Source organism: Erinaceus europaeus, chromosome 20 (genome assembly GCF_950295315.1).
Source record: "Erinaceus europaeus chromosome 20, mEriEur2.1, whole genome shotgun sequence".
Lineage (NCBI taxonomy): Eukaryota > Metazoa > Chordata > Mammalia > Eulipotyphla > Erinaceidae > Erinaceus > Erinaceus europaeus.
The window spans coordinates 58,385,673-58,454,174 of NC_080181.1; the positions used below are offsets into that span (position 1 = coordinate 58,385,673).

General features: G+C 55.9%; 2 protein-coding genes across 17 annotated transcripts; both read left to right on the forward strand.

Moving 5' to 3' along the window:
• The first annotated feature begins 4,150 nt into the window (after positions 1–4,150).
• On the forward strand, positions 4,151–10,453 carry CFAP161 (cilia and flagella associated protein 161). 3 transcript variants are annotated; one of them, XM_007521638.3, is made up of 8 exons: positions 4,151–4,278; positions 5,771–5,860; positions 6,080–6,312; positions 6,643–6,727; positions 7,473–7,631; positions 7,722–7,795; positions 8,429–8,636; positions 10,339–10,453. In XM_007521638.3, the coding sequence occupies exons 1-7, from the start codon at positions 4,180–4,182 to the stop codon at positions 8,601–8,603; spliced, it is 915 nt and encodes a 304-aa protein (XP_007521700.2). In that variant the 5' UTR covers positions 4,151–4,179; the 3' UTR covers positions 8,604–8,636; positions 10,339–10,453. The 3 variants fall into 3 exon arrangements, with proteins under 3 accessions (XP_007521700.2, XP_060035593.1, XP_060035592.1); XM_060179609.1 differs by lacking the exon at positions 4,151–4,278 and adding an exon at positions 5,300–5,682; XM_060179610.1 differs by lacking the exon at positions 6,643–6,727 and having other exon boundaries at positions 7,568–7,631.
• A 1,304-nt stretch (positions 10,454–11,757) lies between these two features.
• Positions 11,758–32,668, forward strand: IL16 (interleukin 16). Of its 14 annotated transcripts, none has more exons than XM_060179598.1 (18): positions 11,758–12,268; positions 15,344–15,589; positions 20,645–20,787; positions 21,314–21,421; positions 21,704–21,818; positions 21,970–22,043; positions 22,802–22,994; positions 23,184–23,301; positions 23,746–23,878; positions 25,118–25,205; positions 25,273–25,628; positions 26,335–26,476; positions 27,379–28,291; positions 28,871–29,036; positions 30,056–30,157; positions 30,289–30,544; positions 30,891–31,028; positions 32,299–32,668. In XM_060179598.1, the coding sequence occupies exons 1-18, from the start codon at positions 12,229–12,231 to the stop codon at positions 32,487–32,489; spliced, it is 3,522 nt and encodes a 1,173-aa protein (XP_060035581.1). In that variant the 5' UTR covers positions 11,758–12,228; the 3' UTR covers positions 32,490–32,668. The 14 variants fall into 14 exon arrangements, with proteins under 14 accessions (XP_060035581.1, XP_060035586.1, XP_060035576.1 ...); XM_060179603.1 differs by having other exon boundaries at positions 12,258–12,276; XM_060179593.1 differs by lacking the exon at positions 11,758–12,268 and adding an exon at positions 12,751–12,816.
• Positions 32,669–68,502: the final 35,834 nt, after the last annotated feature.

Consider the following 68,502-nt stretch of genomic DNA (forward strand, 5'->3'; position numbering starts at 1 on the left):
CATGTCTGCATTGCATGCAGCCGCCCTGGTTATGTAATACGGGGTCAAAACTGTTAACATCTGACAGAGCAAGTGAATGGGCTGAACGTTTTTTTTTTTTCTTTATAGTAGTGATTATTACTTTTTTCTTTAACTTTATTTGATAGGACAGAGAGAAATCGAGAGGGAGGGGGACAGAGGAGAGAGACACCTGCAGCCCTGTTTCACTGCTTGTGAAGTGGAGAAGGGGTCTTGGACCCAGGTCCTTGTGCAGGGTAATACGTGCACCTAGTCAGATGCACCACTGCCCGACCCCCCAAAACAGGCTTTCAAACCCAAGACAGGATTCACGAGAAAAGCCCAGCTCTGTCCTGCGGTTGAGAGGGGTGCTTGCTCTGGGTGAAGTTAGGAGTTAGGAAAGAACACCTGTGTGTGTGCCCCTATTCCCTATTCCCTCTCCATGCTTGCCCTGCAGCTTTCCCCCCTGCTAGTTATTTAGGGTCATTTTTCTCAAAAATTAATAAATCCCTAAGGAGTTCAGAGCTCTAGAGCACCTGTTACTGCTGAGTGGTTATTTTACCAGCCTTTATTTTATTTTAACATATTATTTTTAAATATTTACTTACTTATTTAAAATATTAATTATTTTAATATCTATTTAAAAAATAGTAGTTTTAAATATTTATTTAAAACTATTTTAATATTGTTTACTATTTATTTTAATATTTATTTAATATTTAATATTTTTTAGTATTTATTTACTTTTGTTGCCCTTGTTTTATTGTTATTGATGTTGTCATTGTTGGATAGGACAGAGAGAAATGGAGAGAGGAGGGGAAGGAAGATGGGGAAAGACAGACACCTGCAGACCTGCTTCACCGCCTGGGAAGCGACTCCCCTGCAGGTGAGGAGCCGGGGGCTCGAACCGGGATCCTTACTCTGGTCCTTGTGCTTTGCGCCACCTGTGCTTAACCTGCTGCGCTACTGCCCGACTCCCACTTTTATTTTTTATTTATTTATTTATTTTTAAATATTTATTTTATTTATTCCCTTTTGTTGCCTTTGTTGTTTTATTGTTGTAGTTATTATTGTTGTTGTCGTTGTTGGATAGGACAGAGAGAAATGGAGAGAGGAGGGGAAGACAGAGAGGAGGAGAGAAAGATAGACACCTGCAGACCTGCTTCACCGCCTGGGAAGCGACTCCCCTGCAGGTGGGGAGCCGGGGGCTCGAACCGGGATACTCACGCCGGTCCTTGTGCTTTGCGCCACCTGCGCTTAACCCGCTGCACTACGGCCTGACTCCCTTTTATTATTTTTTTTTAAACTTTAAAGCTGTCGTGGAGATCTCAGATACCTGGCATCGTGAAGTGGCTCAATTTCCCAGAAACGCATGCTTTTCAGAATGGCTGAGACTGGTGATGTGGCCTGGCGTGGGGTCTCAGTGCTGTCAGGGCCCTTGGTGGGGCTGGGGGCTGGGGACTGTGGGTCTGTAGTGGGCAGGGAGAGAGCAGGAGACCAGGGTGCCCTGCCTCACCTTGGGGAGACCTCAGGAACACTCAGAATCCCTGCTCTGCCTTGGGGAGACCTCAGGGAGACTGGGGTCCCCTGCCTCACATTGTGGAGACCTCAGGGAGACAGGGGACCCTCCCCCACATTGTGGGGACCTCAGGGAGACAGGGGACCCTGCCCCACATTGTGGGGACCTCAGGGAGACTGGGAACCCCTGGCCAGGGCCACGTAGGCACTGAGTGCTGGATGTTAAGGCTGCCTGTGTCAGCCTCCCACTTCCTGAGCTGCAGCTGGGACCTCTTGTGGGAGGTGAGCAGTCTCATTGAGTCTGGGAGGCCTGAGGAGGGAGGGGCTCTGGGGCTGAAGCTGGCAGCTGCCTTGAAATGCCCTCCTTCCTTACCCTGTGTAAGGATGGTGTCCCTAGGGAGAACAGGAGTAGGCCAGGGGACAGTGACCACAGCCAGGAAGGGAGGTGGAGTCCCAGGCCACCTGGGACTCCAGGTGGAGTCCTGCCTGGACGGGGCTCAGGGCTTAGAGCTCAGGGACTCAAGACTCAGGCTCAGGAGCTCAAGGCTTAGGGGCTTAGGGATCAAAGGGTTTAGGAACTCGGGCCTCAGGTCTTGGACTCAAGGGCTCAGGGCTTGGGGGCTTGGGGGTTCAGGACTTGGGGTTAGGGCTCAGGGCTCTGGGACTCAGGACTTGGGATTCTCTGTCTTGGGACTCGGGTTCAGGGGCTCAGGGCTCAGAATCCGCAGCCAGTGGCTCCTCTTCTAGGGGGGTGGGAAGGAAGAGGGGCCTTTACCCCACCGCCCTTGTCTTAACTGAACTGGACAGGGAGCATGGCTTCAGCAAAGCTGCTTGTCCCCACAGGGTGGGAAGAGGGGGTGTGCCCACTTCCCAAGTGTCTAGGAAAGGGGGTGTGGCTTCCTCCCTGCAGGAAATGGAGCTCAGGAATGGGGGTGGGGTGGATAGGTGGGGACTTAACTGCAGGTCGTGTGTGTGTGTGTGTGTGTGTGTGTGTGTGTGTGTGTGTGTCCGTCCCATGGTGGGGTGGATGGGTGGGGACTTATCTGTAGGTCGTGTGTGTGTGTGTGTGTCCGTCCCATGGAGGAGTAGATGGGTGGGGACTTATCTGTAGGTCGTGTGTGTGTGTGTGTGTGTGTGTGTGTGTGTGTGTCCGTCCGTCCGTCCCATGGAGGAGTAGATGGGTGGGGACTTATCTGTAGGCCGTGTGTGTGTGTGTGTGTGTGTGTGTGTGTGTGTGTGTGTGTGTTTGTGTGTGTGTGTGTCTGTCCGTCCCATGGAGGAGTAGATGGGCGGGGACTTATCTGTAGGCTGTGTGTGTGTGTGTGTGTGTGTGTGTGTGTATGTGTCTCCCTTGGCACCCAGCCCTCCCAGGCCAGTGACATGGGGCCTGACCCCCCAGGCACAGTTCAGGCCCAGACTCCTGAGGAGGGAGGTCCCCCAGCAGGAAGGGAGCCCCACCCTGCAGCTGCCGGGAAGTGGGGGAAGCAGGGACAGCCAGCCAGCCCAGAGTGACCTCATGGCTCCTCGCAGCAGGGTATTGTCCCCACCCACGGAGCCCGAAGCCCCCTCCCGGCTTCCACTAGACTTTCCTCCGACAAGCCGCTTCCTTCCCTCTGATCATTGGTTTCCTAGGGTTTTCACTCAGTCAAAGCCAGACGGCTTCTAGACTTGCTTCAAGAGTTTATTTTGGGCGGGGTAGCTACCATAAAGGTTATACAAAGAGACTCTCATGCCTGAGGCTCTGAAGTCCCAAGTTCAATCTGCTGTAACACCATCAGTGCTCTGGTAAAAATAATGTAAATAAATAAAAAAATAAAAGTTTATTTCTATGAAAGAACAAGAAAAGCCAGGGCATTGCTCAGCTTGGGGCCACTGGGCACTCAGATGGGCAGATCCCGAGCTTGGCGGCCAGCTGGCCAGCTTGTGGGTTCTGAAGAGACCTCATGTCCAGTGGGGGAGTCCTGGAGGGGACCCCTGCTCCATAGGTGTGTCCTGGGGGTATGACACTTGGCCCAGTGTGGGCATCTTGGGAGCGTGACTCCTGGCACAGTGGTGGTGTCCTGGGGACACCTTGGTCCAGTGGGGGGTGTCTTGGGGACACCTTGGTCCAGTGGGGAGTGTCCTGGGGACACCTTGGTCCAGTGGGGGGTGTCTTGGGGGACCTTGGTCCAATGCAGGTTCGTGGGGGTCCAGCGTGATGCCGAGCACTTGGGCAGAGGCCGGGAGGAGGGGTGAGGCGCAGTGCAGGAAGCCAGAGTGTCAGGTGCTGCTAGCCAGGCCGCCCAGTCTGGTGCCCAGCTCTCCCCACGAACAGTGCCGTGCTGTGCAGTAGTCTCCCCTTTGACCGCCCCTCCCAGGTGCTGCCTCCAGGCTGGCCGCCCCCAGGTGCTGGGCCGAGGCGGAGTGCCCCCAGGTGCTGCGCGCCCCCAGGTGCTGCCCGCGCGGTCCCGGCCTCTGTCCTGCGAGCAAATACCAGGCCTGAGCGGCGCCTACAGTTCCGCGGGCGACCGCCGGGGGCGCGCCTGCACCGGCTCCCAATGGCCACGCGGGGTTCTCGCTAGTGGCCGCGCCGCGCTCCCGCCCATTGGCCACGCTGGGTTCTCGCCCATTGGCTGCGCTCGCGTCTGGCGGCCGCACCGGGCTCCCATTGGCCGAGCCGTCGTCATGGCGACAGGGACTCTTCCGGCGGCGGCGATGGCGCGGAGCTCCTACGGCCCGGGAGTCCGGATGGGCAACTGGAACGAGGACGTGTTCCTGGAGGAGGTGGGCGACTGGGCAGTCCCTGCAGACGGCGAACATCCGCCCCGAGCAGCCCCGGCCCGACTGGGGGCTGCCCACCCCACAGCACCCACCCCGGGGCTGCCCTCCTGCACCGGTGATCCCGCACCCCGGGGCTGCCCTCCTGCACCGGTGACCCCGCACCCCGGGGCTGCCCGCCTGCACCGGTGATCCCGCACCCCGGGGCTGCCCTCCTGCACCGGTGACCCCGCACCCCGGGGCTGCCCTCCTGCACCGGTGATCCCGCACCCCGGGGCTGCCCTCCTGCACCGGTGACCCCCACCCCGGGGCGGCCCGTCTGCACCGGTGACCCCCACCCCGGGGCTGCCCGCCTGCACCGGTGATCCCGCACCCCGGGGCTGCCCTCCTGCACCGGTGATCCCGCACCCCGGGGCTGCCCTCCTGCACCGGTGACCCCCACCCCGGGGCTGCACGCCTGCACCGGTGATCCCCACCCCGGGGCTGCCCGCCTGCACCGGTGACCCCCACCCCAGGGTGGCCCTCCTGCACCGGTGACCCCCACCCCGGGGCGGCCCGTCTGCACCGGTGACCCCCACCCCAGGGGCTACCCTCACCTCCAGTGACCCCCACCCCGGGGCGGCCCGTCTGCACCGGTGACCCCCACCCCGGGGGCTACCCTCACCTCCAGTGACCCCCACCCCGGGGGCTGCCCACCCCTCCAGCGACCCCCCACAGCTGGGGAGTGTTGTAAAGCAAAAGTTACAGCAGGGTCTCTGCCTTCAGGCCGCATAGACCTGGGGAAGTTAGTGGCAAGGAGACCTTTTATTATTATTACTATTTTCCCTCAGAGCCCTGCTCAGCTCTGGCTTACGGTAGTGTAGGGGACTGAAGCTGGGACTTTGCAGCCTCAGGCCTGAGAGTCTCTTTGCAGAACCATTATGACCCCACCTCAGTGACCCCACACCCACAGTCTCAGACGCCATCCAGCTGCTGGGGGTGGGAGGTCAGCATGTGTCTCCACCCCAGAGAGGCCCCAGCAGGGTAGTGGCCCCTGGAGCTGCTCTTGGCTGTGCCTGCACGGGCATTTCTGGGTGGCGTTTTTTTCTTTGAGTCTTTCCATTATATTTTATGTTATTTTCATTTTATTTTATTTTTAGGACAGAGAGAAATTGAGAGGGGGAGGAGAGAGAAACATTCCCCCGCAGCCCTGCTTCATGGCTCGTGAAGCTTCCCCCCTGCATGTGGGGCCCGCGGGCTTGAACCTGGGACCTCATACGTGCAGATGTGTGCGCGCCCCCTCTGCCAGGAGCCCCACCACCTGGCCCTGGTCTGTTGAGCCTCCGGCGTGAAGGTCGTTGCGTGACCGCCATGCTGTTTCCCTGTCTCCTTTGCGCTGTTTCCATCTGTCCCCGAGGACCTGAGTACCAGGTCCTGTGGCCCGCGGCCTCGCCACCTCTCCCCCGCTGGCCGCTCCTGATCAGAGTGGCCACGGTGTGATGGGCCCTCCCTCTACCAGGAGCGGATGCGGGACTTTCTGGACCGGCGAGAGCGGGGCCAGCTGCTCATCCAGCACAGCCGGTGGCTGCAGGAGAGCCTCCTGACAAAGGTGCCCCCGTCCTCGGCCCTGCCCTGGGGTCCTGGGCGCCTGGTGGCCTGAAAGGGGCTGCATGGGCAGTCGCCTCAGAAGGGTGTCCTCATGGGCTGTCCTCCCTCCTGGGGGCATCCTGCTTGCAGAAAGGGGGTGCACTGGGGGGCAGTGATCCGGGGGACCCTCAGGCTGTCCTCCATCTGTGAGCGGCCGGGCGGCGGTCTCTGTCCACTGCAGATGCAGCTCTCCGTGTCCGAGGACGGTTACGTCCACTTTGGGGACAGCGTGATGCTGGTGAACCTCGATGCCCGGGACCAGCAGCCAGGCGAGTGGCTGGCCGGGGACCTGAGCCTGAGTGTGACACCGGACGCCCTGCAGGCCCACCTGGGCGGCCAGCTGGAGCTGCCCTGCGGCCTGAGTGCGGCCCCCACCCGGACCCCACTGGGCAGAAACACCTTCCTGGTGCTCGGGTGAGGCCCCGCTCGCCACTGCCCTCCAGGGGCACTGTCCAGCCCTCGTGGCCTGCACCTGGGGGGGCAGTGCTGAGCAGAGGTAGCCTGACCCCCTCCCCCGCAACGTCCCCTCAGCCCTGTGTACAGATATGGGCAGGCCCAGTGCCCGGCACCCAGGACCAGGGCTGTGTGGTCCATGGGTGCCTAGGCCGGGGTGCTGTGTCCAGCAGCGGTGGGGTGGGGTAGACAGTGTGGCCGTGGGGTGGGGGCGTCTCCCACTGGCTTGGCCCCGCTGGGCACACCCTCGCTTCCGGAGGTGCCCCTGACTCCCATGCCATGTCCACCCAGCGCAGGCTCGGAGGCGGCTGGCCAGGTCCTGCGCTATGGCCAGCACTTCTGCCTGGGTACGAGCGGAGGGTTCAAGGACAAGCTGGTGAGTCCCCTGGCTGGTCTGTGTGGCGGGGGTGGGGGCGGTGGCTGGGAGGGGGCCCTCATCCCTGCATTCCTGCTGTGGGCCCTGCCTGCCCCTTCCTCCGTGTCTGCCCTGCCACTGTGTCTGATCAGACTGGCCAGCAGCTCCAGCCCCTCCTTCCCAGGCTGCTTGGATGAATGTCCGTATGTCCTGCAGGGGCTGGGCTGTGTGTCCGTTCTGGGTGCCCTCAGTGGCACTGACTCTGGCCTCTCTGTGAGCACATGGCGTCTCTGAGCCCCCTCCTGGCTGCGACCTGTAGCGGCAACCCCTGTGGCCCTGTGCCTGCCCTCCCCCTCCTGGGCCCTCGCCCTCCCTGATGGCAACTTTCAGGACGTGTGTCTGTGACCGGCGGCTGAGCTCCCATCTCCTCACGGCCCCTCTCCTCAGCTCAGTCCTGCTCCTGGCCTGTGGGGTGTTCTCACAGGATCCAGCCAGAGCGGCCGTGTAGACAGGTCCTGACACTGCCCTGCTTCCCAGGAGGGGGTGTGATGTGTGATTCGTGACAGACGCTATGTAGTGAGACTTGCTGTGAGAGTGGTGTCTAGTACAGACAGGACTGTGCTGCCCAGTCCTTGTGTGACCACTGCTGCCTGAACCGCTCGGCCCCCCATGGCCTGTCCTCCCATGTCCTCTGTCCCCCGAGACCCTGTCCCCTCCATGCCCCTCGTGACCCGTGATCCGTGACCCCCGTCCCCTGTGCCTGCAGCTGTTCCTGAGCAGTGACCACCGATCCCTGAACCGCTCGGCCCCGCTGTCCTGGCTGCAGGCCGTGGCCCTGACAGACGAGCGTTCCTTCCTCAGCTGCTGGCAGGCCGCCTGCCCTGACCCGCAGCTGCGCCTGGAGTATGAGGGCCTGCCCGTCCCGGTGAGCACAGAGGGACTGAGCGCTCAGCACCAGAGGGCCCTGCTGTGGTCCCTGCGAGGGGCCTGCTGACTGACCACTCACCCCTCTCAGGCCAGCACGTGCCTGCTGCTCACCCACAGCCACACCAACCGTGGGCTGGCTGTGCACCGGCACCTGACGCTGAGGTCAGCAGGCTGAACAGTGCCCAGGGGGACAGGCTGTAGGGGGAGGGGGACAGGCCGCAGGGAGAGGGGGACAGGCTGCAGGGGGACTGGGGACAGGCTGCAGGGGGACTGGGGACAGGCTGCAGGGGGACTGGGGACAGGCTGCAGGGGGACTGGGGACAGGCTGCAGGGGGACTGGGGACAGGCTGCAGGGGTCTGGGGACAGGCTGCAGGGGGACTGGGGACAGGCTGCAGGGGGACTGGGGACAGGCTGCAGGGGGACTGGGGACAGGCTGCAGGGGGACTGGGGACAGGCTGCAGGGGGACTGGGGACAGGCTGCAGGGGGACTGGGGACAGGCTGCAGGGGGACTGGGGACAGGCTGCAGGGGGACTGGGGACAGGCTGCAGGGGGACTGGGGACAGGCTGCAGGGGGACTGGGGACAGGTTGCAGGGGGACTGGGGACAGGCTGCAGGGAGAGGGGGACAGGCTGCAGGGGGACTGGGGACAGGCTGCAGGGGTATGGGGACAGGCTGCAGGGGGACTGGGGACAGACTTCAGGGGGACTGGGGGCAGACTGCAGGGAGGACAGAGGGACAGACTGCAGGGGGTGGGGACAGGCTGGAATCCCCTCATGGTTGGCCTATCCCGCAGGACCTACTTCGGGAGGGAGGCGGAGGTGGCCGCCCACACCCACCTGGACTCACACCGGGTTGAGCAGCCACAGAACCACTGGCTGCTGGTGACAGGTAGCCCCCGACCTGGCCTGGCCACCATGCTGGATGTGTCCCCCCCACCCTTGCCCACAGCTGCAGCCCAGGGGCAGTGAGGTCACGGGGACGCTATGGACAGGAGCACTGAGGTGAGAGCAAGGTGGCTGCAGCTGGAGGGACAGCTTGCCCTGACCTGTGCCCAGCCAACTTCCTGTCCCTGCCTGGGAGGGGGACTGGGGAGGACAGTGTCCCCTGGCCCCTGCATGTCCCCTAAGAGCAGCATCCTCTGTGTGACCCCTGAGTATCCCCTGTGTGCCCCCTGCATGTCCCCTGAGAGCAGTGTCCTCTACATGTCCCCTGCATGTCCCCTGAGAGCAGTGCCCTCTACGTGTCCCCTGCATGTCCCTGAGAGCAGCGCCCTCTGCATATCCCCTGAGTATCCCGTGTGCTCCCTGTGTGTCCCCCATGTGTTCCCTGCATGTTCTCTGAGAGTAGCACCCTCTGCATGTCCCCTGAGTATCCTGTGTGTCCCCTGAGAGCAGCGCCCTCTGCACATCTCCTGAGTATCCCGTGTGCCCCCTGCGTGTCCCCCATGTGTTCCCTGCGTGTCCCCTGAGAGCAGCACCCTCTGCATGTCCCCTGAGTATCCTGTGTGCCCCTGTGTGTCCCCTGAGAGCAGCGCCCTCTGCATATCTCCTGAGTATCCTGTGTGCCCCCTGCGTGTCCCCCACGTGTTCCCTGCGTGTCCCCTGAGAGCAGCGTCTTCTGCATATCCCCTGAGTATCCTGTGTGCCCCCTGCGTGTCCCCCATGTGTTCTCTGCGTGTCCCCTGAGAGCAGCGCCCTCTGTGTGTCCCCTGAGTATCCCGTGTGCCCCCTGCGTGTCCTCCTGTGTTCCCTGCGTGTCACCTGAGAGCAGCACCCTCTGCATGTCCCCTGAGTATCCTGTGTGCCCCTGCGTGTCCCCTGAGAGCAGCGCCCTCTGCATATCCCCTGAGTATCCTGTGTGCCCCCTGCATGTCCCCCATGTGTTCCCTGCGTGTCACCTGAGAGCAGCACCCTCTGCATGTCCCCTGAGTATCCTGTGTGTCCCCTGCGTGTCCCCTGAGAGCAGTGCCCTCTGCATATCCCCTGAGTATCCTGTGTGCCCCCTGCGTGTCCCCCATATGTTCCCTGTGTGTCCCCTGAGAGCAGCGCCCTCTGTGTGTCCCCTGAGTATCCTGTGTGCCCCCTGCGTGTCCTCCATGTGTTCCCTGCATGTCCCCTGAGAGCAGTGCCCTCTGTGTGTCCCCTGAGTATCCTGTGTGCTCCCTGCGTGTCCCCCATGTGTTCCCTGCGTGTCCACTGAGAGCAGTGCCCTCTGCGTGTCCCTTGAGTATCCTGTGTGCTCCCTGTGTGTCCCCCATGTGTTCCCTGCATGTCCCTGAGAGCAGCACCCTCTACGTGTCCCCTGAGTATCCTGTGTGCCCCCTGCGTGTCCCCCATGTGTTCCCTGCATGTCCCCTGAGAGCAGTGCCCTCTGTGTGTCCCCTGAGTATCCTGTGTGCCCCCTGCGTGTCCCCCATATGTTCCCTGCATGTCCCCTGAGAGCAGTGCCCTCTGCGTGTCCCCTGAGTATCCTGTGTGTCCCCTGCGTGTCCCCCATGTGCCCCCTGCATGTCCCCTGAGAGCAGTGCCCTCTGCGTGTCCCCTGAGTATCCCGTGTGCCTCCATGTGTCCCCCATGTGTTCCCTGCGTGTCCCCTGAGAGCAGCACCCTCTGTATGTCCCCTGAGTATCCCGTGTGCTCCTGTGTGTCCCCCATGTGTCCCCGTGTGTCCCTGGAGCTCTGATGTCTGTCCTTCCCTGTGCAGCTGCCTTCCCTCTCCACCTGCCCTGCTCCTGGCTGAAGACACTCTTCTCGTGCACCCCATCCTGCAGCTGAGCTGAGGCCAGGTGCTCCTGGGAATAAATACACTCCTTCCACAAGGTGTCCCTCTGTCTGTCTGTGTTGAGCCTGTGGGTGTCGCCATCTATCTGTCTGTCTGTGTGTGCTGGGCCTCTCGTGACAGGTGGCCCTTGAGGGACCTGCAGTGTCCAGAGCGACCAGCAGGTGGGGTGCTGACCGCTCCTGCCTCAAGGGCAGCCTTGTCCAGTTCCAGACCTGCCTTGGGGTGTGGACGGGGCTTCCCTGCAAGCAGACTGGGGCAGGACCTGCTCAGGTGACCCCTGTCCCGGCCTTGGGGTCTGAACCTGCAGCCGTGGGCCCCTGGGATGGTCAGCCCAGGCTGGGAGCTGTATTGTGTGTATGTCCCTGTGTGTCCCTAGTGTCCTGCTGCCCCAGTGCTTGGTCCTCTCATCTGTCACTGAGCTCTCACATAAAGAAGCCCCATCACTGTCACCTCTGCCCTTGGCAGCAGGAGGGATGGGCCTGGCAGTGGGCAGTGGGAGCAGGAGGGATGGGCCTGGCAGTGGGCGGTGGGAGCAGGAGGGATGGGCCTGGCAGTGGGCGGTGGGCAGTGGGAGCAGGAGGGATGGGCCTGGCAGTGGGCGGTGGGCAGTGGGAGCAGGAGGGATGGGCCTGGCAGTGGGCGGTGGGAGCAGGAGGGATGGGCCTGGCAGTGGGCGGTGGGAGCAGGAGGGATGGGCCTGGCAGTGGGCGGTGGGCAGTGGGAGCAGGAGGGATGGGCCTGGCAGTGGGCAGTGGGAGCAGGAGGGATGGGCCTGGCAGTGGGCAGTGGCAGCAGGAGGGATGGGCCTGGCAGTGGGCAGTGGCAGCAGGAGGGATGGGCCTGGCAGTGGGCAGTGGGCAGTGGGAGCAGGAGGGATGGGCCTGGCAGTGGGCAGTGGGCAGTGGGAGCAGGAGGGATGGGCCTGGCAGTGGGCAGTGGGAGCAGGAGGGATGGGCCTGGCAGTGGGCAGTGGGAGCAGGAGGGATGGGCCTGGCAGTGGGCGGTGGGCAGTGGGAGCAGGAGGGATGGGCCTGGCAGTGGGCAGTGGGCAGTGGGAGCAGGAGGGATGGGCCTGGCAGTGGGCAGTGGGAGCAGGAGGGATGGGCCTGGCAGTGGGCAGTGGGAGCAGGAGGGATGGGCCTGGCAGTGGGCGGTGGGCAGTGGGAACAGGAGGGATGGGCCTGCAGTGGGCAGTGGGAGCAGGAGGGATGGGCCTGGCAGTGGGCAGTGGCAGCAGGAGGGATGGGCCTGGCAGTGGGCAGTGGCAGCAGGAGGGATGGGCCTGGCAGTGGGCAGTGGGAGCAGGAGGGATGGGCCTGGCAGTGGGCAGTGGGCAGTGGGAGCAGGAGGGATGTCAGCACCGAGTGCAGTGCCACCCCAGGCCGGGCTTCCCTAAGGCTGGTGCAGGCTGTCCCTCCGGGAGGCGGGGCCATGGTGTGTGGAGGAGAGAGTGACTCACACGGTCAGGGCTGGCTCAGACTCCTGCCACAGTGGACACGCCCGCGGCCAGCACGAGTCCCCGGGGCCGGCTGGCCCTCTGCCTAGCTGACCTTTCTGCTGTTGGCAGCCGGCAGGCTGGCATTTGGAGTGGAGGGACGGCCGCCCTGCTCCCATCAGGAAGAGCGGCTCCAGGGCCCGTTGCCCACCTGCCCGCCTGTCCGTCCGCCCGTGTGTCCACCCCATCCTGCCACCCGCCTGCCCTCCCATCTGTCCATCCCATCCTGTCCTTCCTCCCGCCTGCCTTCTTGCCTGCCCGTCTGGCCATCCTATCCTGCCACCCACCCGTCTGTCCATCCGTCCGTCCTGCCTGTCATGAGCCTCCAGAAGTGGTCGTCCCTGCGCAGGAGCAGCGGTGAGCCTGTGGGTGCTGGTGCGGGGGGTCCTGAGCCCACCCCACGCCTCAGACCTGGTGGGCTCCTGTGTCTCTGGGGGTGGGATCCTGTCCCAGGGGTTCGCTGGTAGCTGGAGCAGCCTGGAGGCCCCGGGCCCTGCAACTGGTGGGAGGCTGTGGGGTCCCTGAGGTCTCCCTCCAGGCAGCATCCTCAATGGCAGGAGGCAGAAATGGGCTCTGGCAGCCCCCCCCACCCCTCTGCCCCCTCAGCTCACTAGCACCCTTAATCCCCCCACCCTCTCCCTCTCGGCTCCCCCCTCTACCTCCCTGGCTTTCCCCTGAGGCCCCCAGCTCCCTAGACTCCCTTAGCTCCCCCCTTGGTCCACCTTACCCACCCCTTCCACCTCTCCCGGCCCTCCTTGGCCCCCTCCCCAGCACACATGGTTTTCCTTAAGCAGAGAGGAGCTGCCCAGGGCCACACAGGCCAGCTGGAACCCCACAGCCCTGCTCAGTTATGCAGTTTCCCATGCTGAGAGCAGGAGCTGAGGGGCAGGGCTGCCTGCAGGCAGGTAGGGGAGCAGCCCCCCTGGGTCCCAGCCATGTCCTCGGCTGTGGGGAAGGTGTCCAGCCCTGAGGAGTAGATGCCAGGGCCTGGTCATTGGCTCCGTCTCCCCCTGGGTGCCTAGAGCTCCGCCTCGGGGAGCCCCCTTGTTCCTCCCAGAGCTCCACCTCAGGGAGCTCCACCTTGGGGAGTCTCTCCCCCCAGCACAGAGGAACTCTGGCCGTCCTGAACTGGCACCAGGCTTCCTGGCTTCCAGCCCCCCAGGCTCCTGACCACCTGGCTGGACGCTCAGCTTCCAGGAGCTGCTTGGTGGGTGGGTGGGCTCTGTGTGTGTTTGGAGGTCTGGGGAGCTCCGTGTGTGGGGGCCTCTGTGGTCATCCCCATGTGTGGGGGGCTGTGGTCACCTCCATGGTCACCCCACACGTGGGCAACTTTCCTTTTTGTCTGACCTCTGCTTTTAGATTTATTAGGGGTGGCCGGGGTGTGGAGGACCGAACTCAAGCCTAGGTGTGAGCGGCTGTCTGTCTGAGTGGCCCCCAAAGCAGGCACCCCAAGTCAAATTGCAGAGTTACTGGCCGGGGGGGTGGGGGGGCGACCAGCAGGGGCTCAGCCTGGAACCTGCATTGCCAGCTCTGCTGCTGGGGCTGGGGCTCCCTGCGGTGTCCTGTGCAGATGGACCTGGGCTGAGGCCCCTCTGGCCCCATGATCCTGGTGTGGGGGCTGCTCCCCACTGCGCGACGGGAAACTAAAGAGTGGAGGCAAGCTGCCCTGGGAGGCCCGGGAGGGGCGCTGGGGGTATCTGCGGCCAGGCCCCCTCAGCCAGGGCTCTGGGGCTTCCCGTCCAGATGGGGATCCGCCCTGCCTCCTGCCTCCAGCTCTCTGCTCCCCCCCGCTGGGCCCTAGGTGGGGGCAGCTCCAGCCGCCTTGGCCCCTCCTATTCAAAACTCTCTGTAGTGAAAGGGTTCTTCTGCACCCTGGCCCTTGGCCTGCGCCTTGGCCTGACCCTCACCCAGCCCCTCCTGCACCCTGGCCCACCCTGGCCCCTGGCCCCACCCCAGCCTGCACCCTGGCCCTGCCCATCCCAGGCCTGAGTCCTGCTCCCTCTCTGCTTTTCAAAAGTCTGATTCATTTTTCTGAGGAGGCGAGATCCAGCCCCGCCTCTGCTGTGGCCTCTGCAGCTGCCCAGCCTGGCTGACCCTCTGAGGGAAGGGGAGGAGCTGGATTGGCCAGGACATGGGCCCAGGCCCGAGGGTGCTAGACCTGGAGGGGAAGAGGTCTGAGCCCTGCCTTCATGCTTTCATGCCCACCCATTCTCAGGCGGGCAGTACGGCCTGGACTGCCTGAAGGGGAGACGGGCAGGTCTGGGCAGGAGTCTGCTCCCCTTGTACGTGCCTGGTGCAGTCTCCTTGTTCCTGGAGACAGTGGGTGCCCAGGCGCCTGGGCCCAGTACCCTTGTGCTCTATGGCTCATGGAGTCAGGGCTGCCTGCCCACTCCTGTCCCTCCTCCCTTGTCCCTTAGGCTCCATCCCCTGCCCTGCCCCCTCTGGCCTCTGCTCAGGCCCTTCTGGGAGCTACACTTGGAGCAGGAGGGTGCTGGCTGTGTGGATGGGGCTTTGCAGAAGAGAGGCAGGGGGCTGCCTGTGCCCCAGAACTCCACATGGGCCTCTGAGACACACACTGCTCCCTTGACCCTATAGGCTGAGGGCCAGAAACCCCCTGCCTCAGTCTCTTGTCTGGGACCAGCACCCCTGTCCCCTCTGTCCCCTCTGTCTCTTGTATCCTCTGTCCCCTCTGTCTCCTCTGTCCCCTATCCCCTCTGTCTCCTCTGTTTGCTGTCCCTTCTTCATTCTCTGTCCTCTGTCCCCTCTGTCTCCTCTGTCACCTATCCCCTCTGCATTCTCTGTCCTCTGTCCCCTCTATCTCCTCTGTCCCCTACCCCCTCTGTCTCCTCTGTTCCCTGTCCCCTATCCCCTCTGTTCCCTCTGTCTCCTATCTCCCCTGTTCCCTCTGTCCCCTCTGTCCCCTATCCCCTGTCCCCTCTGTCTCCTGTCTCCCCTGTTCCCTCTGTCCCCTCTGTTGCATCTGTCTCCTCTGTTCCCTCTGTCCCCTATCCCCTCTGTTCCCTCTGTCCCCTATCCCCTCTGTTCCCTCTGTCTCCTGTCTCCCCTGTTCCCTCTGTCCCTTCTGTTGCCTCTGTCTCCTCTTTCCCCTATCCCCTCTGTTCCCTGAACCCTCTGTCCTCTGTCCTCTCTGTCCTCTGTCTCCTCTGTCACTTTTGACCCCTGTATCCTCTGTCCTGTGCCCACTGTCCCCTGTCCTCTCTGCCTCGTGTCCCCTCTGTCTCCTCTGTCCCTTCTGTCCCCTGTCCCCTGTCCCCTCTGTCCCCTGTCCCCTCTGTCCCTTCTGTCCCCTGTCCCCTGCCCCCTCTGTCCCCTGCCCCCTCTGTCCCCTGCCCCCTCTGTCCCCTGTCCCCTGTCCTCTGTCCTCTACCCGTGAATCATGTCTTGTGGCCTCCCTGTCTCCTTTCCTTGCAGGCACACAGGAGGCAGTGGCTGGGGTTCCAAGGCCAGAGCTTCAGCCAGGCAGCTCACCCTGGACGCTGACCTTGGGGTCGCTCAGCTGCACAGGCAGGAGGCGTTCGGCCCGGCTGCGTGCCATCTCGCGGGTGCTGATGTTCTGCCGTGCCCACACTGAGGAGGCCTCGCGCCCCGAGGAGGAACCCCCCAGGGTGCAGCCGGGCCTCAGGGAGGGGGCCCGCCGCTGCTGGAGGCCGTTTTCCAGGGTAGGGTCCTTCCTCTGCACGCCTGCTGGGGAAGGTGGGGGGGACCGCAGTCAGGGCCTGGTCTCACATGGAGGGCTGACTGCTGGACCAGGGTAGGGTCCTCCCACTGCACGCCTGCTGGGGAAGGTGGGGGGGACCGCAGTCAGGGCCCGGTCTCACATGGAGGGCTGACTGCTGGACCAGGGTAGGGTCGTCCCACTGCACGCCTGCTGGGGAAGGTGGGGGGGACCGCAGTCAGGGCCCGGTCTCACATGGAGGGCTGACTGCTGGACCAGGGTAGGGTCCTTCCACTGCACGCCTGCTGGGGAAGGTGGGGGGGACCGCAGTCAGGGCCCGGTCTCACATGGAGGGCTGACTGCTGGACCACTGCCTGGGGGGCCACTGCCCTGTGACCACATGCCCCGGATTCTGAGGACCCTGGCTCCTGGGGGGGGTGCTCACCTTCCTGGGGGGCCCGCAGCTGTGCTGCTGTCCCCAGCCATAGGAGGACACGGAGGACACGGCCACAGGAGGTCAAGTGAGGCTATAGGAGGCCACGGGAGACCAAGTAAGGCCATAGGAGGCCACAGTCATGGGAGGCCACGGGAGGCCACGGGAGGCCATGGGAGGCTGTAGTCAATTGGAAGCCAGAGGAGGCCATGGCCACAGGAGGCCACATCCCGGGAGCCATGGGAGACCACGGGAGGCCATGGGAGGCTGTAGTCAATTGGAAGCCAGAGGAGGCCATGGCCACAGGAGGCCACATCCCGGGAGCCATGGGAGACCACGGGAGGCCATGGGAGACTAGTCAATTGGCAGCCACAGGAGGCCACATCACAGGAGCCACAGGAGGCCACGGGAGGCCACAATAGGCCAGAGTCCATGGGAGATCACAGAGTCCATGGGAGGCCACAGCTATGGAGGCCACATCATGGGGGCCACGGGAGGCCATGGCCATGGAAGGTAAGCCATGGGAGGCCACACTCGAGCTCAGTCACCCTCCTGCCCACCCAACCATGAGAGGTTATGGCCACACTTAGAGTACCAGCGTCTGGGGGGCCTGTATCAATTGGGGGTGAATTCAGGGGAGGAAGCGAGGGCCCCCCTGGCCAGGAGCAGGCTGCCTATGCGCCAGGACTCTGGGGTGGTCAGGGACCTTCACAGGACCTTCCAGGTCTGGGGAAAACTTCACAGGGAGGCGTGACAGCTGAGACCCACTGAGCAGGGTGCGCCCTGTGCACAGAGGATCTGTAGCCCAGGCCCCGCCTCCTGCTCTCTCGTTTCTCTCTTCCCTCCTCCCTTCTCTCTCCCCCTTTCCCCCTCTCAGCTCCTCCCTCCTCCTCTCCCCCCCTTCAATCTTCTCTGCCCTTTGTCTGTCTTCCTTTCTTTAATTTGGGGCAGTTCTCAGCTCCCTGACCTGTTCTCTTCCTTCTTAGGCCCGGCTGGCAGGAATCCAGCCGGTGACACGTTGTCCTGGTGGTTCTAGTTCAGCTTTTTGTTCCTTGGTGTCTTCCTGCCTCACCTTGATGCTCTTTCCTGTGGCATCTCCTTGCAGCTGCTCCCTCTGGGGGTGCTCACCCCTGGTCCCTGTCCCTGCATCTGGGTGCTCCCCCCAGGGGTGTCAGGGCTGGGTGCTCCCCTCAGGGGTGGCAGGGCTGGGTGCTCCCCCCAGGGGTGGCAGGGCTGGGTGCTTCCTCCAGGAGTGTCAGAGCTGGGTGCTTCCCCCAGGGGTGTCAGGGCTGGGTGCTCCCCTCAGGGGTGTCAGGGCTGGGTGCTCCCCCCAGGGGTGTCAGGGCTGGGTGCTCCCCTCAGGGGTGTCAGGGCTGGGTGTTCCCCCCAGGGGTGGCAGGGCTGGGTGCTCCCCTCAGGGGTGGCAGGGCTGGGTGCTCCCCCCAGGGGTGGCAGGGCTGGGTGCTCCCCTCAGGGGTGGCAGGGCTGGGTGCTCCCCCCAGGGGTGTCAGGGCTGGGTGCTCCCCCCAGGGGTGTCAGGGCTGGGTGCTCCCCTCAGGGGTGTCAGGGCTGGGTGCTCCCCTCAGGGGTGTCAGGGCTGGGTGCTCCCCCCAGGGGTGGCAGGGCTGGGTGCTCCCCCCAGGGGTGTCAGGGCTGGGTGCTCACCCCAGGGGTGGCAGGGCTGGGTGCTCCCCCCAGGGGTGTCAGGGCTGGGTGCTCCCCTCAGGGGTGGCAGGGCTGGGTGCTCCTCCCAGGGGTGTCAGGGCTGGGTGCTCCCCCCAGGGGTGGCAGGGCTGGGTGCTCCCCCCAGGGGTGTCAGGGCTGGGTGCTCCCCTCAGGGGTGTCAGGGCTGGATGCTCCCCTCAGGGGTGTCAGGGCTGGATGCTCCCCTCAGGGATGGCAGGGCTGGGTGCTCCCCTCAGGGGTGTCAGGGCTGGATGCTCCCCTCAGGGATGGCAGGGCTGGGTGCTCCCCTCAGGGGTGTCAGGGCTGGATGCTCCCCTCAGGGATGGTAGGGCTGGGTGCTCCCCTCAGGGGTATCAGGGCTGGATGCTCCCCTCAGGGATGGCAGGGCTGGGTGCTCCCCTCAGGGGTGTCAGGGCTGGATGCTTCCCTCAGGGATGGCAGGGCTGGGTGCTCCCCTCAGGGGTGTCAGGGCTGGGTGCTCCCCCAGGGGTGTCAGGGCTGGGTGCTCCCCTCAGGGGTGGCAGGGCTCGGTGCTCCCCTCGGGTGTAATGGCTGGGTGCTCCCCTCAGGGGTGTCAGGGCTGGATGCTCCCCTCAGGGATGGCAGGGCTGGGTGCTCCCCTCAGGGGTGTCAGGGCTGGGTGCTCCCCTCAGGGGTGTCAGGGCTGGGTGCTCCCCTCAGGGGTGTCAGGGTTGGGTGCTCCCCTCAGGGGTGGCTGGGCTGGGTGCTCCCCTCAGGGGTGGCTGGGCTGGGTGCTCCCCTCAGGGGTGTCAGGGCTGGGTGCTCCCCTCAGGGGTGTCAGGGCTGGGTGCTCCCCTCAGGGGTGTCAGGGCTGGGTGCTCCCCTCAGGGGTGTCAGGGTTGGGTGCTCCCCTCAGGGGTGGCTGGGCTGGGTGCTCCCCTCAGGGGTGGCTGGGCTGGGTGCTCCCCTCAGGGGTGGCTAGGCTGGGTGCTCCCCTTGGGTGGCAGGGCTGGGTGCTCCCCTCAGGGGTGGCAGGGCTATGAGAGCACCCTGCACCTGGCCTCCTGGGAGCAGCCTGCACGCCCCAGGCTACCACTCCCTTGCACAGCCCTGCACCCCCCTCTAGGCCTTGCTCTGTGATGTCCTGGTCTGGGCAGCTGACACTGTGAGGCCGTCTGTCCAGGCAGATGGGGAAGGCTTCCTGCTGCTGGCTGTGTCTAGCCTCAGCTGCTCCTGAGGACAGACTCACTTCAGCTCACACTGGACACGAGGACGCAGCCTATGGGGCTTCCTGTGTGGGCAGGCAGCTCACCTGGGGAGCTGGGGGTGGCCCAAGGGGGACAAGGATGGGCTGGGCTGCCCGCTGCTGTCCTGTAGAGGGCCGTGCCGCACTGCCTGCCCTCCTTTCCTTTCCCCCTCTAGTCTCCCCTCCCCATCTCCTCTAGTTTTTCCTCCCTCCTCTTCTCTCTCTAGTCTCTCCTCCCATCCCCAGCCTCCTGCTCTGTGTCCCCATGCCACGTCACAGAGACCCCTGTCATCACAGATCTGGGAATGGCAGATAGGGCACCCAGGTGGTAGCTGGGGGGAGTGATAGGTGATGGCAGGGTGAGAGAGGGAGGTCTCTTCAATCCTTTCCTCTGCTTACGAGCATGGGCTATCTGCCTTCAGTCACCCCTGTGTCCCTTGTCACCTGGATTCTGTGCTTTGTCACCAGGGTGGTGGGGCAGGGGGCAGGTTTCCCGGGGTAGCTGAGCCAGGCTACCCTATCCTCCTATCCCTCAGGCCTCCTCCGGCCAGGTGGGATCACGGTTGGTTCGTGGGGTGTTTCTGGGGGAAGCAGTCTAAGGGGTCTCCCACAGCCACCTGCCAGGTACTGGGGAAGCCCTTGCAGGCTGTTAAGAAGAGCCCCCACGGTCAGGCGTGGGAGCTGGTGGGCAGGGACTGAGCGGGCCTTCACCCAGCGGTGGGGGCACATCTCAGCATCCAGGAGGGAGTCCCTACGGTTGAGCTCGGTGGGTTCCCAGGCCAGGAGCTGGCCTGTACCCACTGGCTCCTCCCCACAGGGTCCTGCTTCATGGGCTTTGGCACAGGGTTGGGGGGGCATGGATGCCTGGACGGGTGCTCAGCTGCAGGGCACCCTCCGGGAGGGCTGTGTACACTAGTGGCTGGTAGGGGGCACTCACTCGCTCACTCACCCGGGAAAAGCCCAGGCCCGGGGCAGAGCTGCACCCAGCAGGCCTTCCATCTGGCGCCCCCGGGTCCGTACACCTGTGGCCACTGACTAGAGGCCGCGTGTGTTTGGCAGGAAACTTCTGTGGCTTTATCCCGAGAAAAGTCTCGAACAGCAGACGTTCAGAGAGGCGGCCTCCTGCTGCCTGGAGCTGGTCAGCAGAGGGCTCACAGCAGCTCCAGCAGTGAGTGTTCCCACCCCCGGCGTGCAGGGAGGGCATGCAGTGCAGGGATGCAGGGTGCAGGGGATAGATGCAGGCCCTGCTGCCAGAGTGTCTCATGGGGGTCCGGGCAGTGGGGGGCATCCTGGAGCCCAGGACCGTGCTGGGTCATCTGGCCAGTGACAGACAGACGGACAGACAGACAGACAGACAGACAGACGGACAGACAGGGCTGTGTCCCTTCTGACTTCAGACATTTGATGTTGTTGTTCCCCCTGGTCCTACTCCACCACCTCAGGAGCAGGATGGGGCAGGATGGGCCGGGCGTCCCCTGTTGCTTGCTGCCTGCTGCAGGCAGAATGCCATGGGGCAGGACTGGTCAGAACCCTGCGGGGAGCGTGGATGGGAAGGTGTGAGAAGCAGGCACTGCAGGCTCAGTGCCTCCACACACCTGGCACTCACACTGCCCACACCCACAGCTCAGTGCCAGGCTCACAGACCCTCATACACCCACTCTCACCCTCACTGCCAGGGTGGAGGTTCTGGGGAGCATCTTGTGAGCAGCACCCCTCTTCTCCCCTGTTGCCGGCCAGGCATCAGCCCCTACTGCCCAGCAGAAGTGGACCTGCTGGCTGGGGACCTGGCCTCCTCACACTGGCCTCCCTCCTCCCTGTGTGGGGGCAGGAAGGCCCTCTCGCAGCAGCTGGACCGGCCGTCAGACCAGACCGGGGTGAGAGGGGGCTGGAGTAGGGTCTCTGGCTGGTGGGTGGTCCTTCGGTGGGGTCCCCAGGGTGGGGCTACTCCCTGCATTGGTCTGCTCAGGCCTGAGTACGTCCCCTGCTGGCCAGGCTTATCCTGGCTGGGCCAGACTGAATCCTTCCCACTGGCCAGGCTGACGGTCCCTGGCGAGGCTGACCCCCACTGGCCAGGCTGACCCCCGCTGACCAGGCTGATGGTTCCTGGCCAGGCTGACCCCCGCTGACTAGGCTGACGGTCCCTGGTGAGGCTGACCCCCGCTGACCAGGCTGATGGTCCCTGGCGAGGCTGACCCCCGCTGGCCAGGCTGACCCCTGCTGACCAGGCTGATGGTCCCTGGCCAGGCTGACCCCTTCTGGCCAGGCTGATGGTCCCTGGTGAGGTTGACCCCCGCTGGCCAGGCTGACCCCTGCTGGCCAGGCTGATGGTCCCTGGTGAGGTTGACCCCCGCTGGCCAGGCTGACCCCTGCTGACCAGGTTGACAATCCCTGGCCCTGCAGGGCGGCTGGCAGCCCCGGCGGTCACTGAGCTCAGTGCAGTTGGCCTCACTACAGGGCCTGCAGGTCTCAGTTATCTCCAGCGTGGTGCTGATGAAGGGCCAGGCCAAGGTGAGTGTCCTGTGTCCATGGGGTCCAGAGGTGGGAGACGGCTCTGAAGGGGATGGTGCAAGGGTGCAGGGGCAGCCCGCCTCTGGCTCTGGGGTACCGGGGGATATGCTAGCTGCTCCTGTTTTCCTGAATGTCCGAGTAGCCGAGAGTGAGGACAGCAGAGCCACTGGGGAAACAGGCTGGGGATGGGGGCGGTCAGGTTGTGGCCTCCAGAGGGCCCCTGGTGGCTCGGGCTTGTCTCTGGCCTGGCAGTGCTCCTCCACCCTGATGCCTGCTCCCCAGGGTCTGGGCTTCAGCATTGTGGGCGGCCAGGACAGCTGCCATGGTCCCCTGGGCATCTACATCAAGACCATCTTCTCTGGGGGTGCAGCGGCTGCGGATGGGCGGCTGCAGGAAGGTGGGCAGCTCCCCCACTGGGGTCTCTGTCCTGAGGGGTGGGCTGTTCTCTGTCCCCTGTGTCCATGTCCCCTGTGACTCTGCCCGCTTCATCCATGCCCTGCAGCCTGTGGGCATTTGAACCTTGTGAGAGCTGCTGTCCCTGCACACAGGCGATGAGATCCTGGAGCTCAACGGAGAGTCCCTGTTGGGCCTGACACACCAGGATGCCCTGCACAAGTTCAGGGTGAGCCCCAGTCCCACTGCCACCCAGCCCTCCATTCGCCATCATGCTGGGCCTCCCCTGCCCCCAGACACTCATCTGAGTCATGTCCAGCCGGGCAGAGGCTGGGTCTCCCCTGGCCCCCTGGACGCTGGCCGGGCACTGAGCTTAGAGCCATGTCCGGCCGGGCAGAGGCTGGGCCTCCCCTGGCCCCCTGGATGCTGGCCGGGCACTGAGCTTAGAGCCATGTCCGGCCGGGCAGAGGCTGGGCCTCCCCTGGCCCCCTGGACGCTGGCCGGGCACTGAGCTTAGAGCCATGTCCGGCCGGGCAGAGGCTGGGTCTCCCCTGGCCCCCTGGACGCTGGCCGGGCACTGAGCTTAGAGCCATGTCCGGCCGGGCAGAGGCTGGGTCTCCCCTGGCCCCCTGGACGCTGGCCGGGCACTGAGCTTAGAGCCATATCCGGCCGGGCAGAGTCTGGGTCTCCCTTGGCCCCCTGGACGCTGGCCGGGCACTGAGCTTAGAGCCATGTCCGGCCGGGCAGAGGCTGGGTCTCCCCTGGCCCCCTGGACACTGGCCGGGCACTGAGCTTAGAGCCATGTCCGGCCGGGCAGAGGCTGGGCCTCCCCTGGCCCCCTGGGTGCTGGTTGGCTCTGAGCTCAGATCCCATTGTTGTGGTCACTTCCCCACAGTGTGTTTTTGCTTTACTACAGGAGGGTGACCATGTCCAGAACCTGGCCGCCCCTCCCACCCTGACCCCTGGCTCCCTCTTCCCTTCCTCCAGCAGGCCAAGAAGGGGCCCCTTACCCTCACGGTGTGCACCCGCCTGCCTGCCACACCCTGGGGGGGTGTCCCTGCGTGTTTCCCACTCTGCCGCTCCCTGAGCGCCGGTGAGGACAGCTCCCTGGCCATGGGGCCCCCATGCAGCCCTGTAGGACACACCTGCAGGGCCCTGCTGGAGGTGTGGCTGCACAAAGGTACCACCATCCCCCATTGCAGGGCTGCAGGCAGGGGGACCCAGCACATGGATGCAGTTCAGCACTGCACACATGTGCACCTGTTTCCGGGGCCGGGCGGGAAGGTGTCCCTGGGGGATCCTGGGGGCCGGGCAGTGGGCAGTGGGAGGTAGGCAGCAGGCAGCGAGTGCAGCCTGGTCTTGCCTGCAGAGCCTGGCGTGGGCCTGGGCCTCGGGCTGTGCCACGTCCCCCACCTAGGCTGCCTGTCGGGCATCTTTGTGCACATGCTGGCACCCGGATCTGTGGCGCACCTGGATGGCCGGCTGCGGTATGTCCACCTCTGGCCTGAGCGTGTCCTGGGGGCAGCGCTGGCGGCCTGGTGGGGGGCATGGTCAGCTCAAGGCCCCCAGGTGTGTGGGCATTGTGACCCCCGGGTCCTCCTGGATGTGGCCACTCTGCAGTGTTCCCCTAGTCCTGCTGGTCAGAGCGTCCTCTGGCATCACCAAGGCAAAGCTGGGGTGGGCAGGCAGGTGGCTGAGGCAGGGGTGAGTCTCAGGGACTGTGGGCAGGTGGGAGCAGCAGGTCTGTGGTGGGTAGCGGGTGACCTCAGCTGGGTGCTGGGTGCTGGGGTGGGTGGGTAGCAGGTACTAGGTGTTGAGTGGCAGGTGCTGGGTGCTGGGGTGCTGGGTGGTGGGTGGCAGATGCTGGGTGCTGCCTGAGTGCGGGTGTGGGTGCCGGCCCAGCCGCCCTTACTTTGCCTCCTTGTGCCCAGGTGTGGGGATGAGCTGCTGGAGGTAGGTGCCCGCCCTGTGTCCGGACTGTCCCTCACAGAGACTCACGCCCTGCTGAGCCGCTGCAGCCCCGGGCCCGTGCCCCTCACTGTGGGCCGGCACCTGCACCCTCAGGTGAGGCCAGAACCCCTGGTCGTGCCCCCGCGTTCCTGGTGGCCAGGTGTTTTTGCCTTGGCCGTGGTGGCTGTGGGCATCCAAGGTGCTGGCTTCCTGGCCAGGGGTCTGCCCTGCTTTCACCTGGACCCGTGGCCAGCACTGTGGGGTAGCCAGGGCTCTGCCTGGGTGACTCTGCCAGCTGCAGGCCTACATACTCGTTCCCATGCTCTGGGAACCCCACACCCATCTGAGGAGCAAGCCTCCTTGGTCCTGGGCTGCTCCCTGGGTGCCCTGGTGAGGGTGCTCCCTGGGTGCCCTGGTGGGGTGCTCCCCGGGTGCCCTGGTGGGGTGCTCCCCGGGTGCCCTGGTGGGGTGCTCCCCAGGTGCCCTGGTGAGGCTGCTCCCTGGGTGCCCTGGTGAGGGTGCTCCCTGGGTGTCTTGGTGAGGGTGCTCCCTGAGTGTCCTGGTGAGGGTGCTCCCTGGGTGTCCTGGTGAGGGTGCTCCCTGGGTGCCCTGGTGAGGGTGCTCCCTGGGTGCCCTGGTGAGGGTGCTCCCTGGGTGTCTTGGTGAGGGTGCTCCCTGAGTGTCCTGGTGAGGGTGCTCCCTGGGTGTCCTGGTGAGGGTGCTCCCTGGGTACCCTGGTGAGGGTGCTCCCTGGGTGCCCTGGTGAGGGTGCTCCCCGGGTGCCCTGGTGAGGATGCTCCCCGGGTTTCCTGGTGAGGGTGCTCCCCGGGTGCCCTGGTGAGGGTGCTCCCCGGGTGCCCTGGTGAGGGTGCTCCCTGGGTGCCCTGGTGAGGGTGCTCCCCGGTGCGCCTGGTGGGGGTGCTCCCCGGGTGCCCTGGTGAGGGTGCTCCCCGGGTGTCCTGGTGGGGTGCTCCCCGGGTGCCCTGGTGGGTTGCTCCCTGGGTGCCCTGGTGGGGTGCTCCCCGGGTGTCCTGGTGAGGGTGCTCCCCGGGTGCCCTGGTGAGGGTGCTCCCCGGGTGCCCTGGTGGGGTGCTCCCCGGGTGTCCTGGTGGGGTGCTCCCCGGTGCGCCTGGTGAGGGTGCTCCCTGGGTGTCCTGGTGAGGGTGCTCCCTGGGTACCCTGGTGAGGGTGCTTCCTGGGTGTCCTGGTGAGGGTGCTCCCTGGGTGTCCTGGTGGGGTGCTCCCTGGTGCGCCTGATGAGGGTGCTCCTCGGGTGTCCTGGTGGGGTGCTCCCCGGTGCGCCTGGTGTGCTCCCTGGTGCACCTGGTGGCTGCTCTGAGCACTGTCTCCTAGGTGTGGGGGCAGCAGCTGCAGGCAGCCCTGGCTCGGGCCCTGGAGAGTGCGAGGCTGAGGAAGGAGCAGCCACAGTGGAGTCTGGAAGGTGGGTGGGCTCCCTGCCTCCCACGGGCGAGTGTTCCTGTGGGTGTTCGGCACCTCCAGCATCCCAGTGTCCCTGTGTCCCACAGCGGGCAGGCGTCTGGAGAGCAGCTGGCATGGGCGGCCCTCGCCTGGGCAGGACACCTTGGGCCCCCACGTGGCCCGAGTGGGCAGTGAGGACGGCCGCGTGGCGGGGAGTCCGGGTGGTGGTGGGCGGCTGCCCCTGGATCCACAGGGCAGCTCCCAGGCACTGGAACCTGGGCCGCCCCTGGGAGATCCCCCGCTGGGGCCCAAGAAGTCCCTGGAGACCCTGGGGTGGAAGCCCAGCACGCCCAAACCCAGGCCCCCACCCTGCAAGCACTTTAAAAGTCACAGTGACCCTCAGAAGATTCCAGAAAGCAGCATGGTGCAGCACACATGCAGCCAGGTGAGAGAGCAGGCACCTGGGAGGTGAGGGGACGGGGACAGGGACATGGTGACATGAAGGAGGGGCATGGGATGGGGACATGGGAGAACATGGACATGCCTCCCCAGCAGGAGCCCTGTGGGTGTGCCTAGGCTGCAGGGGGGCTTGGGGGACTGGTGAGGGGAGCTGGGGGCTGTTGTGGGACTGGAGGAGACCAGAGTGGGTCGGGGGTGTTTGGGGGTGGGGTGAGCTGATTTGCAGGAGGTCCTGGCTGCCTGGGTGCCGGTGTGAGGGTCTCAGGGGCCTGAGGAGCCTGCCTTCTCGGATTCTCTTTAGCTCAGGGGCCTGGGTCAGAGGCAGATGCCCTGGGGTGACAGGTGGGCTGTGACCTATCCTGGGAGGCCCTGCACTCTCTGGAGTGCTGCCCAGGCTGGACATGCTGTCCCGGGCTGCTGACCCCGTCTGGGCGCCAAAGCCCCTGCTGCCTGCAGAAGGGGAAGTGAAAAGAGAGGGGCAACAGGAAGTGGAGGCAGCACCCCGCCTTCTGCTTCTAGACTGTTCTGTCCAGAACGGCCCTGTCTCTGGGCTCTGCTGGGTGGTTGGAGGCAGGGGGCCTTCCGGGAGTCAGGGGCCCTGGGTGCTGTGCCTGGGGACAGAGGCGTGGTGGGGCCACAGGTGTGAGCTCAGTGGGGTTTTGACACTGTCTGACTTCCTGTTTACACCACAGGAAGCCGGGGAGCCGCTGCCACCAGGGCAGGAAGCTGGGGCCCAGACAGCCCCCCACAAGGCCTGTCGCCCAGAACCCACAGGCCTGACCCTACCGAGCCTGTGTCTGGGGGGCCCTCCTGGGGGCCAAGGTGCAAGGCCAGGTAGGCACCCCGTCTGCGTCTGTGGGAGGAGCCCAGGGAGCTGAGGGGGCCTTTGCGAGGCTCGGCTCGGTGGGACCTGGCCTTGGCTGTGTGCCCAGGGACCCCGGGTGTTGGCTGGGTCAGGCCCATCTTGGTCCTGGGCAGCAGAGCATGGGTGGGTGGGTTCACCCCCCCCCCCCCCCCCCCGCAGGGCCCAGGCTGCAGCAGGTAGACAGTGAGCCGGGATGGGAGGGGACCAGGCTGGGGCAGGAGGGAGGGGGCAGCACTGTAGCAGAGCCTGTGGACAGCAGAGTCCTGCACAGCGGCCCCCTCAGTGCCCACAGCAGCTTCCTGGGGACAGAGAAGCGACACAGAAGACAGATAGGAAGGCAGGGGGAGAGGGACAGACAGGAAAGGAGGGAGTGGGGTGCGGGGGGAGACCCCACAGGGCTCCCACAGGTGGTAACAGCTCATTGTCGCTCAGCCTGGGCTCCTGAGAGGCAGGGTCCTCCGCTGGCCTGCAGCTGCCCGGGGTCTGCTGGCTATGGGGCAGGGTGGCCCTCGGACCCTCACTCCATGCAGGAGGGAGTCAGGGTCCCCTGCTACCTCTGGAGCCCCAGTGCAGCTGGCAGAATTGAGTAGCTGGTTCATCTGCATTCCTTTCCAGACCCTCTGGGTCACCTGAGCCCAGAACCCTCCTCCCACTGGGGTCACCTACACCTAGGACCCTTTCGCTTTGGATCACCTGAGCCCACAAACCACCTCTCTCTGGGTCACTTTTCCCCCCAACCCAGGGCCCCTGCTCCTGCCCTCCAGCCCCAGGGCTAGCTCTGCCCCAGGGCCCTCTCCAGCAAACTTGGGTCCTTGATTGGGAGGAAGAGGAGCTGGCAGTCTTGTCCAGCTGGGTGTCTCTGTCTCCCCAGAGGCTCCCCCGGCCCCCTCGAGGCGCCTACAGCTCAGGAGGCAGGCCCGGCTGGACCTGGGCCTGGACACGGTGGCCGAGGACCCCTGGGTGAGGATCTCTGACTGCATCAAGAGCCTCTTCAGCCCCGGCACGAGTCAGCCCCCTGGGTACCGGCCGCCGGAGCTCAGTGCTGGCCCGGGCATGGACGTGGTGCCGGACACAGTGACGGGGTCCCCCCGAGCCCGGCAGCAGGTGGGCGGCACCGTGAAGAGGGGCCCTCCCGTGGCCCCCAAGCCAGCCTGGTTTCGCCAGAGCTTGAAGGCCCTGCGGAGCCACGGCCTGGATGGTGCCACCCCAGTACCTACACTGAGCTCCCTGGGGTCCCCCAGGACCACCGCCTCCCTGAAGCAGAGAATCTGCAACTTTGAGACCTTGGGGTGTCCCCAAGCACCCCACAGAGGCATCTGGAGACTCAGCCCCAATCTCCCCAGCCCCGTGGGGGATGGGGATGGGGACGGGGCCCCATCCCCCAGGGGAACAGACCGGGGACAGGATCTTGGGGTGCAAGAGGCCCCCCTCACCGCCGGACCTTTGGCAGTGGCGCCCCCCCATGCATCTGGGCCGCAACCCCCCCTGGCCCCTGACCCCCAGCCCACCCTGCTGAGCCCACAGGCGGGGGGCCGCCCGGGCAAGCCGGTCGGGCAGCGGGCTCGGAGCTTCCCGCTGAGCCGCAGCGGGTCCTGGGAGCCCCCGGCAGGGGGCCAGCCCCCCAGCAGCCTGTATGCCCTCAGCAGCAGGCTGTCCTCGGCAATGCTCAGGTCCCTGCTGTGCCTGTCCAGCCCCCCCAGCCCTGGCCTGGGGCCCCCACTCACCTGCCTGGGTCCCCGCCGGCCCCCAGAGTCCCTGAGCCCTGACTCAGGCTTCTCCCTCAGGTGAGTGTCTGCACCCTCAGCTGTTTCCTCCTGCCTGGGCACGGGGCCCACCTTTCCAAATGTGTGTATGTGTCTGTGTGTCTGTGTGTGTCATTCTGTGTCTGTGTATGTGATTGTGTGTCTGTGCCTGTCTATATGTGTCTGTCTATGTGCCTGTGCCGGTGTCTCTGTGTGTGCTTTTCTCTGGGTACCTGTGTGCTTATGTGTGTCTCTGTCTGTGTGTGTCTGTGTGTGTGCAGAAGGGGGTAGGCTTGGCCAAGGTCCCAGAAGCAGAGCCTTGAGTTGCTCCCCGGCTGGGCAGCTCCTAGATGGACAGAGCTGTGGACACTGTGCTGTAGCTCCTGGGCAGAGGGGCTTTCTGGGATGGTGTGTCCACTCACTGAAGTGGTTCCTCACACAGTACACAGTGTGTCTGTAGCAAGTACAATGGGGGCAGCTGGGGAAGCGGCCTACTGTGGGGGCAGGAGGTGGGTGTGCTGCTCAGAACGGGTGGGTGTTGCAGGCCTGGCCCCGCGCCCTGCGCTTGCAGCCCACACCCTGGAGAGAGGCACCCATCTCAGCTCTGTCCCCCCACAACAGCCTCTCAGAGCTGAGGGAGATCTCGGGGGGCTGCCCAGAGCCCCAGGCCAAGGACCGCACTCCCCGTTCCCCCTCACCCGTCCAGTCTGTTGTCTCCCTTCTGAGTCCTGAGGAGCTGGAGAAACTGATTGAGGAGGTGAAGGTGCTGGATGGAGCCACACTGAAGGTCAGTGTCCAGGGGGACACCTGGGCAGGCAGTGGGGCAAGCTGTGACCCCTGGGGGGGCAGCCAGGGTCAGTCACAGGCACATGGGCTGAGGACCACCTGGGAGCTTGGACCAGGGGCAGAGCCAGGATCAGGGGGCAGTTGGGTGGACACAACCACTGTCCTGGAGCTGGTGTGGGTGGACACAGCTCCATAGTATGGAGCAAGTCTGTGTGGATGGACAGCCCTGGCCTGGATTTGGGTGGACACAGCCCTGGCCTGGAGCTTGTTGGGCGGACACAGCCCTGGCCTGGAGCTTGTTGGGTGGACACAGCCCTGGCCTGGAGCTTGATGGGCGGACACTGCCCTGGCCTGGAGCTTGTTGGGTGGACACAGCCCTGGCCTGGAGCTTGTTGGGTGGACACAGCCCTGGCCTGGAGCTTGTTGGGTGGACACAGCCCTGGCCAGGAGCTTGTTGGGTGGACACAGCCCTGGCCTGGAGCTTGTTGGGTGGACACAGCCCTGGCCTGGAGCTTGTTGGGTGGACACAGCCCTGACCTGGAGCTTGTTGGGTGGACACAGCCCTGGCCTGGAGTTTGGGTGGACACAGCCCTGACCTGGAGCTTGTTGGGTGGACACAGCCCTGACCTGGAGCTTGTTGGGTGGACACAGCCCTGACCTGGAGCTTGTTGGGTGGACACAGCCCTGACCTGGAGCTTGTTGGGTGGACACAGCCCTGACCTGGAGCTTGTTGGGTGGACACAGCCCTGACCTGGAGCTTGTTGGGTGGACACAGCCCTGACCTGGAGCTTGTTGGGTGGACACAGCCCTGACCTGGAGCTTGTTGGGTGGACACAGCCCTGGCCTGGAGCTTGTTGGGTGGACACAGCCCTGGTCTGGAGCTTGTTGGGTGGACACAGACCTCTGGGCTGGAGCTTATCTGGGTGGACACAGCCTGGAGCTTGTTGGGTGGACACAACCGGCCTCAGTGTGGCTGAGTATCCAGCAGAGAGAGAGCCTTGTTGGTGTCCATCTCTGTAGCAGCTGGACTGCGTCCATGTCACAGTGCTGCACAAGGAGGAGGGGGCCGGCCTGGGCTTCAGCCTGGCGGGGGGAGCAGACCTGGAGAACAAAGTGGTCACAGTGAGTGTCCCCAGGGAGGATCCTGGTCTTGAGGGGCTTGTGCCGGGGGTGGAGGTGTGGTGCCGGGGGCCAGCAGGCCTCTGCAGGTGCAGAGGGAGGGATGCCGGATGCTGGCTCGGCTCTGCCTGCAGGTGCACAGGCTGTTCCCTGAGGGGCTGGCCGCCCAGGAGGGCACGGTTCAGAAGGGCAGCGAGGTACTGTCCATCAACGGCAAGTCCCTCAAGGGCGCCACGCACGGTGAGGCCCTGGCCATCCTGCGGCAAGCGCGGGGCCCCCGGCAGGCTGTCATCGTCACCAGGACGCCCCTGTGCGCCACACCTGGCCTCGGCACCTCCACCGACTCTGTCCCCTCAGCCTATGTGGCAGCTGAGGAAGCCCTGCGGTCTGGTAAGTCCCTGCACCCGGCCAGGATGCAGCTGTGAGGCGGGGGGGGGGGGGGGGGGGCGACTCAGGGATGGGGGCCAGGCTGTGCGTGCGTGCGTGTGAGTGTGTGTGTGTGTGCGTGTGCGTGTGCGTGTGCGTGTGTGTATGAGACTGTGATGTGTGTGTCAGTGAGTGTGTGTGTGAGTGTGTGACTGAGTGTGAGATTGTGTGTGTGTGAGTATAGGCAAGAGACCAGCTCAGGTGACTCAGGTGCCTGCAGAGCCCAGGTCCCCACAGAGCCTAGGTGCCCACAGAGCCCAGGTCCCTGCAGAGCCCAAGTGCCAGGTGTGCTAGTTGTCTGTCCTCACAGCTGTCTTTCCTGCAGAGGAGGCCCTGCTGTGCTCAGTGACCCTGGAGAAGACCTCTGCTGGCCTGGGCTTCAGCCTGGAGGGAGGGAAGGGCTCTCTGCTTGGTGACAAGCCTCTCACCATCAACAGGATCTTCAAAGGTGGGCGATACCTCCCTCTCCCTTCCCTCTACCGAGCCCCCACGGCCTGTCCCCACGGCCAGATGTTGACAGGGCAGGGGACTGCATGACCCCGGAGCTCAGAGGCCCCATCCCCGTCCTAGTGGGCTTGTTTCCAGGTGGTGGGCAGATTTGAGGCCATTTTTGTTTTTCATTTACTATTTATTTATTTATTTCAGTGCTTGAGGAGACACCATTGCTGGGAGGTGGCTCTGTGGTTAGACCCCCAGGCTCACGTTGGAAGCCTGACACTGCATGTGCTCTGGTTTCTGTTAGTTTCTTATAAGAGTAAATGAATGTATCTTTTTAAACATTTTAAAACATTTATTTATTTATTTCTTCACATTTGTTGTCCTTGTTGCTTTATTGTTGTAGTTATTATTGCTGTCATTGTTGTTGGGTAGGACAGAGAGAAATGGAGAGAGGAGGGGAAGACAGAGGAGGAGAGAAAGACAGACACCTGCAGACCTGCTTCACCGCCTGTGAGGCGATTCCTCTGCAGGTGGGGAGCCGGGGGCTTGAACCAGGATCCTTCCACCGATCCTTGCGCTTAAGCTGCCGCGTTACCACCCAACTCCCAAATATATCTTTTTATAAGCTTTCCCCCACAGGTGGGGACTGGGGACTCCAACCCAGGTCCTTTTACACTGTAATATGTGTGCTCTCAAGCAGGTGCGCCACCACCTGGCCCCTAAATACATCTTATTTTTACAAAGTGGGGAATCCATCCAGAGCCTCCCCAGTAAACAGCCTGTCCCAGCTCAGAGAACACAGGCTCCCTGGCGTTTGCTGTCTGCAGGGGGTGCCGCCAGCCCTGGGGGGACACGGGCCTCCTGAGGAGGCCCCATGACCCCCAGCAGTCACACAGGAAGTTGTCCAGGCCCTGGCTGCCTCTCCAGCCCCATGCAGAGTGGGGCACAGTGGGGGACAGAGGAGGGGTCTGGGTAGACGCTGACCTGGGGTGAGGGCAGATGCATGGCTGTCGAACACCTAGACCTCAGAACACCAGGGAGGAGGAGCCAGAGGCTGGAGTGGTCACTCTGTGGTGCCCCGGTGTCCTGGGCAGCAAGGCTGGGCAGCTGTGCCCAGTAGCTGGCCTGCATCACAAACACAGCTCTGGCTCTGGCAACCTCACTGACCTTGTCTAGAGCCCGGGGGCCCTGGGGTGGGTCCTTGGCCAGGCACCTGGCTCCCTGGGCTGTGAGGGGTGGGGTGACTGTCCCCATCAGCACCCGGCCCTCCTCTCCCCCAGCAGCGACCCTGGGACCGGTGGATGGCGTGCAGCCGGGGGACGAGATCGTGCAGCTGGCAGGCATGGCCATGCGGGGCCTCACGCGCTTCGAGGCTTGGAGCGCCATCAAGGGCCTGCCCGACGGGCCCGTCACCCTCATCCTCAGGCGGCCCCTGGGATCCCCGGCGGCCGGAGAGGGGCCCCCATGCTGACCCTGGCCGTCGGCTCACTGTGCTGGGGTTACTGCTGGCCATGCCGGGAGGGCGGGGGCAGCAGGGTGGACCTTCCAGGTCCCCTCAGGGGTGTGCTGCAGGGAGGGCAGAGTGGGGCCACCCCTGACTGTGGGGGCTGGGGACACCTGCTGCCTGAATAAAGAGGCCTCCCTCCTGCACACGGCTCCCTGGGTGCTTCTTCCTGTCATCCTCACCTGCCGAGGGCGGGCAGCCAGGCAGGGGGCAGCTGGCCTCTGAGTGGCCAGGCGTGAGACATGTCTCCACAGATTCCGGGCCACCCGCCTTGGTCTTGACCTGGCTGGGCATGAAGGACACAACTGAGGACACCAGAACCCACATAGGGACCCCAGAGTCCTCATAGGGGATGCATGAGTTCACTGCCCACCACAGAACTCCCACCCTGCTGCTTCACATGGAGACACCTGTGTGACAGGCACCCGTGTGGGGAGACACCTGTGTGAGGGGCACCTGTGTGGGGAGATACCAGTATGGGGAGACACCTGTGTGAGGGGCACCTGTGTGAGGAGACACCCGTGTGGGGAGACACCTGTGTGGGGAGATACCCGTATGGGGAGACACCTGTGTGAGGAGACACCCGTGTGGGGAGACACCTGTGTGGGGAGATACCAGTACGGGGAGACACCCGTGTGGGGAGACATCTGTATGGGGGGACACCCGTGTGGGGAGACACCCGTGTGGGGAGACACCTGTGTGAGGGGCACCTGTGTGGGGAGACACCTGTGTGGAGAGACATCTGTGTGGGGAGACATCTGTGTGGGGAGACACCCGTGTGGGGAGACACCTGTGTGGGGAGACACCTGTGTGAGGAGACACCCGTGTGGGGAGATACCAGTATGGGGAGACACCCGTGTGGGGAGACACCTGTGTGGGGAGACATCTGTATAGGGGGACACCCGTGTGGGGAGACATCTGTGTGGGGAGACATCTGTGTGAGGAGACACCCGTGTGGGGAGATACCAGTATGGGGAGACACCCGTGTGGGGAGACACCTGTGTGGGGAGACATCTGTATAGGGGGACACCCGTGTGGGGAGACACCTGTGTGAGGGGCACCTGTGTGGGGAGACACCTGTGTGGAGAGACATCTGTGTGGGGAGACATCTGTGTGGGGAGACACCCGTGTGGGGAGACACCCGTGTGGGGAGACACCTGTGTGGGGAGACACCTGTGTGGGGAGACACCCGTGTGAGGGGCACCCATGTGGGGGACACCCATGTGGGGAGACACCTGTGTGGAGAGGCACCTGTGTGTGGGAGATACCTGCCTGGCTTCCTGAGACACTAGACATGAGAACAGCAGCTGGAGGCTAGGACACAGGTGAGCCCTGTGGTGCTGAGATGTGTCGTCTCTGTTACCCGCCCGTGAAGCCAGGCCCGGCAATAACAACAGAGGCGGGACACACGCTTCTGTGTGGCACTGCGTCGTCACCACGTGAGGACAGCCCTTTCAGGTGAGGCAGAGATGAGAGGGAGGGTGGGCAATCAGCAGGGCAGCAGAGCTCCCCTGCGCCCTGGAGGGCTAGACCATGGGTACCATGGCAGAGCCCCCGTGCCCTAGTGGGGGCAGGCCTGACCCTGGGTGCCATTCCTGGGGGGTCAGGCCTGATGGGGGCTGTGCAGGGTGGGCAGGGCCCTCCCAGGTGACCTGGCTGGCCCTCAGCTCACACTGTACTTGGGGGGTCAGGCACGCCAGCTGTCTCCATCTCCCTATTAACATGCTGCTCGTAAATTCTTGGCTATTTTTGTTCTCTCTCTCTTCTATTTGTCATTATTGGACAGGACAGAGAGAAATTGAAAGGGAAGGGGAGATAGAAAGGGACAGAGAAAGACAGACACCTGCAGACCTGCTTCACCATTCGTGATGCATCCCCTTTGCATAGGTGGGGGCTATTTTTATTCTCAAAGTCTTCCTGTTTCTCTTCAGGCATTGCTGACAGCCTGCTGTGCTGTAGTTTGATGCCAACCGGACTTCCCTGGGCAGATGGGTGACCCCACAATGTGTCCTGGAGCCTGACTTCCCCAGAGCCCCGCCCCACTAGGGAAAGAGAGACAGACTGGGAGTATGGATCCACCTGTAAACACCCATGTTCAGCTGGGAAGCAGTTACAGAAGCCAGACCTTCCACCTTCTGCACCCCACAGTGACCCTGGGTCCATGCTCCCAGAGGGATAGAGAATGGGAAAGCTATCAGGGGAGGGGATGGGATACGGAGTTCTGGTGGTGGGAATTGTGTGGAGTTGTACCCCTCTTATCCTATGGTTTAGTCGGTGTTTCCTTTTTATAAAAAAATTTAAAGAAATATAGAAAAGTGGTGATAGCATTCTGTTTTAATTTAAAAATATTATTTATATATTGGATAGAGACAACCAGGAATTGAGAGGGAAGGAAGAGGAAGAGATGGAGAGAGACAGAGAGTCACCTGAAAACTTGCTTTACCTCTCATGAAGCTTGTCCCCTTGCAGATGGGGTATGGAGTCATGAGCCCAGGTCCCTGTGCATGGGAGTCTGTGCAGTTAGCCAGGTGCAGCCACCTGGCCCCAGAATTCGTATTCAGTTAGAGCTGGAGATTCACAGTGAAAGAAACCACAGCAGCCAGGGCTTCTCCAGTACGGTGGGGACCTGGCCAAACCTGGATCACACACAGGACAAAGCAGCACACTGCCCACCTTGGGTGTCAGCATGCTTGCTCCTGGCTGCAGGAATGAGCCTGATAGATCTCGGGCCTGAGCGTATTTGCTACCGGGTGCGTCTTAGTGCATTGATCTCTTGTGAAGTTGTTAGACCTTAAAGTGGCCTTGGAATTTGCTTTATGTTGTCTTCACATCACGCGGTTACCAATATGTTTCTTGTTCACAAAGAATTTCTTTCAGTACATTACTTGATTTATATATATTGAAGACTTCTTTTTCTTTGTGGAGGAAAGACACTTCCTTTTGATGCATAAGCCCATCAGTATGGTTTTAATGTTATACTTTGTGGGATTAACACAGAAGGGATATAGAGTCATTGTCTTAAATTGCTTCATGATGCATTGCATGTGATTTTATTGGATCGGAATTGGCAGAAGGGGTTTACATTTTCAGTATTTCATTTTGTCTTGAGGCTGCTATGTGCATGTGTGTGTCAGTGTTTCTAAGCCATGTCCTCACACACTCCATGATGTATGCTATACCGTGTGAGCCATCTTCTGACCTGTGGCTTGAAAAGAAAATGCTATGCATGGTGGTCTATGTGCTGCTCACTGCTCTTGGCCACACTGAAGTGTCGGCATATAAATAAGAGGGGTTTGTTGGGTGGGGTAGAGAGTGTGTCTATCTGTCTGTCTGTCTTTCTGTCTCTCTCTCTCTGTATGTGTGAGAGAGAAACAGAATCACTCTAGCACATATGATAGAGTGCATCAAACTTGGCACATTATGGATTTCATCTGAATGTCCAGGCCATTATAGCTCTCCTTGGGCCTCTGGTCACTTTTATTCTTTTAAGATGTAAAGACACTGAGGGGGAGATGGCTTTCCTCCAGAGGCTTGCACTAGGCCCTAGCATCTCCCATGGGTGCCAGAGCTGGAAGCCTGGTGCTGCGAGTGGCCATGGTGATACTCGCTGGCATGAGCTCTTTCTCAGGGCTTTTTCCCTCAGTCTTATAGGAGCTGCACAGAGCCTATGATTTGGAGATGCTACTATTTTTGACAATTCTTTTCTTGGTGAGAATTTTCTCTCCAGCTCTTTAGTATTAATATCACAGAATGTGATATAGAAACAAGTGTAGTCTTATGATGAAATAGTACATTATCAATCAGTGGACTGGTTACATTTGCAAAATGTTGATGTCTGGACGAGATATTTTTTAGCTAGAGGATGACGGTAGTCATGGGGCCTGACCTGCCCTTCCAAGCCGAGGGTGTGAGGACATCATGTTATTCCTTTAACACTCTGAAAACTGTCTTACAAAAGTGACCATCACATAACATCTCTCTCTCTCTCTCTCTCTCTCTCTCTCTCTCTCTCTCTTTTTCTCCCTTTCTGCCTCTGGATCAATCAAAACACTCTTATAAAGAGAGAGGTAGAGATGGTACAGGTACCTGCACAGGAGGGGCTGAGGATGGAACAGGTAGATGAAGTCAACCAGCCTGGATCTCTTGGCTGCAGCATCACTGAAACTATTTCAGATTTCTACAGATGAGGGTAGTTTAGGAGAGTGGGGACTACTCTAAATGTTATACTTCCTCAAAAAAAATAAATAACAATGCAGTCCTGAATAAGTATGCAGGGCACAGAGAATCCATGTTCTGTGCTCTAGCTCTGATCAATCCAAGACCAATCTCTCTCTCTCTCTCTCCTTTTCTATTTGTTTTTCTTTACTTCTAGCGGGATATTCCTGGAGGTCAGTACTTGCATGAACTCAGTCTTCCAGTGTTGAAATTTTCTCTTCTTTGCTTTTTTATTATTCATTATTATGCCTACTGGGTATTTCTGAGGGCGGGGGGGTTTGAGACATTTTCCCCTACAGACATGAGTGCCCAGGTGCTGCTGCTCAGGCCCCTTGCACTGGCCACCCCTTCTTCAAGGCCCTGAGGCTGGCATTCAGCTTCAAGCCAGCATTCCTGTCTTTGCTGCACAGTGTCCTTATTGTTAGAAGCAGTAACTTTAGAATTGCTTTAAGTAAAATTTTAGGCATGAGTTGTAAGTATAGTTGCTTTTCTGCCTGCAGTGGAAAATTCCTGTATAAAGGGGGGCTAGACAAAACCCACACCCCAAGATGTAAGCCACCTGTTGTTTGTCGTAAAGAGAACAGCTCGCCTAACCAAGTCCTTGAAACCCAACCATTGCTCACGGTCGAGGGAGCTGATAGCCAGGTGGTCTTGGCTGACAACGAGAAAGTGTGGTGACCCTATTTTGCATAAAGGCTTGAAATTGGACAATTCTTTTATTAAAATTTTTTTTATATTTACTTATTTATTTATTCCCTTTTGTTGCCCTTGTTGTTTTATTGTTGTTATTGATGTCGTCATTGTTGGATAGGATAGAGAGAAATGGGGAGAGGAGGGGAAGACAGAGAGGGGGAGAGAAAGACAGACACCTGCAGACCTGCTTCACCACTTGTGAAGCGACTGACTCCCCTGCAGGTGGAGAGCTGGGGGCTTGAACCAGGATCTTTATGCTGGTCCTTGCGCTTTGCGCCACGTGCGCTTAACCCACTGCGCTACCGCCCAACCCCCAAAATTAGACAATTCTTATAGGCTGCTTAGAGCATTACAATGTCTGAAATGATTGGATCCTGCGTTTTCTGTAAAATGCTATTGAGTGTGTGATAGAATATCTAGTTTTGCATATTCCCCACCCAAGATGTACTCTAGAATCCTATAAATTGTGTGGTTTGAGCCTTGTTCAGGGTCGAGCTTGGTAGACTAACATCAGTCACCACTCGGCCCGGATTGCAATTCGTAAATAAACATCTTTTGCTTCCTTGCAGTGGATGGAGATTTGATTTTTGCTCTGTAACACTTATCCCACTAGAAGACAGGCAAGGAGACGTGATACTATAGTTCATGTAAGCATTGTGTTTGCCTTATGTCTGTGGAAAGTTTTCTAGCAGTGATGCCCACACCAGTGTCAAGATTTCCATGCAGAAGGTAAAGCTTCCAGGGTTCAGAAATAGAGTGCTGGGGGCTGGGCAGTAGCACAGCGGGTTAAGCGCACATGGTGCAAAGCACAAGGACCAGCACAAGGATCCTGGTTCGAGCCCCTGGCTCCCCACCTGCAGGGGGAGTCACTTCACAATCGGTGAAGCAGGTCTGCAGGTATCTATCTTTCTCTCCTCCTCTCTGTCTTCCCCTCCTCTCTTTCTCTCAGTCCTATCCAACAACAACAACAACAATAACTATAACAACCACAACAAGGCAACAAAATGAGAAAAATGGCCTCCAGGAGCAGTGGATTCATAGTGCTGAGCCCCAGCAATAACCCTGGAGGCAAAAAAAAAAAAAAAGAAAAAAAAAAAAAGAAATAGAGTGCTTTGATTGTGGTGACTTCTAATAGGAAACCTTTTTTTTCCAAGTGCATCGTGAGGTCAAATAGCTTGTGAAAGGTGAAGGTCCGTCTTCCCAGGCAATATTCCAGTCTGTGGACAGCAGGCCTCCAAAACTAGGAGCACAGCTCTGGGCCAAACACATGGGGCCAGCCTGCAGGCTCCTGGAGGGTTTCCTGAGTAGCTCCTCAGGGCAGGCTGGCCCAAGTGGTAACAGGTTTTTCAAATTGCCTTTTGTATGCAGGAGCCAGGCAATCAGGGGAGGGTGGGGCTGGGATTCCCACTGGAAGCTCCTGGCTCAGCCAATGGAGACACCCATCTTCCTGTGTCTTTCAGTGGCACAGAGCTTCTGGGTCCTGCAGACAGCCCCTTCCCATCTGAGACTCTTCCATGACACTCTGAGAGAGAGAGTGTGTGGTGTGAGCACGCCTGGACACCCTCTGTCCGCTGTGAGAGGCCACAGGAGCCATTTCCTTAGCAGAACCCAGAAGGTAGGTGAACGGGGACAGGGTCACCCTCTGTGATGTGGGCAAACAGAGTTTCCGTCAGTCTAGAAAACGCAGCTCTGCTTGGGTGCTTGCAGTCTGGAGTCCGGAGAAGTGGACTGAGAGTCTGGAGGCTCAGCTGGCAGCAAAATGGGAGCCGCCCGGCTCATGTCCCTGAGTTGGGAGGGGTGCAGACAAGATTCCCGGGGGACAGTGTCTGAGCAGCCCTACGTGGGCTCCCCTAAGCCAGCACTGTGTGGAGATTCCATCTGGGTGGGACTCCCACAAGCCAGGCTGAGGGGCTGGGATGTGAGCCGTCCTCAGGCTCTTTCCTGCTGTTCTCCTTTGGCCACGCGGAGCTCTGAAAACACAGACTCCTGGCACCTTCACTGAGAACCAGAGACTTGTCAATCCTACAGCACAACACCCAGACCTCTGCTGTTGTAAATGACGTCCAATTAAAATTACCTGTCAAGGAAAAAAAATAAGGAGTTGAAGCAAGGCATTTATTCTTTTGCAAAAGGGTGTGCCACCAATAGTGGCACAATAGTGTGCCCCCTCCCCCCAGCCTTCTCCCATCTTTTATACCTGATGCAGAACTGTCTCCTCTACCCCTGGGCTGGGCTGCAGAGCTCACAGTCTCCCCGCTGCCTAAATAAGGAGAGGAGGAAGAGGGTCTGAGGGTCTCTGCTGGGGATCAGCCAGCACTGCAAGGAGCTGACCTCAAGAATACAAAACTACTGGCCACAGGTATAAAAAGAAAATGTGTACTAAACAGTTGTTTTATGTATGCTCTTTTGAAGAGAAGACCTAACCATCTCTCACACCTGCTTTAACACTCTGCAGGTGGGGACTGGGGACTCAAACGTGGGTCCTTGCACAGCTAAGTGCACCACCACTGGCTCCTGTAATTTCATTTGTTTTGTCTAATTCAGAGTGAAGGATGGCACTGAGTGTCCTTGCTCCCAGACTCATCAATACTGGAAGTGTCCATGTAGGATGAGGAGTGAGCCAAGGTGAAATTGATGACACATAAAAGAATAAAAAAAAATAGCGAGTCAGGCAGTAGTGCAGCGGGTTAAGCGCACATGGTGTGAAGTGCAAGGACCGGGCGTAAGGATCCGGGTTTGAGCCCCCGGCTCCCCACCTGCAGGGGAGTCGCTTCACAGGCGGTGAAGCAGGTCTGCAGGTGTCTGTCTTTCTCTCCCCCTCTCTGTCTTCCCCTCCTCTCTCCATTTCTCTCTGTCTTATCCAACAATGAATACATCAATAACAATTATGACTACAGGAACAATAAAAAACAGCCAGGGCAACAAAAGGGAAAATAAGTAAATAAATATTAAAAAAACAGATGATTCACACACACACACACACACACACACACACACACACACACACACACACACACGATGGCTGGTGGTTAAATTGACCTGCTTGTGGTCTTTTGATATCTGAATGAATGAATAGTAGAGTAATAATTAAAATCACATAGCATATTGGGACTGTGCTAACACCATGAAAAGTAAAAATAAAGAAATAAAAATAAATAAAGACACAGACATAGCATAGGCCATCTACTGTGCAGAAAGGAATTTCTTTTCAAAGATAAAGTTTATAAATGTTCCCACTAGGATTGTAAATAAAATGGCTTTAACAGTTTGCATCAGAAATTTCTCTTTTCCATGTACAGGAAACTAATCAAAAGAAAAAAAGGGTAGGTGGGTGGGTGGGTTAGTTAGCACAATGGTTATGCAAAGAGACTCTCTTGCCTGAGGCTCCAAAGCCCTAGGTTTAACCCATTTTTTTAAATTAAAAAAATATTTATTTGTTTTCTTCTCTTTCTTTCTCCTTCTTCTCCTTCTCCTTCTCCTTCTCCTCCTCCTTCTTCTTCTTCTCCTCCTCCTCCTCTTCCTCCTCCTCCTCCTCCTCCTCCTCCTCCTTCTTTTTTGCCTCCACAGTTATTGCTGGGGCTCAGTGCCAGCACCATGAATCCACTGCTCCTGGAGACCATTTTTCCCTCCTTTTGTTGTCCTTGTTGTTTTTCATTGTTGTTGTAGTTATTGTTATTGATGTCATTGTTGTTGGATAGGATAGAGAGAAATGGAGAGAGGAGGGGAAGACAGAGGGGGGAGAGAAAGACAGACACCTGCAGACCTGCTTCACCGCCTGTGAAGCGACTCCCCTGCAGGTGGGGAGCCGGGGGCTCAAACCAGGATCCTTACTCTGGTCCTTGTGCTTTGCACCACTTGCGCTTAACCCGCTGCGCTACCACCCGACTCCCAGTTTAGCCCCTTCTTACCAACATAAGCCATAGCTGAGAAGTGTGCTGGTTTAAGAAAGAAAAAAAAAAAAAGATCCTTTAGAAACCGTTTTCCTTGTTATCCAACAACTATTTATGGGTTGTTGACTGTGTGTTAGAGCTGACATTAGGAAAAGGTGGATAAGACAAAAAAGGTCAAAGAAAAATCCCAGAAACTTAGGGGAGCCGGGCTGTAGCGCAGCGGGTTAAGCGCAGGTGGCGCAAAGCACAAGGACCGGCATAAGGATCCCGGTTCGAACCCCCAGCTCCCCACCTGCAGGGGAGTCGCTTCACAGGCGGTGAAGCAGGTCTGCAGGTGTCTGTCTTTCTCTCCCCCTCTCTGTCTTCCCCTCCTCTCTCCATTTCTCTCTGTCCTATCCAACAACGACAACAATAATAACTACAACAATAAAACAACAAGGGCAACAAAAGCGAATAAATAAAATAAATATTAAAAAAAAAAAGAAAAATCCCAGAAACTTAACAGCAGAGACTTTCAAAAAGGTGAAGCCAGTTCCCCCAGACTAAGCAGCTTCTCCATGAAGTGATTCTGGGTTGGATAACTTTGTCACTGTTGTCCGGGGCATGGCGCCCCAGCGGGGAGCAAGTTGCTTTCTGACAACCCCAGGGGAGACTTGAGGTTTTGCTCCCTTATTATTATTTATTTTTTCCCCTACTGGGATACTGGTCAGCTCAGACTTACAGTGGTATGACGGATTGAACCAGGCATTTCAGAGGGCCCCGTGTCTGTGATGCTTGGTGTGGTGGTCCTTGTTATTATTTCCCCCTACTAGGTCACTGTGCAGCTCTGCCTTACACTGCTGTGGAGGAGCTGGACCTGGGCTTCTTTGAACCCCAGTTTCTGTGAGGGGGTCCCCGGTCTGAGAGGCTTGGGGTGCTGCTCACTTATTATTATTTTTCTTTTTCACCTACTAGGACACAGTTCAGCTGTGACTTGTAATGGTGTGGAGCGACTGGACCTGGGTCTTCAGAGGGCCCCTGGGTCCGCGAGCATTTTGGGTGCTGCTCTTCTATTCTTATTATTTATCTCTTTTCTCCTACTAGGACACTGTTCAGCTGTGACTTGTAGTAAGATGGAGAGACTGGACCTGGGCCTTCAGAGGGTTCCCTGGTCTGCGAGGCTTGGGGTACTGCAACTTTATTATTATTATTATTTTCTCACTCAGAGCTGAACAGTGAACTAGGTCACTGTTCAGCTCTGACTTATGGTATGGAGGAATTGAACACAGGCTTTCCGAGAACCCCAGTTTCTGTGAGGCTATAGGTGCTGCTCCATTATCATCATCATCATCATTATTATTATTATTATTATTTTATTCTCCCTACTAGGGCACTGTTCAGCTCTGACTTACAGTGGTCAGGAGGGACTGCACTGAGGATCTCAGAGTGCCCCTGATGCGTGAGATTCGGGGGCTGCCCCATTACTATTATTTTTTCCCCACTGTGACACTGTTCAGCGCTGACTTATTGTGGTCTGGAGGGACTGGGCCTGGGCCTTCAGAGGGAGCCTAAGTCCGCGAGGCTTGGGGTGCTGCTCCTTTCTTAGTATTTTTTTCCCCTCCTAAGAAGCTGTTCAGCTCTGACTTAATGGTCTGGAGAGATTGGACCAGTGCTTTCAGAGGGCCCCCGGATCCACGATACTTGGGGTGGTGCTTATTATCATTATCATTTTTTCCCCCTGCTAGGTCACTGTTCAGCTCTGACTTACTGTGGTCTGGTGGCATTGGACCTGGGCTTTCCAAGAACCCCAGTTTCTGGGAGGCTAGAGGTGCTGCTCCCTTCTTATTTATTATTTTATTTCCCTACTAGGACACTGTTGAGATCTGACTAATGGTGTATGGAGAAATTGGACCTGAGCTTTAAGAGGGCCCCTCGTCTGACAGGCTTGGGGTGCCGCTCTGTTATTATTCTTTCGCTTCTTTCCCTGCCAGGACACTGTTCAGCTCTGACTTAGAGTGGTCTGGAGAGATTGGAGCACTGCTTTCAGAGGGCCCCCAGAACCATGATACTTGGGCTAGTGCACTTTTATTATTATTATTTTCCCTGCCAGGACACTGTTCAGCTCTGACTTAGAGTGGTCTGGAGGCACTGCACCCGGGCCTTCCGGGGCACCTGGGTTGGGAGGCTTGGGATGTGCTCCTTTATTATTATTTTTTCAGCTCTACGGCACTATTCAAGTCTTACTTATACTGGTATGGAGGGATTGGAGTAGGGGCATCAGAAGTCCCCCTGGATCTGTGAGGCTTGGGGTGCCGCTTCATTATTATTATTATTTGCACCTACTAGGACAGTGTTCAGATCTGACCTACAGTGTTATGGAGGGATTGGACCTGGGCTATCACAGGGTCCACTGATCCATGAGGCTTGGGTTGCTTTATTATTATTATTATTTCCCCTTCTAGGACACTGATAAGGTCTAAGTTATAATTGTATGGAGGGAGTGGACCTGTAATTCCTTTGTTATTTATTTATTTATTTTTATTTTTATTTTTTTTTATATTTTATTTTATTTATTTATTCCCTTTTGTTGCCCTTGTTGTTTTATTGTTGTAGTTATTATTGTTGTTGTCGTCGTTGTTGGATAGGACAGAGAGAAACGGAGAGAGGAGGGGAAGACAGAGAGGGGGAGAGAAAGACAGACACCTGCAGACCTGCTTCACCGCCTGTGAAGCGACTCCCCTGCAGGTGGGGAGCCGGGGTTCAAACCAGGATCCTTATGCCGGTCCTTGTGCTTTGCGCCACCTGCGCTTAACCCGCTGCGCTACAGCCCGACTCCCTGTTATTTATTTATTTGTAAACTTTTGCCTGTCAAATCCCCTTCTAGGAAAAAGGGAGATTGGAGAACCCATGCTCCCTGCTTGCTTCTGAGTGGGTTTAGAACCTGTGGAGTTCCCAGAATTCCATGTGCAAGGACTAGGGTTTCTGCCCTGTTCTTTCAGTGAGTGGGGAGGTGAATCAATTTGTGGGGCTTTCTCTTTGTCCCCACTTTGCTCTCATCCTCTCCACTCAATTTCAGAGTTTAATTCCTTTGTTTTTTTATTTATCTATTTATTTGTAAATTTTTGCCTGCAGAGTCATCGCTGAGACTCAGTGGGTGCACAATGAATCAATCTACTAGTGCTGGATGGCATTCTCGTCCGTTTTCTTGTAAAGGACAGAGAAATTGAAGGGGAGGTGGGAGGTGGGGAGGGAGAAAGAGACAACTGCAGACCTGCTTCAGCATCTGTGTGAAGCCACCACACTAGCAGGTGGGGGACATAGGGTTTGGATCCTTGTGTGGTTTCTTGGGCTTACAACTATGAGCGCTGAACCCGGTGTATTGCCGTCAGTCCCCCTCTCAGTGCATTTAAAATGACAGAGAAAGAAAAATAGGCATGGAGTTGGGGGGAAATAGCTGACGGCATCTCTGGATTCAAAGCACTGGCCTGCAATCCACTTAGCAGTGTCCAAACTATTAAAGAGTTCAGCTTCCTCCACAGTGGTCATGCACAGTCACTCTGCTGCCTGAGGCTCTGCAATTCACTTAGCAGCGTCCAAACTATTAAAGAGTTCAGCTTCCTCCACGGTGGTCATGCACAGTCACTCTGCTGCCTGAGGCTCTGCAATCCACTTAGCAGCGTCCAAACTATTAAAGAGTTCAGCTTCCTCCACAGTGGTCATGCACAGTCACTCTGCTGCCTGAGGCTCTGCAATCCACTTAGCAGCGTCCAAACTATTAAAGAGTTCAGCTTCCTCCACAGTGGTCATGCACAGTCACTCTGCTGCCTGAGCCTCTGCAATCCACTTAGCAGCGTCCAAACTATTAAAGAGTTCAACTTCCTCCACGGTGGTCATGCACAGTCACTCTGCTGCCTGAGCCTCTGCAATCCACTTAGCAGTATCCAAACTATTAAAGAGTTCAGCTTCCTCCACTGTGGTCATGCACAGTCACTCTGCTGCCTGAGGCTCTGCAATCCACTTAGCAGCGTCCAAACTATTAAAGAGTTCAGCTTCCTCCACGGTGGTCATGCACAGTCACTCTGCTGCCTGAGCCTCTTCAATCCACTTAGCAGCATCCAAACTATTAAAAAGTTCAGCTTCCTCCACAGTGGTCATGCACAGTCACTCTGCTGCCTAAGGCTCTGCAATCCACTTAGCAGCGTCCAAACTATTAAAGAGTTCAGCTTCCTCCACAGTGGTCATGCACAGTCACTCTGCTGCCTGAGGCTCTGCAATCCACTTAGCAGCGTCCAAACTATTAAAGAGTTCAGCTTCCTCCACAGTGGTCATGCACAGTCACTCTGCTGCCTGAGGCTCTGCAATCCACTTAGCAGCGTCCAAACTATTAAAGAGTTCAGCTTCCTCCACGGTGGTCATGCACAGTCACTCTGCTGCCTGAGGCTCTGCAATCCACTTAGCAGCGTCCAAACTATTAAAGAGTTCAGCTTCCTCCACAGTGGTCATGCACAGTCACTCTGCTGCCTGAGGCTCTGCAATCCACTTATCAGCGTCCAAACTATTAAAAAGTTCAGCTGCCTCCACAGTCGTCATGCACAGTCACTCTGCTGACTGAGGCTCTGCAATCCACTTAGCAGCGTCCAAACTATTAAAGAGTTCAGCTGCCTCCACAGTGGTCATGCACAGTCACTCTGCTGCCTGAGGCTCTGCAATCCACTTAGCAGCATCCAAACTATTAAAGAGTTCAGCTTCCTCCACAGTGGTCATGCACAGTCACTCTGCTGCCTGAGGCTCTGCAATCCACTTAGCAGCGTCCAAACTATTAAAAAGTTCAGCTTCCTCCACAGTGGTCATGCACAGTCACTCTGCTGCCTGAGGCTCTGCAATCCACTTAGCAGCGTCCAAACTATTAAAGAGTTCAGCTTCCTCCACGGTGGTCATGCACAGTCACTCTGCTGCCTGAGGCTCTGCAATCCACTTAGCAGCGTGCAAACTATTAAAGAGTTCAGCTGCCTCCACAGTGGTCATGCACAGTCACTCTGCTGCCTGAGGCTCTGCAATCCACTTAGCAGCGTCCAAACTATTAAAGAGTTCAGCTTCCTCCACAGTGGTCATGCACAGTCACTCTGCTGCCTGAGGCTCTGCAATCCACTTAGCAGCGTCCAAACTATTAAAGAGTTCAGCTGCCTCCACAGTGGTCATGCACAGTCACTCTGCTGACTGAGGCTCTGCAATCCACTTAGCAGCGTCCAAACTATTAAAGAGGTCAGCTGCCTCCACAGTGGTCATGCACAGTCACTCTGCTGCCTGAGGCTCTGCAATCCACTTAGCAGCATCCAAACTATTAAAGAGTTCAGCTTCCTCCACAGTGGTCATGCACAGTCACTCTGCTGCCTGAGGCTCTGCAATCCACTTAGCAGCATCCAAACTATTAAAAAGTTCAGCTTCCTCCACAGTGGTCATGCACAGTCACTCTGCTCCCTGAGGCTCTGCAATCCACTTAGCAGCGTCCAAACTATTAAAGAGTTCAGCTTCCTCCACAGTGGTCATGCACAGTCACTCTGCTGCCTAAGGCTCTGCAATCCACTTAGCAGCGTCCAAACTATTAAAAGAGTTCAGCTGCCTCCACAGTGGTCATGCACAGTCACTCTGCTGACTGAGGCTCTGCAATCCACTTAGCAGCGTCCAAACTATTAAAGAGTTCAGCTGCCTCCACAGTGGTCATGCACAGTCACTCTGCTGCCTGAGGCTCTGCAATCCACTTAGCAGCGTCCAAACTATTAAAGAGTTCAGCAGCCTCCACAGTGGTCATGCACAGTCACTCTGCTGCCTGAGGCTCTGCAATCCACTTAGCAGCATCCAAACTATTAAAAAGTTCAGCTGCCTCCACAGTGGTCATGCACAGTCACTCTGCTGCCTGAGGCTCTGCAATCCACTTAGCAGCGTCCAAACTATTAAAGAGTTCAGCTTCCTCCACAGTGACCATGCACAGTCACTCTACTGCCTGAGGCTCTGCAATCCACTTAGCAGCCTCCAAACTATTAAAGAGTTCAGCTTCCTCCACAGTGGTCATGCACAGCCACTCTGCTGCCTGAGGCTCTGCAATCCACTTAGCAGCATCCAAACTATTAGAGAGTTCAGCTTCCTCCACAGTGGTCATGCACAGTCACTCTGCTGCCTGAGGCTCTGCAATCCACTTAGCGGCGTCCAAACTATTAGAGAGTTCAGCTTCCTCCACAGTGGTCATGCACAGTCACTCTGCTGCCTGAGGCTCTGCAATCCACTTAGCAGCGTCCAAACTATTAAAGAGTTCAGCTTCCTCCACAGTGGTCATGCACAGTCACTCTGCTGCCTGAGGCTCTGCAATCCACTTAGCAGCGTCCAAACTATTAAAGAGTTCAGCTTCCTCCACGGTGGTCATGCACAGTCACTCTGCTGCCTGAGGCTCTGCAATCCACTTAGCAGCGTCCAAACTATTAAAGAGTTCAGCTTCCTCCACGGTGGTCATGCACAGTCACTCTGCTGCCTGAGGCTCTGCAATCCACTTAGCAGCGTCCAAACTATTAAAAAGTTCAGCTGCCTCCACAGTGGTCATGCACAGTCACTCTGCTGCCTGAGGCTCTGCAATCCACTTAGCAGCGTCCAAACTATTAAAGAGTTCAGCTTCCTCCACAGTGGTCATGCACAGTCACTCTGCTGCCTGAGCCTCTGCAATCCACTTAGCAGCATCCAAACTATTAAAGAGTTCAGCTTCCTCCACGGTGGTCATGCACAGTCACTCTGCTGCCTGAGGCTCTGCAATCCACTTAGCAGCGTCCAAACTATTAAAGAGTTCAGCTTCCTCCACACTGGTCATGCACAGTCACTCTGCTGCCTGAGGCTCTGCAATCCACTAAGCAGCATCCAAACTATTAAAGAGTTCAGGTTCCTCCACGGTGGTCATGCACAGTCACTCTGCTGCCTGAGCCTCTGCAATCCACTTAGCAGCGTCCAAACTACTAAAGAGTTCGGCTTCCTCCACAGTGGTCATGCACAGTCACTCTGCTGCCTGAGGCTCTGCAATCCACTTAGCAGCGTCCAAACTATTAAAGAGTTCAGCTTCCTCCACAGTGGTCATGCACAGTCACTCTGCTGCCTGAGGCTCTGCAATCCACTTAGCAGCATCCAAACTATTAAAGAGTTCAGCTGCCTCCACAGTGGTCATGCACAGTCACTCTGCTGCCTGAGGCTCTGCAATCCACTTAGCAGCGTCCAAACTATTAAAGAGTTCAGCTTCCTCCACGGTGGTCATGCACAGTCACTCTGCTGCCTGAGGCTCTGCAATCCACTTAGCAGCGTCCAAACTATTAAAGAGTTCAGCTTCCTCCACAGTGGTCATGCACAGTCACTCTGCTGCCTGAGGCTCTGCAATCCACTTAGCAGCATCCAAACTATTAGAGAGTTCAGCTTCCTCCACAGTGGTCATGCACAGTCACTCTGCTGCCTGAGGCTCTGCAATCCACTTAGCAGCGTCCAAACTATTAGAGAGTTCAGCTTCCTCCACAGTGGTCATGCACAGTCACTCTGCTGCCTGAGCCTCTGCAATCCACTTAGCAGCGTCCAAACTATTAGAGAGTTCAGCTTCCTCCACAGTGGTCATGCACAGTCACTCTGCTGCCTGAGGCTCTGCAATCCACTTAGCAGCGTCCAAACTATTAAAGAGTTCAGCTTCCTCCACAGTGGTCATGCACAGTCACTCTGTTGCCTGAGCCTCTGCAATCCCCTTAGCAGCATCCAAACTATTAAAGAGTTCAGCTTCTTCCACAGTGGTCATGCACAGTCACTCTGCTGCCTGAGACTCCGAGGTCCCAAATTCAATGCATTGCACCATTATTAGCCAGAACTCAGTAGTGCTCTGTTTTACAGAAAATGTCAAGGAAAAAAAAAAGATACAAGAAAATAGGGAAGGGGGAAATGTGTACAGGTACGAAGAGATTAAGTGAATAATATAGACAGTAAGAAAGAAAGAAGGAAAAAGAAAGAAAGAAAGAAAGAAAGAGAAAATTGGAAGGGGAGCACACATCTGCATGCCCCTTCACAGGCGGTGCCCTGTACAGACCTGGTATAGTGAAGGGCAGGGCTGGTGCTTGTGACTCGGCAAGCAGGCACCAACGGCATCCCCGCTTCAAAGCTGTGCACAGTACCTGGTGTCATGGTGGAACCCACACAAGCAGGATTCCTTTCCTTTCACCTGTTGACCTAGTAATTCTCTGAGCTGTCCTTGGTTTTGTGCAGAAGCGTTCCAGGAGGTGGGTCTGTGCTGCTCCCTTTATGGCGTTAATCGGCGCTGTGTGGGATCATAGTGAAAGAATATCCTTGGAGGCAGGGCAGATAGCATAGTGGTTCTGGAAAGTTGTTCATGCCTGAGGCTCCAAGACTTCAGGTTCATTCCCATTTCTCTGTCGTGAGTCTGAGCTCACCAGTGCTCTCATTTCAATGTGTGATTTTTCTTTTTCTTTTCTTTTTTTTTTTTTATCATGGCGGTCCTCAGCTGCCAGTCTTCCTCTCAGTGTATTTAAAAAGAAAGAGAAGCTTGGGTCCTGTTCCTTATTAATATTTTATTACTATTACTATTAATTTTATCAATGTTAATATTTTCCCTTCCAGGACACTGTTAAGCTCTCACTTATAGTGGTATGGAGGGATTGGATCCAGGACATCAGAGGGTCCCCAGGACCACGAATCTTGGGGTGCTGTTGTTTATTATTATTATTATTTCCCTGCTAGGGCAATGTTTAGCTCTGACTTTTAGTGGTATGGAGGTATTGAACCTGGGACTTTAGAGGGTCCTCAGGACCATGAATCTTGGGGTGCTGTTGTTTACTATTTTTTCCCTACTAGGACACTGTTCAGCTGTGACTTATAGTGTTTGGAGGGATTGGACCTGGGACTTCGGAGGTCCACAGGGCCCAAGGATGGCCACAGCCCCCAGGACCACGGATATTTGGGTCCTATTCCTTTATTACTATTATTTCCCTACTAGGACACTGTTCAGTTCTGACTTACAGTAATATGTAGGGATTGTACCCAGACTCCACAGGACCCCTGGGACCACAAGGGGTCCTGTGCCTTTATTATTATTGTTTTTCCATACTATGACACTGTACAGCTCTGACTTATAGTGTTATGGAGGGCTTACAACTTTGAGCACTTAGCCCAGTGCATTGCCACCAGTCTCCCTCTCAGTCAGTGTATTTAAAATGATAGAGAAAGAAAAGTCGGCAGGGAGTTGGGGGGAATAGATGCCTGCATCCCTGGATTCAAAGCACTGGCCTGAGCCTCTGCAATCCACCTAGTGGTGTCCAAACTATTAAAGGGGGTGTCTTACCCTGTAGTGGGAATGCACAGTCACTCTGCCGCCTGAGGCTCTGAAGTTACAGATTCAGTGCAGTGCACCATTATTATCCAGACCTGAGTAGCGCACCGTTTTACAGAAAAAGCCAAGGAAAAGATAAATAAGAAATATGAAGAAGGGATATATGTTCAGGTCAGAAGAGACTAAATGCATAATAAAGGAAGAGAAGACTGGGGAGAACACACATCTGCATGCCCCTTCACAGGTGGTGCCCTGTATAGATCTGGTATAGTGAAGGACAAGGCTGGTGCTTGTGACTTGGCAAGCAGGCAGAAACTGCATCTCCATTTCAGTGCTGTGCATGGTAGCTGGAGCTCACAAAAGTGGGCTTCCTTCCCTTTCACCTGTTGACCCAGTAATTCTCTGAGCTTCCCTTGTTTTTGTGAAGAAGTGTCCCAGGAGGTGGTTTAGTGCTGCTGCATTCTTGGAGTGAATTAGCACTCTGTGGGATCACGATGAAAGAAGATCCTTGGAGGCTGGGCAGATAGCATAGTGGTTCTGGAAAGTCATTCATGCCTGAGGTTCCAAGATTTCAGGTTCATTCCCCAGTTCTCCATCAAGAGTCTGAGCTCAGCAGTGCTCTCGTTTCAACATGTGATTTTCCTTTCTTTTTTTTTCTTTCAGAGTAGTTCTCAGCCCTGCTTGATACTGTTGCAGGCACCTCAAAGCTTCAGGTAGGAGAGTTCCTTTTGCATCCCCATTATGATATTGACCCCTGTCACTCTTACAATCTCTGTATCTTGAGCTCCCATGAATAAACAATGCAATAACATGAAATAGTACCTCCAAAAGTCGAGCTTGGGCAGATGTGACTGCCAAGAAGCATTCCTCTTTCTCTCTGTAAACCTATTTCTCAGGACTAAAAAATTTAACAAAATAGAATGAACTCAAAACATGACAAAAATGAAGTCCTTACTATGAGAGTCAACTTAGTAGCCAGCATGTGTCTGTATCTCTCTCCCTGTCTCTCAAGATCTCATACTATAATAAAATGCAAGTATTTGAAAACAGAAGGCCTGGGCCTAGGAACGGTCTTGGGAGTTCTGCCAAAGACATTCCTGCCTGTGTCTTCAAGAACCAAGGTTCAATCACCGCATGGGCATTAGCATGAGCTGAGCAGTGTGGTGGTGTTTCTCTGTGTGTTTCCCTCACTGGCTGTGTGTCAGGAGAAGAAAAGGGAGGCAATCTTTGGAGACATATGGTGGGCTGTTGTCTGCAGTAAGGTGCCTTCTATGGTGTGTCCACAAGGTGGTGACATAACACAGTAGGGTCCCTGCGGTGCGAGCCTGGCTCCCAGGGGATGGGCTGCCCTAGTTGTTCATTTGGGAACGGTGTTTCCAGTCTATTCACACCATTCCCTTGGACCTTGGAAGCTCCATTCCCAGGAGCTAGAAAGAGGCTAGAGACAGCGTTCTCTGAGCAGCGCCCCAGACTTGGATGGCTGAGGTGCCAGGCTGCCTAGCCTGCTGGGGTGGCCTCAGAGGCCAATGGGTCCTGGAGTGCTGGCTTTGCTCAGCCTCTCTTTATCCTGTGGCTCAGCCCCTGTTGTCTCCTGCACTGGGAAAGACCTCCTTCCAGGGAAAGGGAGACTGGAGAAACTATGTTCCATGCTAGGTTCTGGGAAGTGCTGAAACTTGTGGCATTCCCAGAATTCCATGTGCAAGGACTAGGGTTTAAGCCCTATTCCCCACCTTCAGTGAGGGGAGATGTGAATCAAATGTGTGGGGCTTTCTCTCTGTCCCTATTTTGCAAACATCCTGTCCACTCAATTTCACAGTGGAATTCCTTTCATATTTATTTACATATTTATTTGTAAAGTTTTGCTTCCTGAGTAATCACTGAGACTCAGCAGGTGCACGATTAATCCACTGGCGCTGGATGGCATTTTCATCTATTTTCTTGTAAAGGGTAGAGAAACTGAGAGAGGAGACAGGAGGTGGGGAGAAAAAACGATAGACAACTTCAGACCTCCTTCAGCAGGTGTGTGAAGCCACCACACTTGCAAGTGGGGGACAGTGGGCTTGAAACAGGATCTTGCATGCTTTCTTGGGCTTACAACTGTGAGCACTAAGCTGGAGCACTGCCACGGGTCCCCCTCTCTGTGTATTTAAAATCAAAGAGAAAGAAAAAGCCACCACACTTTCAAGAAGACCCTGGTCCACGAGGCTTGTTGTACTGTTTTTTTAAATTATTATTTTGTCCCTACTAGGACACTGTTCAGCTCTGATTTATAGTAATAAGGAGGAGTTGCACAAGGTGAGACTTTCTGCTTAGCGCTATGTGCATTTAATCCGCTGTGGTACCGCCCGACCCTGGGTGCTGTTCCTTTATTATTTTTTTTCTACTAGGACACTGTTCATCTCTGATTTATAGTGGTGTGGAAGGATTGGACCTGGGACTTCGGAGGGGCCCCAGGACCTCGAGGGTCTCAGGGACAGAGAATATTGGGGTCCTATCACTTTATTATTATTATTTTTTTTCACTAGTATCACACTGTTCATCTCTGATTTATAGTGGTATGGAGGGATTGGACCTGAACTTCAGATGGCCACTGGGACTTCGAGGGTCTCAGGGACAGAGAATATTGGGGTCCTGTCACTTTATTATTATTATTTTTCACTAGTATCACACTGTTCATCTGTAACTTATAGTGGTATGGAGGGATTGGACCTGAACTTCAGATGGCCACTGGGACCTCGAGGGTCTCAGGGACAGAGAATATTGGGGTCCTGTCACTTTATTATTATTATTTTTCACTAGTATCACACTGTTCATCTGTAACTTATAGTGGTATGGAGGGATTGGACCTGAACTTCAGATGGCCACTGGGACCACTTCAATCCCCAAGCCCGTCCTTATCTCTCCCTCAGGCCCCTTTTCACTGGGACCACTTCAATCCCCAAGCCCGTCCTTATCTCTCCCTCAGGCCCCTTCTCACTGGGACCACTTCAATCCCCAAGCCCGTCCTTATCTCTCCCTCAGGCCCCTTTTCACTGGGACCACTTCAATCCCCAAGCCCATCCTTATCTCTCCCTCAGGCCCCTTTTCACTGGGACCAATTCAACCCCCAAGCCCGTCCTTATCTCTCCTTCAGGCCCCTTTTCACTGGGACCACTTCAACCCCCAAGCCCGTCCTTATCTCTCCCTCAGGCCCCTTTTCACTGGGACCACTTCAACCCCCAAGCCCGTCCTTATCTCTCCCTCAGGCCCCTTTTCACTGGGACCACTTCAACCCCCAAGCCCGTCCTTATCTCTCCCTCAGGCCCCTTCTCACTGGGACCACTTCAACCCCCAAGCCCGTCCTTATCTCTCCCTCAGGCCCCTTTTCACTGGGACCACTTCAACCCCCAAGCCCGTCCTTATCTCTCCCTCAGGCCCCTTTTCACTGGGACCACTTCAACCCCCAAGCCCATCCTTATCTCTCCTTCAGGCCCCTTTTCACTGGGACCACTTCAACCCCCAAGCCCGTCCTTATCTCTCCCTCAGGCCCCTTTTCACTGGGACCACTTCAACCCCCAAGCCCATCCTTATCTCTCCCTCAGGCCCCTTCTCACTGGGACCACTTCAACCCCCAAGCCCGTCCTTATCTCTCCCTCAGGCCCCTTCTCACTGGGACCACTTCAATCCCCAAGCCCGTCCTTATCTCTCCCTCAGGCCCCTTTTCACTGGGACCACTTCAACCCCCAAGCCCGTCCTTATCTCTCCCTCAGGCCCCTTTTCACTGGGACCACTTCAACCCCCAAGCCCGTCCTTATCTCTCCCTCAGGCCCCTTTTCACTGGGACCACTTCAACCCCCAAGCCCGTCCTTATCTCTCCTTCAGGCCCCTTTTCACTGGGACCACTTCAACCCCCAAGCCCGTCCTTATCTCTCCCTCAGGCCCCTTTTCACTGGGACCACTTCAATCCCCAAGCCCGTCCTTATCTCTCCCTCAGGCCCCTTTTCACTGGGACCACTTCAACCCCCAAGCCCATCCTTATCTCTCCCTCAGGCCCCTTCTCATTGGGACCACTTCAACCCCCAAGCCCGTCCTTATCTCTCCCTCAGGCCCCTTCTCACTGGGACCACTTCAATCCCCAAGCCCGTCCTTATCTCTCCCTCAGGCCCCTTTTCACTGGGACCACTTCAACCCCCAAGCCCGTCCTTATCTCTCCCTCAGGCCCCTTTTCACTGGGACCACTTCAGCCCCCAAGCCCGTCCTTATCTCTCCCTCAGGCCCCTTTTCACTGGGACCACTTCAACCCCCAAGCCCGTCCTTATCTCTCCCTCAGGCCCCTTTTCACTGGGACCACTTCAACCCCCAAGCCCGTCCTTATCTCTCCCTCAGGCCCCTTTTCACTGGGACCACTTCAACCCCCAAGCCCGTCCTTATCTCTCCCTCAGGCCCCTTTTCACTGGGACCACTTCAACCCCCAAGCCCGTCCTTATCTCTCCTTCAGGCACCTTTTCACTGGGACCACTTCAACCCCCAAGCCCGTCCTTATCTCTCCCTCAGGCCCCTTTTCACTGGGACCACTTCAATCCCCAAGCCCGTCCTTATCTCTCCCTCAGGCCCCATTTCACTGGGACCACTTCAACCCCCAAGCCCGTCCTTATCTCTCCCTCAGGCCCCTTTTCACTGGGACCACTTCAACCCCCAAGCCCGTCCTTATCTCTCCCTCAGGCCCCTTTTCACTGGGACCACTTCAATCCCCAAGCCCGTCCTTATCTCTCCCTCAGGCCCCTTTTCACTGGGACCACTTCAACCCCCAAGCCCGTCCTTATCTCTCCCTCAGGCCCCTTTTCACTGGGACCACTTCAACCCCCAAGCCTGTCCTTATCTCTCCCTCAGGCCCCTTTTCACTGGGACCACTTCAACCCCCAAGCCCGTCCTTATCTCTCCTTCAAGCCCCTTTTCACTGGGACCACTTCAACCCCCAAGCCCGTCCTTATCTCTCCCTCAGGCCCCTTCTCACTGGGACCACTTCAACCCCCAAGCCCGTCCTTATCTCTCCCTCAGGCCCCTTTTCACTGGGACCACTTTAACCCCCAAGCCCGTCCTTATCTCTCCCTCAGGCCCCTTTTCACTGGGACCACTTCAACCCCCAAGCCCGTCCTTATCTCTCCTTCAGGCCCCTTTTCACTGGGACCACTTCAACCCCCAAGCCCGTCCTTATCTCTCCCTCAGGCCCCTTTTCACTGGGACCACTTCAATCCCCAAGTGCCACACCTGTCTGGCCAGATAGGCAGGCCACGACCGCGGTGTGACAAAACAGTGCGGGTGACCTGGTTAGGGAACCGGACAGGGGCCTTACAAGCTCCTGTACGGTAGACCGTACCCAAGATAGGTGGTGGACAGAAGCCTGGATATTTGTGTGGACGGATCCCTGGGTCTCCCGGTTGGCGGAAAGGCCTTGGAGGGCTAGGTGGACTTGGTTTCGCTTCTGAAAGCTTACTGTTGTTGTTTATCATGCTTTATGCAGGCCACCCAGGGAATGTCCAGGAGACTCCGGAGACGCTTACAGTGCAACCCCCCAAGTCTAGTCTGGACATTCCAGACGAGACCCCACTGGATGAAAAGCCCCTTACAACAGTAAATCCCAGCACTTCAAGCCCCAATGACTTGGCTATCCAGGTTGAGCAAGGACTGAGCACTATTCTCAAAAATATTACATTCAATCATACAGACAATGGTCCTTTAGCTTTCCCAGGAAACACGTTACATAGCAACCCTGAAATGCACCTGCATATTGTCTTAGGTAGGTTACAGGAAAGTGAGCTTGGCTTAAGGATCAGAGCAAGGCGCCGTGTTCCCACTAGTGCCCCCCCCCTATTTCTGGGTATTAAGGTCCAGTGCTTGGAAGGAGAAAGAATAGCCCTTTGGATAAATGAGAGCAGTGAAAGCATTTAGTTCTTACTGATAAATTGACTTTTGTCTGAAACCAAAGGGATGTGGTTAATAACCCATGAAAGAACAGTATGGCTGTGCTTTCGTTTTGTTGGTAGTTGTATGCCTTCAGTTCCTCCTGTCTGTGTTACTTATAAAAAATGTACCCTGCGTACTTTGTGGTCAACTGACTTGGCCAGCTTTTGATTTATGCTTCTTTGTTATGCTATTATAAAAAGAATCTCTATATCAGTAAAAGATCGCAGCAGCATTGAAACTCATGTGTCTCAGTGTTGTCTGTCGCGCCGAATCCACCTCCCACCTATAAGTCTCATTCTCCCTGGATCGGCCTGCTGAGCCCCCAGTTGGGTGGTCGGCGGCACCCAAGCCCGTCCTTATCTCTCCCTCAGGCCCCTTTTCACTGGGACCACTTCAACCCCCAAGCCCATCCTTATCTCTCCCTCAGGCCCCTTCTCACTGGGACCACTTCAACCCCCAAGCCCGTCCTTATCTCTCCCTCAGGCCCCTTCTCACTGGGACCACTTCAATCCCCAAGCCCGTCCTTATCTCTCCCTCAGGCCCCTTTTCACTGGGACCACTTCAACCCCCAAGCCCGTCCTTATCTCTCCCTCAGGCCCCTTTTCACTGGGACCACTTCAACCCCCAAGCCCGTCCTTATCTCTCCCTCAGGCCCCTTTTCACTGGGACCACTTCAACCCCCAAGCCCGTCCTTATCTCTCCCTCAGGCCCCTTTTCACTGGGACCACTTCAATCCCCAAGCCCGTCCTTATCTCTCCCTCAGGCCCCTTTTCACTGGGACCACTTCAACCCCCAAGCCCGTCCTTATCTCTCCCTCAGGCCCCTTTTCACTGGGACCACTTCAGCCCCCAAGCCCGTCCTTATCTCTCCCTCAGGCCCCTTTTCACTGGGACCACTTCAGCCCCCAAGCCCGTCCTTATCTCTCCCTCAGGCCCCTTTTCACTGGGACCACTTCAACCCCCAAGCCCGTCCTTATCTCTCCCTCAGGCCCCTTTTCACTGGGACCACTTCAACCCCCAAGCCCGTCCTTATCTCTCCCTCAGGCCCCTTTTCACTGGGACCACTTCAACCCCCAAGCCCGTCCTTATCTCTCCCTCAGGCCCCTTCTCACTGGGACCACTTCAATCCCCAAGCCCGTCCTTATCTCTCCCTCAGGCCCCTTTTCACTGGGACCACTTCAACCCCAAGCCCGTCCTTATCTTTCCTTCAGGCCCCTTTTCACTGGGACCACTTCAACCCCCAAGCCCGTCCTTATCTCTCCTTCAGGCCCCTTTTCACTGGGACCACTTCAACCCTCAAGCCCGTCCTTATCTCTCCCTCAGGCCCCTTTTCACTGGGACCACTTCAACCCCAAGCCCGTCCTTATCTTTCCTTCAGGCCCCTTTTCACTGGGACCACTTCAACCCCCAAGCCCATCCTTATCTCTCCTTCAGGCCCCTTTTCACTGGGACCACTTCAATCCCCAAGCCCGTCCTTATCTCTCCCTCAGGCCCCTTTTCACTGGGACCACTTCAATCCCCAAGCCCGTCCTTATCTCTCCCTCAGGCCCCTTTTCACTGGGACCACTTCAACCCCCAAGCCCGTCCTTATCTCTCCCTCAGGCCCCTTTTCACTGGGACCACTTCAATCCCCAAGCCCGTCCTTATCTCTCCCTCAGGCCCCTTTTCACTGGGACCACTTCAATCCCCAAGCCCGTCCTTATCTCTCCCTCAGGCCCCTTTTCACTGGGACCACTTCAATCCCCAAGCCCGTCCTTATCTCTCCCTCAGGCCCCTTTTCACTGGGACCACTTCAACCCTCAAGCCCGTCCTTATCTCTCCCTGAGGCCCCTTTTCACTGGGACCACTTCAACCCCCAAGCCCGTCCTTATCTCTCCTTCAGGCCCCTTTTCACTCTTTCCCCAAAACACATAAAATCAGGTACTTTGAAAAAATTGTGCTTAATTAAAACCTTTCAAAATATGGCTATTTGACATTAAAATGTAATGTTATTTCTTTCTCTTGGAGAAAAAAACAATGAGCCTATGTGCTTTTAAAAATTTTTATGAGTGATTTGAGAATAATTAACGAGATTCTAAGATAACGGGTACAATTCCACATGGTTCCTACCACCATAGTTCCTTGTCCCATTCCCTCCATTGGAAGTTTCCCTGGATTCTTTTTTCCCCTCTGTTCTTTTGTATTTTTTTATTGATTTAATAATGATTGCCAAGATTGTAGGATAACAGGGGTACAATTCTGTAAAATTCTCAACACCAGAGTTCTGTACCCCATCTCTCCACTGAAGATTTCCTATTCTTTTTTTTACTTTTATTATTTTTTATTATTTATTTATAAAAAGAAAACATTGAAAAAACCATAGGATAAGAGGGGTACAGCTCTACAGATTTGCCACCATCAGAACTCTATACCCCACCCCCTCCTCTGATAGCTTTCCTATTCCTTATCCCTCAGAGAGACCCAAGGTCATTGTGGGATGCAGAAAGTGGAAGGAAGGTCTGGCTTCTGTAGTTGCTTCCCCACAGAACATGGTCATTGACAGGTGGATCCATACTCCCAGCCTGTCTCTCTCTTTCCCCAGGGGGGCAGGGCTCTGGGGAAGCAGGGACCTGGGACACATTGGTGGGATTGTCTGTCTAGGGAAGTCTGGTTGGCATCATGCTGGCATCTGGAAACTCATTGCTGAAAAGACAGATAACACAGAAAGCCAACAAGTTGTTGACTTCTTCAAGAATTTCTTTCCTTTTAAAAATATTTATTTATTTACTATTGAATAGAGGCTGAGAGAAATTGAGGGGAGGAGAAGTTAGAGATGGAGAGACAGAGAGACACCTGCAGCCCTGATTCACCACTTGTGAAGCTTTCCTCCAGCAGGTGGGGACCACGTGCTCGAACCTGGGTCCACGTGCACTGTAGTGTGTGCATTTAGCCAGGTGTGCTGCCCCCGGACCACTCACAGTGTGTTTATTAAAGATTTTTAAAATGAGGTTTTTCTTCTTCCAAGTCCACTGCTGGGTGTCTTAGGCCCAGGCCCTCGTCTAGCTGGCTTCTGGCCACAGGTTTTACTGCTCATTCCAATGGAGGCTGGTAATGCCGGTGGCCCACTGGGTCCTGTGAGGGGCCCCACTCTCTGGTGTGTTTGTCCACCTCCCTGTGGTCTCAGGGTATTTCTCCTTTTCTGAGAAGCTTGCGGTCTGTATTTCTTCATTTAAAAGCACTTTCTATCCATGTAAACAGGGAAAGGGCCCTATAGAAGCAATCAGACCCAGGAGGGGCAGGGATTGAACCTGGGATCACATACTCAAGACCTGCTGCCCACCACTGAGCCGTCTCCCCAGCTTCTATATTATTATCATCATCACCATTATCATGTTAGCAAAGCACTGCTTAGCTCTGGCCGATGTGCAGCTTTGGTTTGAGGCATTGAACCTGAGACCTGAGAACCTCAGGCAGGAGAGTCTCTTTGCATCACCGTTATGCTGTCTTCCTCGCCCTCCATTATTTTTAAGCACAATGACAAGCATATCTTTGAATATATAAAGCTTACTGGGAATTGACGAATTCGTCTATTCAGATGCATTCTATGGTGTATCCACAAGGCGGCAGCAAACACCACAATCCTGAGTTTTTAAGTGTTTAGGGAAGGAGAGCTCAGGCTTTGTTCACTGTGCGTTTCATTTAAAAATTATTTACTTATTATGGGACAGAAACAGAGAAATTGAGAGGTGAGTGGAGATAGAGAGGGAGAGAGACAGAGAGACACAGCCCTGCCTCACCACGTGTGATGCCTTCCCTCTCCAGGTGCGGACCATGTGCTTGAACCTGGGTCCTTGTGCACTGCAGTGTGTGCATTTAGCCAGGTGTGCTGCCCACTGACCACTCACAGTGTGTTTCTTAAAAGATTTTTTAAAATGAGGTTCCATGTAAACATATCTATTGTTATCTAAAGATACGGAGAGTCTTTTTCTTAGTCAGATGCATTCTTCAGAGTGTTCACAAGGCGGCAGCAAAACACCACCATCTGATTGTTTTTCTTTTCTTTTTTTCTTTCTTTTTTTGCCTTCAGGGTTATTGCTGGGGCTCAGTGTGTGCGCTACGAATCCATTGCTCCTGGAAGCTATTTGTTTCCCCTTTTGATGCCCTTTTTTTTTTTTTTTATCATTGTCATTGTTGTTGTTATTATTTTTGTTGTTGTTCTTGTTGCTTTCATTGCTTTTGGCCAGGAAAGAGAGAAATAGAGATGGGGAGAGAAAGATAGACACCTGCAGACCTGCTTCACTGCCTGTGAGGTGACCCCCCTGTAGGTGAGGAGCCAGAGGCTTAAACTGGGATCCTTATGCTGGTCCTTGTGCTTTGCACCAAGTGTGCTTAACTCAATGTCTATTCCTGCCCCCCCAATCTGGTTGTTTCTAAGCATTCTGTGTCATGTGGCTCTTTGCACAGTGGCTTTTAACAGGCAATTTGCTCAAATTACTCTGAGACCATTGTTTTGTCTTTTCCCTATGGCATATTGAGTATCTGGTGTTTAAAATATATTTATTTATATTCTAGGAACATCTTTCTTCAGTTAGGCACCTGGTTGATTCCAGGGACCATGACTGACTGCTGTTTTGTTTTTAATTTAGAGGTGTGAGCCAGTGAGGGAGAAATATGGACAGGGAGACATGAATGCAGATTCGGGAGAGAGAGAGAGAGAGAGAGAGAGAGAGAGAGAGAGAGAGAGAGACCACAGCATGGCTCTGCCTCTTGTGAAGCTTCCCCTGCGCAGGCGTTCTCATATGGTGACTGGCGTTTCAAGAACTTGTACAGTCTGTCTGTGTCTCTGTCTTTTTTCTTACTTCCCATTGACACCTAGGTTAGCACTTGGGCTCTGTAGCTCTAGGATGAATCTCTAGTCCTTGTGGCCATATCGCCCTTCTTTTTTCTTTTTCAAATTTGATAGGACTGAGAGAGAAGGGAGAGAACAGTATCGCGGTGGTGTCAGCAGCTGTACTGTCAATCTAGACCCTTCCCATTGAACATGTGCACCCAACCAGGTGCGCCACCACCCGACCCCAGAACCTTCCCATTGAAGTGGGCTTTTCAAAAGCATCCCCTGGAGGTTAGTTCCTAAGTAGGTAAGTTTTCAGTTCAGATATCAGAACTTTCGCTTACTATTTATAGTTGTGTATAAAAATACTTGCCAGGTTTGTTTGCCTTTTAATACTAGAGATGAAAGCACTGACTTTTTCATGTGCATGACATTCCTGTAGTAAAGAGCTTGAGACTCCATGAGAGAGACAGATGGACAAAGAGAGGGAGAGAAAAAGAGAGAGAGAGAGAGAGAGGAGAGGAGAGAACATTATTATTACAGGGCAGGTTTGAGGTGCACTTCAAACTGGGGCCTCAAGGGAGGGAGGGCTGGTGCCTGAGCTGCTCACAATCTGCTCCTGTCACCCGGGGCTGCTTTATGTGCCTTCATCCAGACAGCTCGAGAAGGAGAGGGACCCGAAGCTGACCTTTTTAAAAAAGTAATTTTCATTAGTGATATAATAATGATTAAGAAGATTGTGATATAATAGGGCTACAATTCACAGTACCCACCACCAGAGTTCTGTGTCCTGTCCCCTCCATTGGAAGTTTCTCTTTTTATTTTAAGATTTTATTTATTTATTAATGAGAAAGATAGGAGGAGAGAGAAAAAGAATCAGACATCGCTCTGCTTCATATCCTGCTGGGTTCTGAACTCAGGACCTCATGCTTGAGAGTCCATTGCTTTATGCACTGCCACCACGTGGACCATTTCCCTAGTCTTTATCCCTCTGGGAGTATGGACCAAAGTTATTTATGGGATTCAGAAGGTGGAAATTCTAGAGCATCACTAAGACGACTTCCAATTTAGACAGGTGAGTGCAGATTAGGAGAATGGCCTGCATCCCAAGTGTTGCTTCTCAGAGTGCCTAAGACCTAGATGTTTGAAGTGTTACCCTTCATCAGAAACATAAAATAACAATGCCACTCGTAGGAAGTATGCATGGGCATGGAGGGTCTGTCTTCAGTGCTCCGGCACTGATCAACACAGGGCCAGGATTTTCGTCTACTTCTGTCTCTGTCTTGGTTTCTCTCTCACTATCTCTACGTGCCTTCTTTACTGGGCCCAAACTGGAAATCAGTGCATGCATCATGCACTCAGTCTTCCTAGTGTTGAAATTTTCCGTTCTTTGCCTTTTGGATTATTCAGTCTCATGCATATCGAGTAGTTCAGAGGGGAATTGAGGAGACAGCCAACCTGCTGCAGGTTCCAGGCATATGTCCATCCCCAGCTGCCGCTGTCCAGGCCCTCTGTGCTGGACTCCCCATCTCCAAGGCCCTGAGGCTGACACTCAGCCTAAACGCAGCCCTCCTCTCCTTCCTACACAGCGTCCTTGTCCTTATTCCAGGAGAGACCAGGTCAAGAGAAGTGAAACACGATCCCCCTAGCACACACACTGTGCTTTCCCTCTATTAAGCCGAATGTAAAGGATCTGTGGTATAATGGCCACACCAGTCTCCAGATTTTCCATGCAAAACGGAAGCTCCCAGGGTTCAGAAAGAGGGTGTTTTGATGGCTGTGAAATGTCTTTTCCAAGTGCCTCATGGGGTTTCAAATCCTTTTGAAACCTGAAGTTCCTTCTTGTATCTAGGGAATATTTTCATCTCTGGCCAGAAGGGCCGCCCAACTAGGAGCACAGCTATCCCGGGGTCAGGAGGTCGGCCAGCCTGCTAGCTCCTGGAGGGATTCCTGAGTATGTCCTCAGGGCCCAAGTGTAAAAGGTGTTTCCAATTGCCTTGATTAGCAGCAGCCAGGCCCTCAGGTGAGGGGCGGGGCTGTGATCTTGACTGGAAGCCCCTAATTTGGCCAATGGAGGCATCCATCTTTTTTTGTCTGTCCATAGCAAGGGCCCGGGGAGTTTGTGCTTCCTGCAAGCAGAGCCACATTGTTTTATTTATTTATTTATTTATTTATTTTATTTTAGGAGGGGTACAACTCCACACAATTCCCACCGCCCAATCTCCATATCCCACCCCCTCCCCCGATAGCTTTCCCATTCTCTATCCCTCTGGGAGCATGGACCCAGGGTCATTGAGGGTTGCAGAAGGTAGAAGGTCTGGCTTCTGTAATTGCTTCCTCGCTGAACATGGGCGTTGACTGGTCGGTCCATACTCCCAGGCAGAGCCACATTGTATGGGACAGTCATGCAAGCCTACTTCTGGGAATCTCTGAGTGTGATGTGTGGACACGAGGACACCATGATCAGGGATGTGAGGCCACAGGAGCAATTGCCTTAGCCGGACCCAAAGGGTAGGTGTAAGGGGCCGGGTTCATCCACTATTGTTTGGTTCAACACAGTTCCCATCTATGTGGAAACACAGCCCTTTCTGGGTACTTTCTGGGCCTGTAATCTGCTGCCCTGAGCAGTGGACTGAGAGCCTGGAGGCTGAGTAGGCAGCCAAAGGTGACTGGACAGGCTCATGCCCCTGAATTCTGAGGGGCGCCCCAGCTTCCCCCATTGGCAGTGTTTGGATCATAGTGAGGCATGGCATTGAATCGGAACTCAGGAGAGTGAGACATGAGAGTCCCTTTGCATATGCATTCTTGCTTAGCCACAATCTGGGCTAGCTGGCTTGCCCTGACCAGGTAGGTTCTCTGTACATAATTTGCAGGAGAGGCTGGCTCCCTTGCCACCCATGCTCTGAGACTACTACAGGTGATCTCTGAGCACACACAGACACACACAGACACACACACACACACACACACACACACACACACACACACACACATTACTGTCAGGTCTGGTAGTAGAGCATATGGTGAAGGCTGGGGCTGTCTGGGGTCTGTGGGCATGAGAGCTGCTGTCTTACAATCTCTGCAAGCCAGGTTTTAACCTGTCATCAATGAACACAGTGTAGGAGGTTTTTGAATTCTGGTCTCTTTCCAACTCATCTATTTCTCTTCTCGCCTTCTCTATCTCTAACTCTCACATGCTCTCACACACTCTGTCTTCACTCATTAATATTTTACTTAGATTCTTATTTTACTGACAGGCCCAGATATACAAAGAGAGTTACCAGAGCACTGCTGAGCTCTGGCTTGTTGTGTTGGCGATTTCACCTAGGCTACTGGAGCCTCAGTTTGTAAGTCTTTCTGACACAAGCCATATTCTGTCTCCTCATTTCCATGCCAGTATCACTCAGAGTTTATAATAAATATATATATATATATACACACACATATATATATTTATATATCTGTCATTTTTAGAATGGTCGACCTATGTATTTGACCTTAATTCAGAATTACCACATTTATAACAGCCTAGTTTTTCTGAAATAATTGGCCATATAGTTGGAGCAGGATTCCATACAATTATAAATAAGGGAACCTTCCATTAGCATTTCTAATCGTGTTTCTATCAGCATCCTTATTGTAATTATCATGGCCCAGATCTTCCCTCCTTTTTCTAGTGTAAGCTTCAATACGTATGTGTTTGTTTTCTTTCTCCGGAAATCTTAATTTCCCTGGACCCTGAAGTGTTAGGGAATTTTTGAAGCAGCCCTCTGTTTCTCAGCAGACGGTTTCTATGTTTCTGCTGTCATCAGGTCTTCTTGTGGTTTTTGTTTTTATTTTTTCAAGTCCTCCTAGATCATCCCCATTTATTTGCATATTTATTTATTTAGTCAGGTATCACATGAGGGGTCATTTCTTCTGCTTGATAGATTTTCTCTTATAATTGAAGGGAACTTTTGATGCACAATACATATCCTGGGGCAAATACTACACACATATGGTGAAGGCTTGGGTTGTCTGTGGTCTGTGGGCATTAGAGCTGCTGCCTTACAATCTCTACAACCCAGGTTTGAACCTGTCGTGAATGAACACAGCCTGGGGGTTTTTGACTTCTGGTCTCTTTCCAACTCTTCTATTTCTCTACTCGCCTTCTCTGTCTCTGACTCTCACAGGCTCTCACTCACTCTGTCTGAACTCAGTAATATTTTACTTATATCCTTATTTTATTGACAGGACCAGATACACAAAGAGAGTGGCCAGAGCACTGCTGAGCTCTGGCTTGTTTTGTTGGTGATTTCACCTGGGCTACTGGAGCCTCAGCTTTGTAAGTCTCTCTGACTCAAGCCAGATTCTGTCTCCTCATATCCATGGCAGTATCTCTCAGACTTTATAATAAAGATATACATCCAAATACATATATAAATATACATATATATATCTGTCATTGTTAGAATTGTCAACCTATGTAATTGATCTTAATCAGAATTAACACATTTATAACAGCTTCCTTTTTCATTAATTATTGGCCACATAGTTGGAGCAGGATTCAATACAATTATAAATAATAGAACCTTCCAGTAGCATTTCTAATAGCATTTCTATCAGCATCCTTATTGTAATTATCATAGTACACAACTTGCCTCCTTTCTCTAGTGTAAGCTTCAATACCTATGAGTTTCTTTTCATTCTCCTGAAATCTTAATTTCCCTAGACTCTGAAGTGTCTCAGAACTTTTGAAGCAGCCCTCTGTTTCTCAGCAGATGGTTTCTATGTTTCTGCTGTAAACAGGTCTTCTTGTGCTTTTTGTTTTTTTTTTTCCATTTGTTTCAAATCCTCCTAGATCATCCCCATTTATTTGCATATTTATTTATTTAGTCCTATATTACATGAGGGGTCATTTCTTCTGCGTGATAGATTTTTCCCCTATAATTGAAGGGAACTGTACACTCACAATACATATCCTGTCGTAAATACTACACACATATGGTGAAGGCAGGTGTTGTCTGGGGTCTGTGGACAGGAGACTGCTGCCTTACAATCTCTACAACCCAGGTTTGAACCTGTCATGTATGAACACAGAGTGGGAGGCTTTGGACTTCTGGTCTCTTTCCAACTCTTCTATTTCTCTTCTTGCCTTCTCTGTCTCTGACTCTCACAGGCTCTCACTCACTCTGTCTGCACTCATTAATATTTTACTTATATATTATTTGACTGACAGGCCCAGATATACAAAGCGAGTCACCAGGGCACTGCTGAGCTCTGGCTTGTTTTGTTGGCGATTTCACCTAGGCTTCTGGAGCCTCAGTTTTGTAAGTCTCTCTAGCACAAGCCATACTCTGTCTCCTCATAGCTATGCCAGTATCCCTCAGAGTTTATAATAAAGATACACATACATATATGTACATATATATATATATATATATCAGTCATTTTTAGAATTGTTGACCTTTTTATTTGATCTCAATGCAGAATTACCACATTTATAACAGCCTCCTTATTCATAAATAATTGGTCACATAGTTGGAGCAGGATTCACTACAATTATAAATTATAAACCTTCCGGTAGCATTTCCAATAGCCTTTCTATCAGTATCCTTATTGTAATTATCATAGCACATCACTTGCCTCCATTTTCTAGTGTAAGCTTCAAATCGTATGCGTTTCTTTTCGTTCTCGGAATTCTTAATTTGCCTGGACCCCGAAGTGTCAGGGAATTTTTGAAGCAGCCCTGTGTTTCTCAGCAGACGTTTTCTATATTTCTGCTGTCATCAGGTCTTCCTGTGGTCTTTGTTTTTATTTTTTATTTTTTTCAAATCCTCCTAGATCGTTCCCATTTATTTGCATATTTATTTATTCATTTCGTCCGATATCACATGAGGGGTCATTTCTTCTGCCTGATAGATTTTCTCTTATAATTGAAGGGAACTTTTGACACACAATACATTTCCTTTTGCAGATACTACACACTACTACAACTGCTACTGCACCGTTTTTGACTGTGACATCCCATGCACAATGGATTAGTATTGCATGGCTCTAGAGAATGTTCACTATTTAACCTACAATGTTTTTAACCTCACAAATATTTATTCTGTTCTTTCTTGGGGGATGAATGGTTTACAGTCAACAGTTCCATGTAATAGTGGGCAGGTGAGGTTAATTTTTCCCACTATCCCTGTATTTCTGTACATGCTTTGTAACTTTCTTATTGAGGAGAAGCAAAGAGTCATAAATTGAGAGAGCAGGGCCCAAGCAGGAAGAGAGACAGAGAGACAGCTGCAGCTCTGATTTGTCACTAGCCCAGCTTTTCCCTAGCTGGGTAAGTGGTGACCAGGGGCTCAAAACAGGGTCCTGGGATTCCACATAGTTCCCTGGCAGCTCCATCAGCTGTCCCTCCAACCCATGCTCCCTTCGTGGTCCATATAACTATCGATCAGCTCTAGGCATTTCTCACCTTCATATGCCAGAAACTTATCACCTCTCCCTTCCACCCAAGAAACTTTGACCTTTAGCTAGGGTGCAAAACAGCAACTGCAATCCAAGTTATTTTAGGGAAAAGTGTGTACGTCTCTGAAGGTGTGTGTGTGTGTGTGTGTGTGTGTTTCTGTAAGTGTGCATAAGTGTGTTTCAGTTATAATTACCGCTGTTGTTTCTTTACTCCTGACGCAGGGACTTAGGAACTGGGTTGTGTTATGACAAAGGAAGTTTCCACTGCACAAGTGGTTTTTCAAGTATGAATTGGCACATTGGATTGTGGACTCTGTTGTGCATTCTCCCAGGTGGTCCTCAGATGGGTTCTTTCCTTTGCTATTCCCATGCTGTGTGTAATTTTCTGGGTAGACTCAAAGAGGAGTGGCATGGGGAGCTCAGCTGCATTCTGCTGTATGTCCACAAGGTGGCGGCAAAGACCATAGTTGAGTGTAGTGATTCTGTGGAATGAGGAGAACTCTAGGAATTGTGGCCCGTGGACAGCAGGGTTGAAATTGACGTAGAGTGCCCTAGACATCTGTTCTTTCCTGTGGGGTGGGGGGATCCCCCATTTGGCTTTGCAAGTGGAAGGGGTTTCTCTCTTTGCCTGGGATGACTCTACTGGGAGCTT

What these genes read in the sequence shown, in the direction of transcription:
- IL16 (XM_060179593.1), top strand. Translation starts at nt 12,762, where the DNA reads ATGCAGTTTCCCATGCTGAGAGCAGGAGCTGAGGGGCAGGGCTGCCTG. An exon ending in GGCCGTCAGACCAGACCGGG is followed by an intron (nt 20,788 to 21,313) that starts GTGAGAGGGGGC and finishes CTGGCCCTGCAG; the next exon opens with GGCGGCTGGCAGCCCCGGCG. An exon ending in GCCGGCACCTGCACCCTCAG is followed by an intron (nt 23,879 to 25,117) that starts GTGAGGCCAGAA and finishes ACTGTCTCCTAG; the next exon opens with GTGTGGGGGCAGCAGCTGCA.
- CFAP161 (XM_007521638.3), top strand. Translation starts at nt 4,180, where the DNA reads ATGGCGACAGGGACTCTTCCGGCGGCGGCGATGGCGCGGAGCTCCTAC. An exon ending in AACACCTTCCTGGTGCTCGG is followed by an intron (nt 6,313 to 6,642) that starts GTGAGGCCCCGC and finishes ATGTCCACCCAG; the next exon opens with CGCAGGCTCGGAGGCGGCTG. An exon ending in CACCGGCACCTGACGCTGAG is followed by an intron (nt 7,796 to 8,428) that starts GTCAGCAGGCTG and finishes CCTATCCCGCAG; the next exon opens with GACCTACTTCGGGAGGGAGG.